At 40.1% G+C, this 72,089-nt stretch overlaps 2 protein-coding genes and 2 non-coding genes across 4 annotated transcripts in view; 2 read left to right on the forward strand and 2 right to left on the reverse strand.

Moving 5' to 3' along the window:
- Positions 1-4,662: 4,662 nt before the first annotated feature.
- LOC134328362 (NLR family CARD domain-containing protein 3-like) lies at positions 4,663-50,849 on the reverse strand. The gene is made up of 11 exons (XM_063009466.1): positions 50,685-50,849; positions 50,281-50,462; positions 49,825-49,932; positions 23,690-23,806; positions 23,447-23,504; positions 22,927-23,131; positions 20,780-22,550; positions 15,678-15,851; positions 14,659-14,832; positions 13,041-13,214; positions 4,663-4,840 (listed from the first exon to the last, which is right to left on the reverse strand). The coding sequence occupies exons 1-11, from the start codon at positions 50,847-50,849 to the stop codon at positions 4,663-4,665; spliced, it is 3,306 nt and encodes a 1,101-aa protein (XP_062865536.1).
- Positions 39,578-39,651, forward strand: trnan-guu (transfer RNA asparagine (anticodon GUU)). The gene has a single exon. It is a non-coding gene; the product is annotated as a tRNA-Asn (tRNA).
- trnak-cuu (transfer RNA lysine (anticodon CUU)) lies at positions 39,847-39,919 on the reverse strand. The gene has a single exon. It is a non-coding gene; the product is annotated as a tRNA-Lys (tRNA).
- A 20,574-nt stretch (positions 50,850-71,423) lies between the features above and the next one.
- LOC134328363 (zinc finger protein 271-like) overlaps positions 71,424-72,089 on the forward strand; it is a gene marked incomplete at its 5' end in the record, with an annotated part of 1,284 nt that continues 618 nt past the window's right edge. Inside the window, one exon of the mRNA XM_063009467.1 lies at positions 71,424-72,089. This exon is cut by the window's right edge and continues 618 nt beyond it. Within this exon, the coding sequence (XP_062865537.1) occupies positions 71,424-72,089 (666 nt within the window).

Here is a 72,089-nt window from a genome sequence, read left to right on the forward strand (position 1 = left end):
CCTTTCTACAGGGAATACAGCTGTCACGTGACATTTACATCAAGCCTCCCCCTAAAACTGACTGTAAAGGGACAATATGGAAGCTAAAAAAGTGTGTGTATGGTCTAGCAGATGCCTCATTCTACTGGTACAATAGAGTGAAGGAAATAGTGCTAAGAGCAGAAGGTAAAATTTCTAAAGTTGACCCAGCTGTTTTTTATTGGGTAGACAAAGACTGCACCATAACTGGGGTACTTGCCAGACGGTTTATGAAGCAAACAGAATAGTGTGCAAACTTAAATCCAAGAAGGTGGTTCTGAACTTCCAACACTTGGGCAGAGACAGTGCTCTTAAAATGATCGTGTTCAGTGATGCCTCATTTGGAAATCTTTCAGATGGAGGCACTCAAGGAGGACACTTGATTGTTTTGATGGGAGAAAATGGAAAGTTCTCACCTCTTTCTTGGCAGTCTAAGAGAGTCAAGAGAATTGTACGAAGCACACTTGTTGGTGAAACTTGATGGAATTGATAACGCTATTTTTCTAGCTACACTGTTCTCTGAACTCACTACTGGTGATGCTGAACATGCTCCACTAGTAATCTGTGTCACAGATAGTTATTCTCTTGTTGATGCACTGAAGTCCACAAAGTCAGTCTCGGAGAAGAGACTCTGTCTTGAGATAAGCAGCATCAAAGAACTTTTACAAACACAGAAGATAGAGCGTGTGCTATGGTATGGCACAAAAGAGCAACTTGCAGACTGCCTAACCAAAAAGGGGGCATCAGCTAACAATTTACTTAAGGCATTGAGTGTAGGGCAATGGAAACTTGATTAAAAGGAAGGAATGAAAATGTTCTGTATTTGAAATATGCTCTAAAGAAATTTAAACTACATAACTATTCAAATACAATGTTATTTTTTATATGCAGTATATCTTGATGTTTAAAAGGTTTAACTGTGTTTAACTGGAATATTGGTTGTAATTGTCACGTGGGAGAGAAAGGACTCAAACGCGGAGTTAAAGTAAATAAAAGTTTATTTATTAACAGAAAAACAAAGAACATCACACACATAACAGAACTCAAAAACAAACATAAGGAAACCCCGATGGACTTTAGCTGGGGAATGCAGGCAGCAACAAAAAAGAAAAGAAGAAAACTAAAAGACGCTGGGCGCGAACCCCGGCCGCTCGGGTGAGAGCCGGGCGCGTAACCAGCGCGCTGCTGCAGCGGGGGAAAGCAGATGACTAACTGCGCTTAAGGCGCTACAATTATTTTTTGCTACAAAGCCTCGAAATCGCCTCAGGCGCAGTTCGAGGTAACAGACGGCTCCGTTATCAGCCGCAGCTAGAGCCAATCTGTTAAAGCCCACGGAGAGGGTGCAGATTCGAACCGGGTGAGCTGGCAGTACGGCCACGCGCTTGGCGGTGTCGCCACCTAGCGGTTGCAGAATCCCAGACTAAATGTTTTGAGCTACAAAGCCCCGAAATCGCCTCAGGCGCAGTTCGAGGTAACAGACGGCTCCGTTATCAGCCGCAGCTAGAGCCGATCTGTTAAAGCATACAAAAAGGTTGCGGATTCGAACCGGGGGAGCTTGCAGTACAGCCGCGCACTTAGCGGTGTCGCCACCCAGCGGTTTCAGAATCCCAGAATAATTGTTTAAAGCTACAAAAACCCCGAAATCGCCTCTGGCGAAGTTCGGGGGAAACAGAGGGCTCCCTCATCAGCCGCAGCTAGAGCCACTCTGTTATGAAAACTGAGTAAAGGGAACCGGTTAACAAAACCGTTACACTAGCTCCTAGTGCGGATTCGAACCGGGGGTGCTGGCAGACCAACCGAGTGTCTTACCGAGTCGCCACCCACCGGTTGACGAATACCACAGCTAGAATAGCTAGGAACACATTAGCGGGGAGAGGACCAGCGCCGTGTCACGGGGCTGGCTTCACCCGCTAATGCTAAATGCTAACGGGTAAAATAAAAAACAGTACGAGGACTGCACGACATCGCACCACGCTACTTCTAAGAAGGTAAAAGAAAAGCTAATTACCTCAACCTTGCAGTCTACACACCCTGATGGCCTAATGCCACCGGGGGTACCTCTAAAACTACAAAAGAAGCGTGGGGGAGCCGTCAGCAGTCCCCACGGACACCGCAGTGCCCAAAACAAAAGGAGCAAACAAGACAAAAGGTGCGACACCTGCAGCCAGGCGGCGTGCCCTTAAATAAGGGAGCCGCAGCTGCAGGTCGTTAACCCTAACGAGCTGGCCTCTTATTAAAGGCCTAGCTCAGTACTGCTCTGTAAGGCCTGTGACGTCGGGGAAGAATGGTAAGTCCCACAAACGCCACAGAACCATTACAGTAATTAGTTTTTTTGTTTTGTTTTTTTTGTTTGATAAGTTCCATATTCATATAAAGTAAATGTTTTCTAGCACCTCAGTACAGAAGAGAGGCTTTTGTTGTGAAACTGCAGATGGAGTTGTTTTTTTCTTTGACCCTGCATGGTTTGCTGGGGGGCATGTATTCTGTGAGTAAGTGGTACTGAAAGTGTGTGGGCTGGAATAAAGTTGGGGATTAACTTTGATTGTCTTTTATCGAGTAACACTCTCCAGTCTCATTACTTCAGTACTGATGTATAGAAGGAGGAGATGAAGGTCTATTAGCACTTCAGAGTGGGTTTGAGAGTGTAGATCTTGTACAGGAAGTGATGTCATGCACACAGTTATACAGAAAGCATGTTTACAGGTTTTGGCAGTAAGAAGCTGAACAAAGCGTCACCATGTAGAATCCCAGTGTGAAGAGTAGATGGTGTTTATCTTTACTGCTATTCATCTTCTTTTCATAATTCAATGTGTGAATCTGAAGCTGTAGAAGAGATCAGACATGATCAGATGTTACAGTCAACTATCAGACTCAACACAATCATAACCAGTATAAACACCAGCACACACACACACACACACACACACACACATGATTCATTGTTCACTAAAGAACTCTGATACAGATGAAGTTCTGCTAATGAGCAGTTCTGATTCCACAATAAGAGAGACATACCACTGCATGTATGTGTAATGTGTGCATGTGTGTATTGTGTGCATGTGTGTGTCTGTAATGTGTGCATGTGTGTGTGTGTAATGTGTGCATGTGTGTGTAATGTGTGCATGTGTGTATTGTGTGCATGTGTGTGCATGTGTGTGTGTGTAATGTGTGCATGTGTGTGTATTGTGTGCATGTGTGTATTGTGTGCATGTGTGTGTAATGTGTGCATGTGTGTGTATTGTGTGCATGTGTGTGTATTGTGTGCATGTTTGTGTAATGTGTGCATGTGTGTGTGATGTGTACATGAGTGTGTAATGTGTGCATGTGTGTGTGATGTGTACATGAGTGTGTAGTGTGTGCATGTGTGTGTAGTAGTAGTAGTAGTAGTACTTTATTGTCACTATAAATTGCAGCATGTACAATTACAGCGAAATTAGCCATCAACCTGTCCAGAACATTCAATGACAAGGGAGAGACAGGACAGGAAGACAGGATAAGAAAACAAGAAAATAATGAACACATAGGGAAAGTAGGAGATAAAAAAAACCAGCAACCAGATTGTGTTTCCTTAAGGAGCACACTATGGTAACAAAACAAAAAAAAACCCTTACAGCACACAAGCACATATAAACATAACATAACATAATCACACAACCAGCCACGGGTTAGGGATATGGGGATGTGAAAAAGTAACCACTACGGTAGGCAGCCATCCTGCGATTCGCAGCCATACCAACGCGCGCTACGGACCCGTCCTACCATAGTGGTGGAATAAAGCTGAGAGTGGAGACGTTGGTTTGGGTTAGGAAAGTTCTGTCAGTCCACCATTCCTGCAGCAAGAAAAAGTCTGTACAAAGTTCGCGGTAACATGGCTGTTTACAGCTCTTACTGCCCAGAATGAAAAACAGTCAGTGAAGCGGGGGTAGGTACGTCGCAGCAGATCCTCTGGAGGAATTTACTTATCAGCGAGTCCGTTGCTGATAACAAAGGAACCAAGAGCAGAAATGACTTGTTGTTTTGTCTGAGCACTAATAAAAATTTAACACAAACTCTCAGAATGAATGCGTCTCTGGTTCATCTCATTTCGCAAAACCGTTAGTTTCTCCAAGATGGAATCCATATTGCGATTAATATTCACAGTCGCAAATTGGGCAGTTTCTGGGGACCTTTGACAACTGACCCAACTCTTTTAATTTCCCGATACAGCAGGGCAAAGCCTAGTCCAATCAGCAAAAACCCCACAATCAAAATTCCGAATAGGTAAACATCCTCTACGTCCTCCAACGAAAGAGGTGCCAGGTACACAACCCTCCACTTCTCCCACAAGTCCATCGCGTATCCTGCCATCTGCGTTCCGTCGGGGCATGTGGGTTCCCCCAAACCCGAACTTCTCGATGAGAAGATGGTGTCAATAGCATTTAGAGACCATTTAACCAATTCCATAATTTGTTCTTTGAGGAGCTGTGCTAAGAAAATCTCTGTAGAGTAGAGTAGACGAGACAATACGATACAGGAGAAGCCAAGCAGGAAATATAAGGGAGGAGGAGGGAAAAGTGCGTTCGTCTTCCACGAGAGCGAAATAGGATGTAATGTGTGCATGAGTGTGTGTCTCAGTGTGTCTGTGTATAAATCAACAGTAACTCACTATAGTTCCTTTAGGTTACATTGTGGATCCTCCTGTAGATCTTTGAGCAGTTTTACTCCTGATTCTCCTGGATGATTGTAGCTCAGATACAGTTCACTCAGACGTGATGATGGATTTGATTTCAGAGCTGAAGCCAGAGCAGTAAAACCTTCATCTGTAATACTGCATCTCCTCAACCTGCAGAAGAAAATCATTTAATAAAAATCATACATCATCTTCTCCCACCTCCTCCTCCATCTCCATTCAGATCCACAATCAGACAACATCACTGAGAAATCTTCAACATGTAAAACTATTCTATTATATTAATGATAAATTGTTTTATCTTGTGTGGGGAAAATGAGTAAAATATCAAACTCTAACACACATCAATAACAGTTTTTGTATGAATGATCTTCTGTATCTACAGTGTGAAAGTGAAGATCTTACTCCAGTATCTCCAGTTTACAGTGTGGATTCTCCAGTCCAGCAGATAGCAGCTTCACTCCTGAATCCTTCAGGTCATTGTTATCCAGGTACAGATGTTTCAGACTGGAGGAGTTTAAACTGAGAACTGAGGACAACACTTCACAACTTTCCTCTGTTAGGTCACAACCCCACAACCTGGAGAGAAATAATCAGATCAATCAGAGAAATGAAAGACGTCACCCTGCAGCAGTAGGTGGAATCCAAGTAGCAGATGTAATAATATTACCCAGAATGCATTACAGATGAAAGTAAAAGAAGTTGAATTGATGATGCTGAATCAGTAATCATTCCAGCATGAGTGTAAAATGTGATTTCAGACTTACAGTGGATTCCACATTTTCAGAGTTTAAATGAGGAGTATTCAGTAGATCTTTGTTAGCTAGTAGATAATTTAGCAACAATCACACTACGACATCTACACATTCAAAACCAAAAACCCTCCCAAACACCAACCAATGAAACCTGGGATTTCAGTTCTAGTTTAATCAATGGTGCTTAACTAATTAATCATGAGAGGAGAGAGGAGGAATCAGATTATCTGCTGTTTTTGTAGTTTTTTTTGTTTGTTTGTTTACGGTCTTAGCTTAGCTTGTTAACAGAGAACTGAACAAATGAGGTAAATCACCACAACACTCCTAATGTGTGGTACGGTGGTGCAGCTAGTACTGCATCATTTGTAGTTATTGTTAGGTGTCGCAAAACCACCCGAGACTAAGGGGAACCCAAAAGGCAGATGCACAAAGAGGCCCAAAACCAGAAGTAGTAAACAAAAACCTTTATTAGAACAATAACGAAACAAAGAAAAAAAAATAACCAAAACAGACGACTGAGAACACAGGGGAAGCGGCAGGAGCGGTACTGGCGGTGCAGAGGATCTGCGAGGTGGACAGGAGAACAGCAAGCCAAGAGCGGAGAACCAGGGCGCCAGGAACGAATGAGCCAAGCCCAGGAGATGACTGGAACGCTGGGAGGGCAGGAGTGGTGGAACCAGGATACGAAGAGCGAAGGAATCAAGTCCGGGAGGCGGCAGGAACGCTGGGAAACCAGGAGCGGTGGAACCAGGATACGAAGAGCGAAGGAATCAAGTCCGGGAGGCGGCGAAACCACGGGTTTGAGCTGGGAGACATGGAAGGTGGGGTGGATGCGCATGTGGCGTGGGAGTTTTAATCGTACTGACGTAGGATTTATGATCTTCTCAATGATGTAGGGGCCGATGTAGCGGGGGGAAAGTTTCTTCGATTCGGAACGCAGGGGGATGTGAGCGGTAGACAGCCATACTGCTTGACCAGGAGCGTAGGAGGGGCCCGGTCTTCGATGGCGGTCAGCTGACTGCTGGTTGACGTCTCGAGTGCGGAGGAGGGAGGTCCTGGTGGTGTTCCACAGTCTTCGGCACCTGCGAAGGTGGTGCCCAACGGAGGGAACTGCCACATCAGCCTCTTGCTCGGGGAATAGAGGTGGTTGGTAGCCTAGGGAGGCCTCGAAGGGGGATAGACCTGTGGCGGAAGACACCAAGGAATTGTGGGCATATTCAACCCAGGCAAGGTGGGAGCTCCAGCTTTTGGGATTGCGAGCAGCCATACAACGCAAGGCAGATTCCAGGCCCTGATTAGTCCTTTCTGCCTGACCATTGGACTGCGGATGGAAGCCGGACGAGAGACTGATGGTCGCGCCCAACGCCTTGCAGAAGGCCCTCCACACCTGAAAGATAAATTGGGGCCCTCGGTCCGACACGATGTCCATCGGAATCCCGTGCACGCGGAACACTAAATTAACCAGGAGCTCGGCCGTTTGGAAGGCTGTGGGAAGCTTAGGCAGAGCCGCAAAATGCACGGCCTTGGAGAACCGGTCTACCGTGGTTAGGATTACTGTGTTCCCGTTGGATTCTGGTAGACCAGTGACGAAATCTAGGGCGATGTGAGACCATGGGCGACTCGGGATCGGGAGAGGCTGTAATAATCCCGCAGGGGACTGATGAGAGGCTTTGTTGCGTGCACAGGTGGTGCAGGCGGCCACGAACTCCTTGACGTCCCTTTCCATGGATGGCCACCAAAACTGTCTTTTCACGAGGGATAAGGTACGACCAGTTCCAGGATGGCAGGCGACGCGGGACTCATGGGCCTGGGGTCTGGGTCCTGGGCCTCGGTGACGATGCGATGAACGTCCCAAGTGAGTAACCCAACAACTCGACTGGGCGGGAGGATGGTTTCAGGACAGGTGACGCTTTCTTCAGAGGCGAACTGGCGAGAGAGGGCGTCCGGTTTGACGTTCCGTGACCCGGGGTGGTAGGTCATCGTGAAGTCGAACCGGGCGAAGAAAAGTGCCCACCTTGCCTGTCTGGAGTTCAGCCTCTTTGCCGTCTGGACGTAAAACTAATTTTTGTGATCCGTCCAGATGACAAAGGGCTGAACGGCCCCCTCCAGCCAGTGCCTCCACTCCTCCAAGGCCAGTTTCACCGCCAGCAGCTCACGGTCACCGACGTCATAATTGGCCTCAGCTGGAGAAAGGCAACGGGAGAAGAAGGCACAAGGGTGCAAACAGTTATCGGGCCCCGCCCGCTGTGAGAGCACTGCCCCTACCCAAGTATCAGAGGCGTCCACCTCCACAACAAACTGCTTGTCGGGGTCAGGTTGGGTGAGGATAGGGGCGGAAGTGAATAAGGCCTTGAGCCGGAGGAAGGCTTCCTCGGCCTCCAGGGGCCAGGTAAAAAGAACCTTGGTAGAGGTAAGGCGAGTGAGGGGTGTTGCGACTTGGCTGTAGTTTCGAATGAAGCGCCGATAGAAATTTGCAAAACCTAGGAATCGTTGGAGCTCCTTCCGTGAGGTATGGGTAGGCCACTCCGTCACCGCACGGACCTTGTGGGGGTCGGCCCTGACCCGGCCGCTCTCGATAATGACCCCGAGGAACTCCACTGAGCCAACATGGAACTCGCACTTCTCAGCTTTTACGAACAACCTGTTCTCTAAGAGCCGTGAGAGTACTTGGTGGACATGTGTTGCTCCTGGGATCTGGAAAAGATCAAGATATCATCTAGGTAAACGAACACAAACCGATTGAGGAAGTCCCTGAGCACGTCGTTCACCAGCGCTTGGAAAACTCCGGGAGCGTTACAAAGCCCAAACGGCATCACCAGGTACTCGAAGTGGCCCAGTGGGGTGTTGAACGCCGTCTTCCACTCGTCGCCCTCCCGGATCCGCACCAGATGATATGCGTTGCGCAGGTCCAACTTGGTGAATACCGTGGCTCCCTGCAGAGGTTCAAAAGCTGAAGAGATTAATGGCAGGGGGTAACGGTTCTTAACAGTGATTTGGTTGAGACCCCTATAATCAATGCACGGCCGCACGGTCTTGTCCTTTTTCTCCACAAAAAAGAACCCCGCACCCAAGGGAGAGGACGATGGGCGGATGATCCCGGCGGCGAGGGACTCGGAAATATAGCTCTCCATGGCGTTCCTCTCGGCACGAGAGAGGTTATAAAGCCGACTGGTAGGCAGTGGGGCGCCCGGCAGCAGATCGATGGCGCAGTCATAAGGTCGGTGAGGGGGTAGGGACTGGGCCCGGTCCTTGCGAAAAACCTCACGGAGGAAATGATACTCCCGGGGCACGTTGGACAGGTCAACGGATACTGCAGAAGGGGTGGTGCTAGCCCTGTCCCCAGCCTGTGGAATGGCAGAGACCAGACAATTGGCATGGCAGAAGTCACTCAACGCCACCACTCGCCCAAGAGCCCAGTCGATGTGGGGGTTGTGGTGCGCCAACCAGGGGTAGCCCAGGACTACGGGGGTCTGTGGGGCCTTGATCACGGCGAAGGTGAGGGTCTCCCGGTGGTTTCCTGAGAGGATCAGGGTCAGAGGTGTAGTACGGTGGGTAACCCGGGCAATGATCCGTCCATCCAGGGCGCGTGCAGTGATAGGAGGATCAAGGGTTTTCAGGGTGCACCCCACCTGGGCGACCAGCCCCTCGTCCACCAGGTTGTCCTCGGCACCCGAGTCTACTAAGGCCTGGAGAGGGACCGAGCAACCACGCCAACAGAGGGTGGCCTGTATGCGGAGGTGGAGTTGCCTGGGAAGTTGGAGTTGCCTGGGAAGTGGGGATTGCTGAGAGTCGCCCGCCAGTACCCCCACAGCTACTGACGGGCCCCCTCTTTTGGCCGGGCAGGGCACGCCCGCAGAATATGGCCCGCCTGACCGCAATAGAGACATTGCCCGGCCCTGAAGCGATTAGCCCGCTCCTCAGGGGTTAGCCGGGCATGCCCCAGCTGCATGGGTTCGGGCTGTGGTATAAGGGGCGAAGGGGTTGAAACAGAGCCACCAGGGGGCTCCGAGGGACCCGGCAAGACCATGGGGGAAGGAGGCGCAGGACCCGGTCTAGCTGCCCTTTCACGGCGCCGGCTACGGAGGCGGTTGTCCAGGCGGATGGCCAGGGCAACCAGGGAGTGAAGGTCTGGACTATCCTCCCTAACCGCCAACTAATCCCTCAGGGAGTCGATGAGGCCTCGCTGGAAAGCCTCCCGAAGGGCCTCCTCGTTCCACCCGTAGTCGGCGGCCAAAGTCCAAAATTCAATGGAATACTAAGCAACGGACCAGGAGCCCTGACGCAGGGAAAACAGTCGAGCAGAGGCGCTCCCCGAATGATCCGGTAGGTCGAACACTGTTCTGAACCGGGCAAGGAAGTCAGAAAACAAGCCCTCTCGAGGGTCCGCCTGTGACTGCACCGCCTCTGCCCAGGTAAGGGCTCTGCCCCTCAGGTGACCAATGACAAAGGCCACCTTACTAGTCTCAGTGGCGAATGTAGTGGGGCGCTGACGGAAAATGGACTGACACTGAAACAGAAAACCTCGGCACCTCTCCAGGTCTCCATAAAAGGGCTCGGGATTAGGAATGGCCGTTTCCACGGGGGCCCCTGGAACCACGGGATCCGTCGGAGGCACGGGCGGTACTACAAGAACCTGAGGGACAGCAGAAGGAAGAGGGTTAGGAGGTCCCAAACGAGCTACCTGTTGGGTCAGGTCCGCGAGCTGCTGGCTGAGTGTCTCCAGCATCTGATTGTGACGACTCAGGACCATCCCCACGGTAAGGTCCTCACCCGTTTGTGCATCTGTGGGTTCCATGTGGCCAGATTGTACTGTTAGGTGTCGCAAAACCACCCGAGACTAAGGGGAACCCAAAAGGCAGATGCACAAAGAGGCCCAAAACCAGAAGTAGTAAACAAAAACCTTTATTAAAACAATAACGGAACAAAGAAAAATAAATAACCAAAACAGATGACTGAGAACACAGGGGAAGCGGCAGGAGCGGTACTGGCGGTGCAGGGGATCTGCGAGGTGGACAGGAGAACAGGAAGCCAAGAGCGGAGAACCAGGGCGCCAGGAACGAAAGAGCCAAGCCCAGGAGATGACTGGAACGCTGGGAGGGCAGGAGTGGTGGAACCAGGATACGAAGAGCGAAGGAATCAAGTCCGGGAGGCGGCAGGAACGCTGGGAAACCAGGAGCGGTGGAACCAGGATACGAAGAGCGAAGGAATCAAGTTCGGGAGGCGGCAGGAACGCTGGGAAACCGGGAGCGGTGGAACCAGGAACAAAGGAACCAGGAACAAAGGAACCAAAATCGTGTTGGCAAGCAGACAATCTGGCGAAGAGCAGAGGAAAAGCCGGCGTTTATATGCGGAGGTTGATGAGGTGGTAAACGAGGCACAGGTGAGTAGAGTCCGCCCTCCAACGATCCATTGGCTGGCTTCCGCAGCGAACTCCGGGAACAGTACCGCTCCAAGCCGCTAGGGGGAGAAGGCAGCCAAACAGGAAAAACAAACGCAAACACTAACAAGAACAAAAACCGACCGGACTAATGAGGAAATAAATGAATGCGGAGGAAAACAAAACGCCAAACAGATAAAAACAAACCACCGGGGAAAACGAAAGTATAAAGGTAAGAGCTGAGCGAATCCTAACAGTTATTGTGATGTGAACACTGAGTTTTGATGTAAACACGTTTTTAATTATGGCTGAACAATTCATTAAGGGTGGATATCAAATAATAATGTTTAATTTGTATGTTAATTTTAACTGTAACACTTTTAAACATCTACAATTAACAAATAATAAAATAAATATATAAACTTGACAGCCTCCATATTTTTTATCTTCCCACACAAACTACATGAACACGATCGATTCAGGTAACCGAGTTTGATCTCAGTGAAACCTTCTGCCCGAAGTGCATTTAAAAGCAGCATCTGTCCAGGGTGTGTTTCCAACTTGTGCCTTTTTTTCCCCCACTACACCCCCGACCAGGATGAACTGGTTAGTGTTTGTTTGTTTATTAGGATTTTTAACATCATGTTTTACACACTTTGGTTACATTCATGACAGGAACGGTAGTTCTGGTGAATGTTTGAATACACTGATGAAGATAAACTGGTTACACAAGATTCTTTAGTTCACAAGTTCAATGTCAAACACAGTCATGGACAATTTAGTGTCTCCACTTTACCTCCCTTCCATGTTTTTGGTCTGTCAAAGGAAACCGAAGCTTTCAGAGGAAACCCATGCAGACACAGGGAGAACATGCAAACTCCACACAGGAAAAAACCTACACCGCCCCAACCCACCCAAATGGTTAATGTAACTGAGTCAATGAGTCAGGATGTATAAAACTTTGTGTTCATGAAGAACCTGATTTAGTTCCTCAAATTAATTTCAGAACATTAAACTGCCAGCTGTTCAGAGTTAAAATGCTAGGTCAGAGCTAAGTTGCTAAATGAACCCGAGAACTGATGATTTCTGGTTAAAATCTCTCAGTCTCAGGATCCTGAACCAGCAGTAGAAGTTTTCTGGTGCTTACGTTGCTGTGGAATTGATCACAGATGAATATAAACAGGTTACTAACTTGTAGCTAAAGAACGTTGCTGTCGCATCTGTAAGTGTCGCCAAATAAAAAGCTAATCCTCACAAAGTAATTATATTCCTGTATAGAAAAACACTGAGAAGATAAAAATAGCAGCTATGAGTTCTTTTAAAGCTGAATCACATTTTTCTTCATCCATGATAAATTCCTACAGCAGGTTCAGCACCAGAAACTCAGGTGCTGCTAGTTTAGGATCTAATCTCAGGTAAGTTAGTGAGCTACAGTAAAGAAACAATCAGGATAGGATGTGATGATGTATGAAGACTGCAAAGAGTCCCAAACAAACCATCTACCAAGGTTCAGCTTTTAATAAAATGATGTTTCAAAGTGAAACAGATCTTCTGTATGTACAGTGTGAAAGTGAAGATCTTACTCCAGTATCTCCAGTTTACAGTGTGGATTCTCCAGTCCAGCAGAGAGCAGCTTCACTCCTGAATCCTTCAGTTCATTGTTATTCAGGTTTAGATGTTTCAGACTGGAGGAGTTTAAACTGAGAACTGAAGACAGAACTTCACAACTTTTCTCTGTTACATCACAATCCCACAACCTGGAGAGAAATAATAGATCAGTATTTTCTCTTTATTAATTACAAACACAAAATTGCAGTTTCAGCTCTGAATAATGTTTAAAATGCTCACTCTATACTGTAGAGTCTAATATGGAGAAACACTTTACATTGTTTTATTTATTTATTTATTTATCAATCATTCATTTACTTAATAATACTGAATCTTCCCACTGTTCACTGTATTTCTCACAACCAACATAAGTAACATAATATAATAAAAAAAAAAGCCTGTTTACACTAACTGTGGCTCTGTGTTTGTGCACAAAATCATTTTACTCCTGAAAAGAAAAGAAAGTAAAAGAAACAATCCTGCTAGGATGTGATGAGGTATGATGACTCTGAAGAGTTCTAAACAACGTCCTCTAAATTCATTTTCTTGTTTAAATGATGCTTTTAATTAGAACAGATCTTCTGTAACTACAGTGTGAAAGTGAAGATCTTACTCCAGTATCTCCAGTTTACAGTGTGGATTCTCCAGTCCAGCAGAGAGCAGCTTCACTCCTGAATCCTTCAGTTTATTGTTACTCAGGTTCAGATGTTTCAGACTGGAGGAGTTTAAACTGAGCACTGAGGACAGAACTTCACAACTTTTCTCTGTTAGATCACACCACACCAACCTGGAGAGAAATAATCAGATCAGACTACATTGCAGATAAAAGTGAAAACAGTTGAATTCATGAATCAACCAATAGCAGGACTGCTCTACTGTACTGATTTACAAAGGGGTGGAGCTTCACATTTCTACACAGTCTAAAATAGTGGAAGCGCTAAATATAGCCGTGTAGTGACTGAGAATTAGACAATGTTACCCACTGATTATAAATGACAACTTGATCTTCATCTCCATTGTAAAACATAAATGAGAGTGACTGTGTGTGTGTGTGTGTGTATGTGTCAAAAGTGTATGTTCCTACGTCCTTGCAAGTGTTTTCAAGTAGCACTGGATCCACCGTGGTCCTGACCAGTATGAAGTGGTCAATCATTTGATCCAAATTAAATGTACATTCCATAATTACTCACTATTTTACTCTGTAAAGGTTTCACTCTCACTGCTGTATTTCACAGCACAACTGGGAACTAATTATTATCAGGAAGCTCTACGTAGAAACTGCTGTCACTAATATTCAGGGTTAGAGGTACAAATACTTCTGCTCCTGCTTTCAGGTGAAATTCTACATTCTGTATAAAACTAGTGCACGAGTCTAAACATGTAATTTACACGTCATGTTTATGTAAACTGAGCCCTTTTTTTCACGTCTGATTCATGATACGTGGAATAAATTATTATTACAGTGTTCTCATCAAAGTAAAATTAATTCTCCTGAAAATAGAATTACACATCAGTACATAATTCCCTCCATGCTAACATACTCAGATCTCAGCAGTGAACTAGTGTACTTTACTGCTGCACCACCTGAGCGCCCTCTTCATGCTAACATATTTAAAAAGTTTGTCTATTATTAATGCATTTCTCTCTTTATTACTGAACTTTACCATTTAGTCCTGATGTTTTTGGAGCTCTGTGGTTGATAATTTTCACTATTTCACATCATATTATATACTCAAGTGCAAGTTAGTAGGTGGTGCAAAAACAGTTAACATTATTATTTAAGTTATTAGGACCCTACTGACAGGGAAGCTCAAGCTCTGGTGCCTGCAATTTGGACTTCTCCCTCGGGTAATGAGGCCACTCACTATCTACAAGCTCCCAATAACAACTGTGGAGAAGATGGAGCGAACCATGACTTCATACGTGAAGAAATGGCTCAGCGTCCCACGCTGTATGACTAACATCAGCCTCTATGGCAAAGGGGACCTGGAACTGCCTATCACAAGCCTCACCGAATAGTACAAGTGCGCTAAAGTAAGACTCCAGATGACTTTGAAGGACCACCCTTTGATCACACTGATGATGTGTCCCAAAATCCTGCTAGAATGTGATAATATATGACGACTCTGAAAAGCTCTTAACAAAATACACTAAATTGATATTCCGGTTTAAATGATGTTTCAAATTAGAACAGATCTTCTGTATCTACAGTGTGAAAGTGAAGATCTTACTTCAGTATCTCCAGTTTACAGTGTGGATTCTCCAGTCCAGCAGAGAGCAGCTTCACTCCTGAATCCTTCAGTTTATTGTTATTCAGGTTCAGATGTTTCAGACTGGAGGAGTTTAAACTGAGAACTGAGGACAGAACTTCCCAACTTTCCTCTGTTAGATCACAATCCCACAACCTGGAGAGAAATAATAGATCAGTATTTTCTCTTTATTAATTACAAACACAAAACTGCAGTTTCAGCTCTGTGTAATGTTTAAAATGTTCACTCTATACTGTAGAGTCTAATATGGAAGATACACTTTACATTGTTTTATTTATTTATTTGTCAAATATTCATTTATTTAATCATTCTTAAACTTTCCACTGTTGACTGTATATCAAACATCCAAATATATTCGTAATGTTGTATAATTATTAGGGCTGTCAAACGATTAAAATTTTTAATCGCGATTAATCTCAGAATTTCATATAGTTAATCGCGATTAATCGCATTAAATAAAATCTGTGTAAATGTTATAGAAAACAAGGTTTTTTAAGTGAAATGTGAAAAGTGGACGTTTCTACACGAAGTGAGTGTGTTTTGACCCTTTTGGGGCTTCCATAGTTCATGGACTAGCGTGCTTGACTCCGGTATTCAGTGCCGTAACAGATTAAGTTAATAAAGTGTTTTGCTCCCGACAACTTGTGAATATACCGTGTATTTATTTCTTTATTATGCAAGTGCATCCCTACGACGCTCAGTTATATTATTTTAACAAACCGCAAATGAACAACGGTGGCAAGTCCGACATTAAAACGTTTGTTCTACCAGTCAAGTGTCAACATGAACTAGAATTTGCGTTAATGGCACTAATTTTTTTAATCGCGTTAAATTGAGAATGCGTTAATGCGTTATTATCGCGTTAACTTCGACAGCCCTAATAATTATATATTTTTTTTAATTCTGTTTTCACTAACTGTGGCTCTGTGTTTGTGCATGTATTATAACATATATCTACAGTGTGAATGTGAAGATCTTACTCCAGTATCTCCAGTTTACAGTGTGGATTCTCCAGTCCAGCAGAGAGCAGCTTCACTCCTGAATCCTTCAGTTTATTGTTACTCAGGTTAAGATGTTTCAGACTGGAGGAGTTTAAACTGAGAACTGAGGACAGAACTTCACAACTTTTCTCTGTTAGATTACAATCCCACAACCTGGAGAGAAATAATCAGATCAATCAGAGAAATGAAAGACGTCACCCTGCAGCAGAAGTTGGAATCCACGTAGCAGATCTAATAATATTACCCAGACTGCAGTGCAGATGAAAGTGAAATTGGTTGAACTAATGATTCAGACTCAGTAATCATTTCAACATTGTCTCTAAAAGTGTGTGTGTGAGTGTGTGTCCCTGAGATGGTTTATTTGTTTATGCTGATTGTTTCCCAGGATTAAGTGATTAGTGTAAATAAATAAATGTGAATAAAACTTTGTTAAAGTGAAGATCTTACTCCAGTATCTCCAGTTTACAGTGTGGATTCTCCAGTCCAGCAGAGAGCAGCTTCACTCCTGAATCCTTCAGGTTATTGTTATTTAGGTTCAGATGTTTCAGACTGAAGGAGTTTAAACTGAGAACTGAGGAAAAAACTTCACAACTTTTCTCTGTTAGATTACAATCATCCAACCTGGAGAGAAACAATTAGATAAAAATAAAAACAGTTGAATTTATGAATCAACCAATAGCAGGACTGCTCTACTGTACTGATTTACAAAGGGGCGGAGCTTCACATTTCTACACAGTCCAAAATAGTGGAAGCGCTAAATATAGCCATGTAGCAACTGAGAATGAATACAATGTTACTCACTGATTATAAATGACAACTTGATTTCCATCTCCATCCTAAAACATAGATGAGAGTGACTGTGTGTGTGTGTGTGTGTCGCCAGTGTGTGTTCCTACTTCCTTGGAAATGTTTTTGAGTAGCACTGGATTCACCATGGTCCTGACCAGTATGAAGTGATCCAATAATTTTATCTAAATTAAATGTACATTCCATAATTACTCACTATTTTACTCTGTAAAGGTTTCACTCTCACTGCTGTATTTCTGCACAGTACGACTGGGAACTAATAATTATCAGGAAGCTCTATGTGGAAACTGCTGTCACTAACATTCAGGGTTAGAGGTACAAATACTTCTGCTCATGCTTTCAGGTGAAATTCTACATTCTGTATAAAACTAGTGCACGAGTCTAAACATGTAATTTACACGTCATGTTTATGTAAACTGAGCTCTGTTTATTCTACATCTGATTCATGATACTGTCGTACAGCAAAATGATCTGATTTTTATTACAGTGTTTTCATCAGAGTAAAATTCATTCTCCTGAAAACATGATTACACATCAGTCAGATCAATTCACTCCATGTTAATATCCTCAGATCTCAGCAAAAGTGGTCTAGTGTACTTTACTGCTGCACCACCTGAGCTCTCTCTTTATTACTGAACTTGTATTCACCATTTAGTCCTGATATTTTTGGAGCTCTGTGGGTTATGATTTCCACCATTTATCATCAGATTTTATATCAGAATCAGAATCAGAATCGGGCTTTATTGGCCAAGTATGCTCACACATACAAGGAATTTGTTTTTGGTTACACAGATGCTTGCAGTGCACGAAAAAAATACAGTAAAGACAATCTTATTCACACAGCTCACTCTCTCTAACACACACATTCATACCTGTAAACATAGAAAACATTGTAAACATTTAGCATGTGCAATTTACATTGTAATTTTAAAAAGCTGCAGTTTTGTGCAATATAAAAACTATAGAAAATATAAAAATATATAAATATGAATGGAAGTAAAGGTGAAAATCCTGTGTATGCCATTACATAAATGAAATAGGTAGTTTTTGATGTGCAAGTGTCCCAAGTATTAACAGTACAGTAGTGTTCAATTGTTCATGAGCGTAATGGAGTTTGGATAAAAGCTTCTCTGTAGCCTGGTCGTTCAGGTCTTCATGTGGCTGAAGCGTCGGCCTGATGGAAGGCACCGAAACAGGTGATGGCCAGTGTGAGACGGGTCAGTGATGATTTTCTCTGCACGCTTCCTGGTTCTGGAGGCATGCAGGTCCAGCAGTGTGGGCAGCTTTACACCGATGGTCCTCTCTGCAGACTTGATGATGCGCTGCAGTCTCTTGGTGTCATGTTTTGTGACAGCGCTGCCCCACACTGTGATGGATGTGGTGACGATGGACTCTATGATGGCTGTGTAGAACTGCACCATCAGCTCTTGGGGTAGGTTGAACTTCCTCAGCTGGTACAGAAAGTACATCCTCTGTTGAGCCCTCTTGATGATGGAGTTGATGTTGCTGTCCCACTTCAGGTCCTTGGAGATCGTTGTGCCCAGGAACTTGTAGGACTCCACAGCCATCACAGTCCTGTCTAGGATGGTGAGTGCTGGCAGGGTTGGGGGGCTCCTCCTGAAGTCCACGGTCATCTCCACTGTTTTTGCTGTGTTCAGCTCCAGATTGTTCTGACTGCTCCAGAGGACAACCTGATCAACCACCCGTCTATAAGCAGACTCATCACTGTCACTGATGAGACCAATGACTGTAGTGTCATCTGCAAACTTCAGGATTTTAACAGAGGAGTCCATGGAGGTACAGTCATTTGTGTACAGCGAGAAGAGCAGTGGGGAGAGTACACAACCCTGTGGGGAACCTGTGCTGATGGTTCGGGTCCCTGAAGTACACTTTCCCAGCCTCACCTGCTGTTTTCTGCCAGTAAGAAAGTCAGTTATCCACTGGCAGGTGGAGGCTGGTACGCTGAGTTCAGCCAGTTTGCTGTGTAATTGTCCTGGAATAATTGTGTTGAAGGCTGAGCTGAAGTCCAGGAACAGAATTCTTGCATAAGTTCCCAGGTGATCAAGGTGTTGGAGGATGGAGTGGAGACCCATGTTCACTGCATCGTCCACCGACCGGTTGGCCCGATAGGCAAATTGCAGGGGGTCTAGCAGGGGGTCCGTGATTTCCTTAATGTGGTTGAGAACCAGTCTTTCAAAGGACTTCATGACCACAGAGATCAGGCCAACAGGTCTGTAGTCATTTAGTCCTGTGGTAGTTGCCTTTTTGGGTATGGGTATTATTGTGGAGCATTTAAAACAGGTTGGAACCACACACAGCTCCAGTGATCTGTTGAAGATTTTAGTGAAGACAGGTGCAAGCTGGTCTGCACAGGTCCTCAGGCAGGAGGGAGAGATTCCATCAGGACCTGGGGCCTTCTTGACTTTCTGTTTTTTAAAAAGTCTCAGCACGTCTTCCTCGCAGATCTTCAGGGCAGGCTGGATGGGTGGCTGATAGTCAGATGGGTGTGAAGTGGTGTTGGATGGGAGCTCGTTGCTGGGCTGTTCAAACCTGCAGTAGAATCTGTTAAGGTCGTCGGCCAGTTGACGATCTCCCATTGTCTGTGTAGGTGGCCTTTTGTGGCTGGTGATGTTCTGCAGACACCTCCAGGCGGTTGATGGCTCATTTGTGGACATCATGCTGCTTAACTTGTTGGAGTAGTTCTTCTTTGCAGCCTTGATCTCTTTGGTTAGGGTGTTCCTTGCCTGGTTGTACAGCGCCCGATCCCCACTTCTATATGCTACCTCCTTAGACCGGCGCAGCTGTTTCAATTTGGCATTAAACCAGGGCTTGTCATTATTATATTTAATGCGAGTCCTGGTGGGAACACAGATGTCTTCACAAAAGCTGATGTAAGATGTCACAGTGTCCGTGTATTCATCCAGGCTGCTTGTGGCATCATCAAACACACACCAGTCTGTTAATTCCATGCAGTCCTGAAGCCTTTCTTTAGCCTCATTAGTCCATTTCTTCACCGTGCTGACCACAGGTTTGGCACACTTGAGCTTCTGTCTGTAGGTCGGGAGAAGATGAACTAAACAGTGGTCAGATAGTCCCAGTGCTGCACGGGGGACAGAGCGGTACGCACCTTTAAATACAGTATAGTAGTGATCTAAAATGTTGCTCTCCCTGGTGGGGCAGGTAACATGCTGTCTGTATTTAGGTAGTTCGTTGTTAAGTTTTGCTCTGTTAAAGTTCCCTAAGATGATGAAAACAGAGTCTGTGTGTTTGTGCTCGGCGCTGAGGATCTGATCAGCGAGTGCGCTCAGTGCCTCGCGCACGCACGCTTGAGGTGGAATGTAAACAACAACAAGCACAACTGATGAAAACTCCCGCGGACAATAAAACGGTCTACAGTTCAAGAAAAGTGATTCCAGATTAGGGCTGCATGTTCTCATTAACACTGTCACATCTGTACACCAGCCTTGGTTGATATAAAAGCAAATTCCGCCGCCTTTTTTCTTGCCGGAAAGCTCCGCGTTGCGGTCCGCTCGGTGGAGATGAAAGCCGTGCAGGTGGAGCGCGCTGTCCGGGACGGAATCAGTGAGCCAGGTCTCAGTGAAGCACAGTACAGCAGAGAGAGAAAAGTCCTTGTTGGTACGGTTTAACAGTGAAAGTTCGTCCATTTTATTTCCTAAAGAGTGAAGGTTTGTCATATGGATGCTGGGTAGCGGTGTACGAAGTCCGCGCTGTCGGAGTTTGACGAGCGCTCCGGCGCGCTTCCCACGTCTGCGCATCCGCCTGCGTCTGCTCAGGAGCGCAGCCGCTCCGCTGACCAAAATGTCCAAAAAACTGTCCGAAAATGAAAAATCAGGAAATATACCTGGTGGCATGAGCTGCCTAATGTTCAGCAGATCTTCTGCGCTGTATTGGAGTGTGTTTGGATCACACATGCCATAACAGGCAAACAAAAACAAACAAAGCACTACGGAGCTCCTAACCAGTGTCGCCATCTGCGGCGCCATCTTGGAATGAAGTATAATTAGTATTAATAGTATATATAATAGTATTAATAGTATAAATAGTAATATTTAGTATAATTAGCAGAGTGCAAGTAAATCATGCAGAAACAGTTTGCATTATTATTTACGTTATTAAATTAGATGTTAATTTCAGACACATTTTGAGATCAGACTGCAACACTTTAGTTCTGCACCTTCTCAGCTTCATAAATCTAATCATTAGTGTTTGTGTGATAAACTCATGAATCAAATGTTTATCAATAAATGACTCACTTAGCTCTTTTTGATTCTTTCACCACTGGCAGCATCTTCAGAAGACATTCATGTGATGGATAATATTTCCTCAAATTAAACTCATCCAGCTCCTGATCTGAGTTCAGCAACACAAACACCAGAGCCGACCACTGAGCAGAAGAGAGCTCACCGGGATCAATAGAACCTTCTCTTTTCAGGTATTGCTGGACTTCCTGCACTAAAGAATTATCGTTCAGTTCATTCAGACAGTGGAACAGATTGATAGATTTCTCTGGAGAGGGATTCTCACTGATCTTCTCCTTGATGTACCTGACTGTTTTCTCTTTGTTGTAAGAGCTACTTCCTGTTTGTGGCAGTAGGCCTTGTAAGAGAGTCTGATTGGACTCCAGTGAGAGACCCAGGAGGAAGCGGAGGAAAAGATCCAGGTGTCCATTCTCACTCTGTAAGGCCTTGTCTACTGCACTCTTCAGAAAGTCAGACATAGAGTTTCTAAAGATGTTAAAGAATCCAGTGTTTTGCTTCACCAGCACATTTCTGTTTTTGTTGATGAAGGTGAGAAATACATATAAAGCAGCCAGAAACTCCTGAACGCTCAGGTGCACAAAGCTGAAGACCTGACCCAGGTGCAGCCCAGCCTCTTTTTTGAAGATTTGGGTGCAGACTCCTGAGTACACTGATGTGTTTTTGACATTGATGCCACACTCTGTCAGGTCTTCCTCATAGAAGATCAGGTTTCCTTTCTCCAGCTGTTGGAAGGCCAGTTTTCCCAGTGCCAGTATCGTCTCACTGGTCTGGTGAGGATCAGGGTCAGATTTCCCATGGTACTTTTTTTCCTTATGTTTTATTTGAAAGATTAGAAAGTTAGTGAACATTTGAGTCAGAGTTTTGGGGATCTCTTTCCCCTCGGTTCCATCCAGAATTCTCTCTAGAACAGAGGCTGAGATCCAGCAGAAAACTGGAATGTGACACATGATGTAGAGGCTTCTTGATGACTTTATGTGAGTGATGATTTTACTAGCCAGGTTCTCATCACTGATTCTCTTCCTGAAGTACTCCTCTTTCTGAGGGTCACTGAACCCTCGTACCTCTGTTACCTGGTCTACACACTCAGGAGGGATCTGATTGGCTGCTCCTGGTCGAGTGGTCATCCAGAGGTGAGCAGAGGGAAGCAGGTTCCCCTTGATGAGGTTTGTCAGCAGCACATCCATTTTTACTGACTTTGTTACGTTACACAATCGCTCATTATTTTGAAAATCTAGAGGAAGTCGACACTCATCCAGACCATCAAAGATGAACAAAACTTTATAAGCATTACAGTCTAATAATGGCAGACCTTTTACTTCTGGGAAAAACTGATGAAGAAGTTCCATCAGACTGAGATTTTCCTGCTTCATCAAGTTCAGCTCTCTAAAAGGAAGTGGAAATATGAAGATGATGTCCTGATTTGCTTTTCTTTCAGCCCAGTACAGAATAAACTTCTGCACTGAGACTGTTTTTCCAATTCCAGCGATTCCTTTAGTCAGCACAGTTTTGATGTACGAGTCTTTAAAGAGGTCGTTGCATTTGATGGGAATCTCCTTTGCTGTTGATCTCCTGGATGCTGCTTCAATCTGTCTGACCTCATGTTCATTACTGACATCTCTGCTCCAACCCTCTGTGATGTAAATCTCTGTAAAAATCTCATTCAGAAGTGCTGAGCTTCCATGCTGGGAGATTCCTTCACTGATTCTTTTAAATTTCTCTCTCAGGTTGGATTTGAGTTTTTTGTGATATACAGGGACTAAAAGTTCTAATAAACAGAAATCAATAATTATAAAATTATAAATAAATCAATAAATTATGAATCAATATTTTACTAAATCATCAATAAACACAGTATATAATTTATTCCTTTGATAAATAATAGATTCATTTCTAAAGTATTTTCTATTTTTTTTAAACAATATTATTATAGGATTTTTTTCTTTTAAATTATAATGGATTTGTAGAGATGTAGTGATCAAAATCATAGTTAGAATTCTCATCTAATATCAAGTACTTGGTGCTCATTAAACATTACATAATAGAATTTAATGACAAATCAAAAGCCTAGATGATTCTAGAACCAAGATAAATATGGAAGAATTTAATCTAATGTTAATAATTTAAGTATTTAGGTATCTTACTCCTCTGCAGGGTGTTAGCAAGGTCTGTCTGGTTCATGATCTTCAGAACATTCAGTGTGATCTTTATCGCCCCCTCTCTGAAACTACTCAGATCTTCCACATCCTTTACCTCCTGCTCAGAGCATGCTGGGTAATCTTCATTCAGGAGCTTTTTGAACTTGTTAAGCTCATTCTTTAACATGTTGATGACTTTAAGCTCCAGTTCCTGTTGAGAAATTTAGAGGAACAGATCATCACAATAAGCACCATGAGGTAATAAAGATGAGTGATGTGGCCATATAAAGAGTGATGTTGTTTTTTTTGCATGTCAAGTTCAGTAAATGAATAAACAGTAATTGTACATTAAAATGTGCTTAAGTTCTAAACTGGTTTTAAACATATGGCAAAAATCAAAAGATCATTCAGATCTAAAAGAACCACAACATCTAAGGAGGGTCCAAAATCAACATAAAATTATTCATCTTCCTCAAAGTATTCATTTAGTCAAATCGGCAAACTAGATTAGCATTATTATACAAACCTCAAAAACAGATTCCAGCTGAGCTCTGTAAGTACCATTTAATTTCTCCTTTTGTGGTCTGTAAAAAAGACAAATAAGACACTATTGAACACTAGCAGGTTCTATCATCCTGTTATTGAAACATTTCCTAGATGATTAGTATTTTTAAGAATGAATTGCTTAGTGGAGTTTAATAAATTAATAAATTTGATTAGGAGAAACTTGAAGTAAAAACACTGCAATAAAGCATACGATTATACTGACCTCAGATCAGGAGAACACCCTCCATCTTTAAATTGAGGTGGTGGTCCCTTTGAGCAGTCACTCTTCATGGAGACACAGATGGGTTTAGGTAAATCTGGTCTCTTACCCTCCATCACACTGGGGAACAAGCAAAACCAAACATAAAGGAACACAAAGGAACCAATAAATGGGTGAATGTTTAAATCTGAAATGTGATTCTTCCATCCTAATTCAGGTTGAAAACATTGTGGGAAATTCAATAATAAAAATATATTACATTTAGAGGATTTAATATATTTAGAAATAGAAACAAAAGCTATAGGATTTTGGTTTTAGCTTAGTATTTTTAGTACAGTACACTTATTACCATTACATTAACCAAAACCAACAACTTCATCACATGTTTCAGAAATCTCTTTATCCTGTTTTATTTAATCGTGGGTTTGTGAGTTTGTGTGGATGAGAGAAAAAACACAGTAGACCTAAATAACGGTGTTAAATATGAGGCATGTTCAGACAGTTTCCTTACCGAAAAAAATAAAATCAATCCTAAACATTTTTACATCAAATACGGATTAATAACATTTACATATTACAACTTTATATTCACAAACTTACCGTGATTTTCTAGAAAACTTTATATTTCTCTCCACATAAACTGAAGAGCTCACTTTTACTTTAACTCGATGCAGCCTTCAACTGCTCCTTCAAATCTGCAACCTAATGAGTTCAAAGTCGCGAGTGTAAGCTAAAGCTACAAAAGAGAGGATTTGAGTTCTTAAACAGACATACAGAATCAGACAGTAATAAAAACTAATATTTTTGTTCTGTGTGAATGATAATATTGAACAGCCTTTATGTGTTACTAAAGAAGAACAGAAATGCAATATTTATTACTTTTAAAAATGTCTACAAATTAAACCCTACATTTACAGCATACGCTTTTATCCAAAGCGACTTACACACAATAAGCGGAACATGATGAGCAATTGAGGGTTAAGGGCCTTGCTCAGGGACCCAACAGAGGCAACTTGGTGGTGACAGGGCTTGAACCAGCAACCTTCTGTTTACTAGTCCAGTACCTTAACCATTGAGCTATCACTGGCCCTACACTCAAACTAGCCGCCCTTTTATTCCCACATTCCAAACTCTCATTCTGCTTCAAGTTCTGTCAGAAAATACCTGCTGTCCTCTAATACAGTCTTCTGCAAAGGTGTGCAACTCTGATCAAATCTTAATAATCAACAACAACATCATTTACAGAAAACTGATTTAATGATGGCATTTCCTGCACATTTAAATGCACTTTCTCTGCTTATATTATATTTATATTGTTGCTGTATGAAGTATACAGGTGCAGAATGAAGTATACAGTATACACTAGTGCACTATTTAGTATACAGTATCTATTGTTGCTGTATGTAGTGTACAGTATATACTGGTGCAGAAATAAGTATACACTAGTGCACTATTCAGTATATAGTATGTATTGTTGCTATATGTAGCATACAGTATACACTAGTGCGCTATTCAGTATACATTATGTATTGTTGCTGTATGTAGTATACAGTATATACTGATGCAGAATGAAGTATACAGTATACACTAGTGCACTATTCAGTATATAGTATGTATTGTTGCTGTATGTAGTATACAGTAAGTTGTAAGTGTCTGCTGAGTAACCAGTCAGAGTTAAGCTTTACCTTACTGAGTGTTAATGGGTAAAGAGACAGAAGGACCTTTAATCTTTTATACATGATTGTTGCATTTTATTCTGATTTTATAATGAATGTATTTATGTAACAATCGCCAACTGTGTCTAGAAAGACAGATGTTTTACACGACTAATCCTGCTGTTCTGTAATTATTTTCTTAAATTAAATCATTTCACGTTTTCACAATCATTTCACTTCTACACTGATTTGATCTTCATTATCTATACAGGTGATTTAAGATGTAATATCAGTTTATGATTTTTTCTTACTCTTCTGTAGTGCTGACAGTCTCCTCATCATCTTTTATCAGATGCACTTTATTCTTCTGCTCATGACAATAAACACATACACAACAAGATTTTAAATTCATGCACATAAATGCAGCTTCATTCTGTACTAGTTTTAATAAAAAAAAATTAAAAGTTTAAAAGTTATTTTAAAACAAATGCAAATGGTTATTTTTAATTTTTAAAATATAATGAACAAAACAGATGAAAAATAACATGTATTTGTATCTTACCTGATTAAAAATAAGTAAAGGAGACATGGTGTTGTGCAGTGTAAGTTAAAGGTGTTTCTCTGTTAAGCGTGATGCTCTTACTGTAGAAACAGAAGAAAAGCTGCTGCTTAGTTTCTTATTCACACAGAGCAGGAGAATCAACACATGACGTCATAATAAGCCAGCGTGCTTCAGGTGCCTCAGCGGCTCCACCTGCTGCGCATGCGCTGTTTGAGTCTGTAAACGTGGACCGTTCACTCTGCCTCCTGCGCATGTGTAAACTTTCTCAGCACTTTTTAAACCGCTCATTTATTTAAATACAGACTGTCAGACAAATATCATTAAAACTTCACAACCAGAAACTACTTTCACTAACCTTTTATTATTAAACCACTTTGTTTTTGGAGATATTTCATGTGTATAAATACTTCTCAAAGCTGGATTTATATTTCATGTTACCTCCTGTAAAGTAACACATTGAAGCCAGATTTATACTAGATGTGTTTTTCTTTGCCTATAGCACAAGTAACTTGTCCATCTGTAAAGGTAATATTATTACTGAGGAGTAGATTCACATTTTGGTGCAACTTCTATGCACCGAGATCAGGATAATTTGACGTTACATTTACATTTTCAGCATTTAGCAGAATAAGTGTTTTATCCAAAGCGACTTACACAATGAGCGGAACACGATGAGCAATTGAGGGTTAAGGGCCTTGCTCAGGGACCCAACAGTGGCGACTTGGTGGTGGAGGGGCTTGAACCGGCAACCTTCTGTTTATTAGTCCAGTACCTTAACCACTGAGCTATCACTGGCACTGGCACTGGCACGTTAGATATTCGAGATTCACAGTTTGTCTTGCAAAGTTAGGGAGAGTCTCAAAAGTGATGACTGGTAGCAAAAACCGTCCATTTGCTATTCAATAACTGCTGAATCTAATGATTGATCTTCTTAAAACCAAACAAGAATGGTGTAGAAAATAAAAGGTGTATAAATATTTGACAATAATCACCCACAAGTTTTTATTAATTAATGCAACATGTACATTTATTTATGGTGATCTGGGATCCCGACCACATTTAAACCATATTTCATTAAAACTGACAGTAAAGAGTGTGATTAGGTTTTAATATTGATGTCTTTGGATTCGGCATGTATTGTAACATCTACTTAACATGTATATTTATAAATCTAATTTTAATAGTATTTATCTGTGATACATGTGAAATCTGTAAATATTACTGTGACAGTAACAAGACTGTTGGATTTTGGATGAAAGGTCACACTTGAAAAATAATAATTTCAATAGCATTTATATTGTGTTACATAGGGCATTAAAAAAGCTGTGAACTGTGGCAGTTATCATGCAGAACCTCTAGAATTAAACACTTTAATAGCACTTGATATCTGGAGTTTTAGGCACTGAGGTTTTAGTTTGCAATGTAATTTGAATACTAAACGCTCCATGCCCAAACTTCAAGCTGTACACCTCTAGTGACCCAAAAGCACAAGTAAAGCTGGCACAATATAATAAAAATCATGTAAATAAGCCACAGAAGTTTTTGGATACTGTTCTGTGTGAGTGATGAAACACAACTGTAATGTTTTGGGCCTACAGATCAGCAGTATGACTGGAGGAGGAACAATGAAGCATTCACTTAAAGGGCACCCTGCCTACAGTGCAGCATGGCAGTGGCTCTGTGATGCTTTGTGGCTGCTTTGTTTCTTCTGGCACTGGGAATGTGTGGTGGGCAAGATGGATTCAATTTAGTATCAGGAAATCCTATAAGAAAATATCATGCTTTCTCTGAAAAAGCTGAGGCTTGGGCATCATTGGACCTTTCAACAAACCAGTGATCTTTGGCATACCTCAAAGTCTACCAAGGTTTGGCTTCAGAAGTACTACTTGAAGATTCTGGAGTGGCTGTCACAGGATTTGACTGAGACTCTGGGTCACGACCCTAGGGTGGGTTGCGTGCCAAAAATGGGTCACAGTGGAAAGTAATAATAATTAAATCAACAAATTTCAACAGGCACAAACACAAAATAAACTTGTACATGAACGCCTCCTGTGGAGGCTTTATGTTACATCTTGTAAACCACAGTGTTTCTTTAGAAGGTGCAATATGTACAGTATGTTGTGTTTGGTCTTAAAATGCATACTAATAATGAGTTTAGAACCTTAAAACAGGTTTTACCAGTGCACACTATGTAACATTTATAATATAGATGCATTTCTAAAAACGTATCTAACATCATCTATCTAACATCATCTATCTAACATAAAATCTAACATTTTTAAGAAGTGTGAAAAACAAGGACTGGTGGGATTCCACCAGATCACTCCTAGACACTCCATGACCAATCAACATCTTCTGCTTTTATAGGGGTATACATTTGGAAAGCTCAAAATAAACCCTCAAAAATCTCTGAGGTGAGCATTCTGTAACTAATCCCCAGCTGCATGTATCTGACTGAACCTCCAGCTGATCGACCACATTTAAACCATATTTCATTAAAGCTGACAGTAAAGAGTGTGATTAGGTTTTAATAATGATGCACAGCCTTTGGATTTGGAATGTATTGCAGCATCTACTTAACATGTATATTTATAAATCTAATTTTAATAGTATTTATCTGTGATACATGTGAAATATGTAAATATGGGACAGTAACAAGACTGTTGGATTTTGGATGGAAGGTCACACTTGAAAAATAATAATTTCAATAACATTTATACTGTGTTACATAGGGCATTAAAAAGCTGTGAATTGTGGCAGTTATCATGCAGAACCGCTAGAATTGAACACTTTAATAGCACTTGATATCTGACCATGTGCAGCAAGAATTAATAGCATTAGGCACTGAGGTTTTGTAATTTGAATACTAAATGCTCCATGCCCAAACTTCAAGCTGTACATCTCTAGTGACCCAAAAACACAAGTAAAGTTGGCACAATATAATAACAATCATGTAAATTAGCCACAGAACTTTTTGGATACTGTTCTGTGTGAGTGATGAAACACAACTGTAATGTTTTGGGCCTATAGATCAGCAGTATGTCTGAAGGAGGAACAATGAAGCATTCACATAAAGGGCACCCTGCCTACAGTCATTAGACCTTTTAACAGGCCAGTGATCCAGGGCATACATCAAAGGCTTGGTTTCAGAAGAAGTCCTTGAGGATTGTGGAATGGCTGTCACATGAGCCTGAATATTTCTCCAAAGAAAGGATCTGAAGATGGCAGTTGCAGCACAAAACCCCAAAAATATTATTGAACTGCAAACTCATAACAGCAAAAGGTGCTCTACTGCAGGGTTTTTTAAACCTTGGGTCACTAAAAAATGGGCACAAACACAAAATAAACGTGTACATGAACGCCTCCTGTGGAGGCTTTATGTAACATTCTGTAAACCATTGTTGGACCAGATTACCACCATTTTTATTAATTAGGCTTATTTTGTTTTTGTTTCCCTTTGATTAATTATTTGTGTTGCCTGGGTTACACAAAACATCAAGGACAAAATGTGGGTTGCTTAAAAAAAGTTTTAAAACGCTGCTCTACGGTGTACTAAAGATGCTTGTCATTCTATATGTCATTTTATCTAACATAAAATCTAACATTTTTAGGAAGAGTGAAAACAAGGATTGACATGACCAATCAACATCTTCTGCTTTCTAGGGGTATAAATTTAGAAAGCTCAAAATAAACCCTCAAAATTCTCTGAGCTGAGCATCGGACAGTCCATCCAGGACAACTAATCACCTTATGCAAGTATCTGACTGAACCTCTAGCTGATTCCATATTAATCTAAGTCAATCTCCACCCTCACAAGCAGGGTTATCACAGGTCTACAGGTGGGCTGGAGTGGACATTGCCCACTCAGAGTTAAGATTGCCCACACAAAGGAATCATCTGCTCATTCAATAAAAACTCTCTGTTATAACTGTTATAGGTTGGTCACTCTGTGTGTGGGCTGATATCTCTGTTTCGATTGTGACTAGTCATATATCTAAATAATTGACATTGTGTGTATATGCACCATCCTATGTGATGCCAGTAATGTGATATTATGGATAATCAGACAGAAATCAATGTTAAAACTGCTATCAATGCCAAGTGCTTAATAAATGAAAATAATATGCTCGAACTGCAGCCATCCCTGGCTTCATCCTGGCCCAGAGTTGCAAATAGAGTTGAAGTCAATTTTTGCCCGGCATATCCATCAACTCCCTGTTCACAGTGAATCTGTAGAAGCTGCAGAGGAGCTGCTGTGGCAGATTAAATTTAGTTAATTTAAAAAAAACAAGTTCGATTTTCAGACCTGATTACTTCTGAGTTACATAATACCTTTAAATAATGGCAATAAAAATGTAGCTGATATTACAATTAAAATCTTGTGAATGAATGAAATATTTTGGCTTGACAAGGAAAAATATATCAGTTGGCCATTTTCTGATCATGTGGGAGTGATGTACACATTAATATCAAGTAAGTTCAGTGTATATTTGCATTTTTGCAATTTGTCCACACTTCTGTTAATGGGTTTGAATTAAAATAATTTATAATATTATTATTAATAATAGTAAGTAGTAGTAATATTCATATAAAATAATATTTTTTAGACCTTAAAAGGTATAATATATAAAGGTAAACAGAGAAAATGTAACAAACCTATGAGCAGAAGTTGAGTGAAGTCAGCAGATAACTCTAGTAGTGGTGAGTTAGTAACATCTGATCTGCATTACAGTTAAAACTCAGGAGCTCACATTTAAACAGCGGCTTTGTGACGTCACAGTAAGGTGTTCTATAAAGCGGGGAGTAAGAGAGGTGAAGGATCAGTTATGTTGAGACCCCCCGCAGCGTTCACTGTGTTTTCTTTCTCTCTCTTAAAACGATATTTATTATATTAAATATGAAGCGTTTATGTGAAATCTCTCCGCTGGACTGAGGGAGGTGAACTTGCGCCCCCTGCTGTTCGTGGCCGGAGCCGCTACTGTCACCGCAGGAGTTTATTATTTCTATAACAGCTTCACCGATCAGCAGCGGAGGAAAATGATGGAGGATGAAGCGACACAGACTCATCCTGAAGGTAATGAAAGTATAAACGGTGTGTTCACTAGAGAAAACAACATGATCACACACACACACACACACATGTACATATTACATATAGTGTAATACAAAACAGTGGCACGTTTGGAGAATTGTTAATAAAAGTAATATAATATGGTAATATTACATTAGGACAGTTGAAGTCTAGTTGTTAAGGTACTGGACTAGTACTCAGAAGGTTGCCGGTTCAAACCTCATCTCTGCCAGGTTGCAACTGCTGGGCCCTTGGGCAAGGCCCTTAACCCCTTAATTGCTTACTCTGTATACTGTTCCAGCTGTAAGTCGCTTTGGATGAAAGTGTCTGCTAAATGTAATACTAGAGCCTGTGACCATGTTAAAAAAAATCCTTGTAATGTCGCCCTCTTGTGGTACTTTTGGAGAATTGTAAATAAAAAGTAATATGATTTGGTAATATGAGAGCTTGTGACCATGTTAACCCTTTCCTGCATGAATTCAAGATTTTTTTAGGAGTTGTTCATGTGTCTACTTATGCATTTGAGTTTCACTGAGAGTGACATTTTATTAACAGCCAAATGTATAGAAAAATACATTTTAGAAATAAATGAATTTAAAAAAAAAAAGTAAAATACAAACATTTAATAATGCACAACAAATGATATCATGTTTTAACATGTACTAAACCAACTATGAAAAAACATGAACAGTCCAAAGCCCTGTGAAAAAATGAATTGATTTGTATGTAAAATCTATATATGATGCAAAGCTAAAAATATACTTCACGCAATTGTACTTGGTATATTGCATGCACAGAGCATCTTGCCATTTGTGTGCATTTTTTTTGCTTTCTTAAGCTGAGGCCAGTAGTTTTCAGGCCCAAATCTGATTTCAGTACATATCATGTAGTGGTCCATTAGTCCATAGTTCTAATAAATTCTGTGTAACACCTAAGCAAACCAAATGCATATAGTCATGGGGAAACTGAGATACCATTCCTACTAATTCTTGGAAAGGAGAAAGGCTAAGATGATGATCTTGATCTGTCATTTCCCTGAAACTTTCATCTGTTCTCAGAGCTGCATGTTTTTGTGGGAAAGTCATTCTATGCTGAATATATACACCAAAAATACATTTATCACACCCAGAATAACCTGTGTGGGACTTAATACCCTTGACAAAGGCTCTTGCTGGTGCATCACAGATAACTGCACTCACTTTCAGGAACAATCGTTTCCCTTCATGAATAAATCCTGATTGTAACTGTTTCAGCTCTGCAACAACCTCTCCCAAATAATCAGTTAAAGATGTTGGCTTTAAAACTCCGCCATAAAGAGCTATTAGGAAAGACTGTCTATGTAATTCATGCACTAGTCCTAAGACAGGCCAAAGCTGGTATTTAGAGCTTTTGAAAAGTGGGAGACCATCAATGTTTATTTGCATTTAAAAAATGTGGTTGTTCTTTACATGTGTCCCAAATTGCAGAGATGACATTAAGGTTGTCAGAAGCCCAAAGTAGTGATAGACCCCTCCTGCTTTCCTTTGAATCACATACTTTGTCTTTGTATAGTAATGTCCTAGCATCCTTTGGCAAGTAAGGATGGTGAATTCTAAGAATAGACAGGAGGGCAGAGAGGGCAACTAATGTTACACCAAACTGTACTGCCCATTTTGCCAAGGATGCAACTAGAACAAGCCCGTGGTCCTGTCCATCAAAGTCATCCTCACTCTCACTAACTGAATCTTCACTGAATTCATTATTTAGATCATCATGACCTGAGCCACTGTGAAGATTTACACATTCATTGTTTGTGTCCGGGTCTACTGGCATCATTTCATTTATGTCAGTGTCAACATTGCTAGCTCTATCAATAGCTGTAAAAAGGGTCTCATCCTGCATTTCAGAAAATAATGTTTTTAAACGTTTTGCTACATGTTGACGGGATTTACGTCTCATATCTGAAGCTGAATTGTAATTTGTCATGTGAGGCTCCATGTTTGTGTCTCTCACTGCAGCAATCAAAGACAGAAGAAGTATTTGTACACCATCACCAGGATCTGAGAAATGAAATTAGTTTATGAACTAACATCAAACTTCTGGTGTACAAATATACAGAAAATGCATGTCCTATAATAAAATAATCCCTATTTCTTAAATGTTTTGTTGTCTCTTGCATAGTTTAGCTTTCCAAAATGTGCACAACTGCAACTGTATCACAAAAGTGATAATTAGTGTTTTAATCATTTTATGTTTACATGGTTTTAATTTGGATCATAAGAAGGAACACGGATTAAAGAAAAAAAAACGGAAACTCAAGGTGCATGTAGATGCTCATGTCAGTTTATCAAAAAAAAGCTATTAATGCACCTTACCTTATTTTACCTTATTTCCTTAATGACTATGTGCATCAAATAGCCAAGACCAATGCTAGAGGTTCCTGTAAGACATTTATTTATTTTTATTTTATTTATCATTATTTTATTTACATAATAACAAATATGGTTTGTTACTTAGTCTATTTGAGGAAACACTTTATAACAGTGTGAGCAACACTGGTTTGGGCTGCTGTAATAAAAATAACAGCTGCTAGTTTGAGTGCAGAGTTCACATGCAGATAAATTGTTGTTCGATGAGTTGTATTTCTGTTCTTCAGTAAAAACGCATGAAGACTGTTTAATCTTATCATTCACACAGAACAAAAATATCATTTTGATTACTGTCTAATTATTGTCTAACTGTTAAAAAAAATTAAATCCTATCTGGTGTAGATTCTCATTGTACTGGAGACTTTGAACTCGCTTGCAGAGTTAATACCAAACGGCATCCGTAAAAATCTGTAACACCCAAATGGAGTGCTGAATGTTGTCAACATTGAGGACTTTTTATCGAGACGAATCTGCGTCTAGAAATTAATTAATAATTTTTTTGCGTCTAGAACCGAGAACACTGTTGCTCCTGACATCTGCGCTGCTACTTCCTCGACACTGTGCATAGGGTGATGAGGTCTCTTTAATGCTTGGTTGAGGTCTTTTGGATTTATGCACAGTCTGACTTCCTGCTGGTCCCTTTTAAGTGCTGCTACCGTGGAGGAAACCCAGTCTGTGGGCTCGGTGACAGGCATTATGACACCAATGCTCTGCATACGTTCAAGTTCAGCTTTGACTCTTTCTTGCATTGCGACGGGAATGCGGTGAGCTGGTCGGACCACAGGCTGTATATTGGGATCCAGTGTCATGGAGTATACGACTGGAAGTTCTCCAAGCTCCTCACTGAACAGATCTTTATACTGTGTAATAATTTGTGTAGTGAAGTTTGTGTGTGTCTCTCCATGGTGACTTGGTGGACATCAGGACTCATTTTGACAATGCCCATTTCCATGCATGCACGAATCCTAGCAGTGGTTGCACCTCTCTGTCCACTAAGAAAAAAAGTAGTGAGTGGCATTGATTTTTCAAGTAGCATGACAGTTCGACTATACCAACAGTCTCGATGGTGGTACCGCCGTAAGCAATGAGATTGGCAGTTCTTTTCTTTTTTTACCAGCTGTTTGCCATCAGTTACACGTTTGAAAGTCTGCAGTGACATTACATCGCATTTTGCTCCTGTGTCGACTTTCATTTCAGTGGCTTTGCCATTTATGTGCATTGTGACAAATCCTTCGTCTGTCTCTTTAACATCAGAATGAACACAGTCAACACAACTTTCAATCTCGATACCATCCACATATATTGTTTCATCTTCACATGTTGTGGGTTGATCGGTTGCTATTTCATGCACAGATTATTTGAAAGGTTTTATGTTATGGTTTCGTGGTTTAGACTTACAGCAGCTTTTGTAATGATTTCGTTTTTTGCAATTATGGCATTGTTGTCCAAATGCTGGGCACTTATCATGTTTTGCTGGATGGCTACCTCCACAATTGTTGCAGTCTGTGATGGTATTTGGTAGTGACTGTTGTTTTGGCAGCCGCTTTCTGTTTGAAAATGGCTTTATTGCATCGACACTAGAGGCCTGTTTGGCTAGAGTTTTGCTATTTTCCTCTGTCATCTCATTGATGCGACATATTGAAATGGCTTTTGCAAGTGTTAACTCACTATCTCTCAACAGACAAAGAGTCACTGGTAACACCACACACGATCCGGTCACATATAAGTTCATCATTCAAATCTCCAAAATGACAGTTTTTAGCTTTAATCCTCAAATCACTGATGAATGACTCGATATTCTCACCTTGTTTTTGATTTCTTGAGTGAAACTTGTGTCTTTCCATTGTTCTGTTGCTTTGGGGATTGCAAATTTCGCGAAACTTTTTCTTTAGACATTCTGGATCCTCTCTAGACTCTGCTGGTGATATTACTGCTCCATCTGCCCCGGGCGCGCGCACTTCAGCTGCATAGACGAATGAGCGTTCACCTTCAATAGCATCTGCTCCCGCAATATTGAGGAGAATATAAGCCCTTGTTATCGCTGGCTTGTCGGAGTGTGTAGCGGCGATAAAAATGTCGTACTCACGCTCGAAAACTCGCCAATTATCTGCAATATTTTCCAGAGGATCGGGTCTGCGAAATCCATCCGCCATAATGTCCGAGTACTGTTTACAAACCGTTACAGTCCAGGAAAAAAGAGAAAAAATAACTGGTCCTGTTCAGACAAGAAGTCCATTCCGGATTCTGACACCATGTAGAATTTGACTATTTATATGGTGTGTGTCAATGATCACACCGGTTTACAAAACAATAACTTTTAATAAGTTTAAAGTACGAAAACTTCATGAGCACAACATACAGCACGAGTCATCATATTACACGAGAGAACAACATTCCAGTATCCCGCACTCCGATTGGCTTACGCACACCAGTACAATGGCTCATAACAAACATCATTTAACCAAATGATCTACACTGGTTTCATCTGAATCCCTCCCAGAAAAGGTGCTTTACCACTACCAGTTACAAACTGTCTGAATCTGACCAATCAGAGTAGTTTCATTACCCAGAGAGATTGCAGCTAATTCTGGATACGAGCTGTGTGATGTTGGAGGATCCTCCTCCTCTGTTACTATTTCACATCTACCAGTGATCAGTGAAGTCTCTCACATGCTTTCTGTTCATTTATAGTAGCTCTTTTATACTTATCTACTAATACTCACTCATACTCATTATTACTCTACTAATACTCACTCATACTCATTATTACTCTACTAATACTCACTCATACTCATTATTACTCTACTAATACTCACTCATACTCATTATTACTCTACTAATACTCACTCATACTCAATATTACTCTACTAATACTCACTCATACTCATTATTACTCTACTAATACTCACTCATACTCAATATTACTCTACTAATACTCACTCATACTCATTATTACTCTACTAAAACTCACTCATAATTACTCCACTAATACTCACTCATACTCATTATTACTCTACTAATACTCACTCATACTCATTATTACTCTACTAAAACTCACTCATAATTACTCCACTAATACTCACTCATACTCATTATTACTCTACTAATACTCACTCATACTCATTATTACTCTACTAATACTCACTCATACTCATTATTACTCTACTAATACTCACTCATACTCAATATTACTCTACTAATACTCACTCATACTCATTATTACTCTACTAAAACTCACTCATAATTACTCCACTAATACTCACTCATACTCATTATTATTCCACTAATAATCACTCATACTCATTAATACTCCAGTATTACCCACTCATACTCATTATTACTCCAGTAACACTCACTCATACTCATTATTACTCCAGTAATACTCACTCATACTCATTATTACTCCAGTAATACTCACTCATACTCATTAATACTCCAGTAATACTCACTCATACTCATTATTACTCCAGTAATACTCACTCAGTATACTCATTAATACTCATTAGTAACTTAGTAACAATGAGTATGAGTGAGTATTAGTGGAGTAATAATGAGTATGAGTGAGTATTACTGTAGTAATAATGAGTATGGTATTATTGGAGTAATAATAAATATCACCGAGTGTTAGTAGAATAATAATGAGTATGAGTGAGTATTAGTAGAGTAATAATGAGTATGAGTGAGTATTAGTAGAGTAATAATGAGTATGAGTGAGTGTTAGAAGAGTAATAATGAGTATGAGTGAGTATTAGTAGAGTAATAATGAGTATGTGTGAGTATTAGTGGAGTAATAATGAGTATAAGTGAGTATTACTGGAGTAATAATGAGTATGAGTGAGTATTAGTAGAGTAATAATGAGTATGAGTGAGTATTAGTAGATAAGTATAAAAGAGTTACTATAAATGGACAGAAAGCATGTGAGAGACTTCACTGATCACTGGTAGATGTGAAATAGGAACAGAGGAGGAGGATCCTCCAACATCACACAGCTCGTATCCAGAATTAGCTGCAATCTCCCTGGGTAATGCAACTACTCTGATCGGTCAGAATCGGACAGGTTGTAACTGGTAGTGGTAAAGCACCTTTTCTGGGAGGGATTCAGATGAAACCAGTAACAATCTTATTGTTTAAGGTACAGAAAAGAGGAGGTGAAATTAAGGAAACTAGAAACCTTTACTATAATATCCACATGATGCTGTAGACATAGCAAGGCGACTCGATAATGCACACATTGTGAGCTTTTCTAGGTCTATACAGCTACTGTAGACCCTGTGTAGAATCTTCTGCTACTATTCACCACCACTGTACGATCTGCTTAAAGGAGCCCTGGACAACATGACCCTGTTGTACACACAGAAGATAGCACAACTGCTAAAATTAATTGTGGTTGTAGTAACTAGTACAGGTGACTAATTAACTACAACAACCCTCATCATATCAACATTTGCATTTTTTATTTTTGTTATTATTTTACATTATTTAATGAACTTTTGTATCTATACTGTGGGACTTTTAATGTGTATTGTAGTTGTAGTAACTAGTGCAGATGCTTAGTTAAATACTACAACGCTCATCATATAAAAAATTGGGTTTCTGGATGTTTACTGTAACCATACTCTAGGACTTAATACAGGTGTGTTAGATGGTACATGCCACTGGGTAATTATTACACCTCAGCTTCATGCACTTTATAGACGCTCTCTCAGCACTTGCTTAGCATTTCAGCGCTGATGCACCTAACATTTACAAAATAACATGAAATAAAAAATGAACCGAGAAACTTTTTAAACAAATTTGATTGTAGTTTGTTCAGTGTATTAGTTCATGCAGTGTAATTAAATTTTGGATGTTTATTAGCCGAGATTAAATGTATTTATTTAAAGAAAGATTAAAATGAAACCGTTGATCAAGCGCCAACTTCAGCTAACGCGTTAGGGAGTGTCATAAAACAGAAAAACGTAGAAAACATTTCATCTGCACTTATTACTGAGAAATAAATCCATTAACGTCTTTTAATATATTGAGGAATCATGTCAAACTATTTTTTATAAACACATATTAATGTTCCTCACAACCTACAAACCTTGTTTTATAGTTACTGCTTTTATTTTTGTATTATTTATATTATTTATAGTTAAGATCAATGAATCCATAACAAGTGCATATAAGGGATAAATCAATTAAACTCAGATGTAATTTAATATAATAAAGTCAAACTATTTTTAATATAGTGGTCGGGCCTGGTTAGTACTTGGATGGGAGACTGCCTGGGAATACCAGGTGCTGTAAGCTTTTATCCACACACACTCACCTTCACTCCAATCCTCCTGTTACACACTGACCCAGCGACTTTTTCTTCATCACAGCTACACAATGACACAAAGATCAGCTCAAACTTTCATTCTTACTACAGTAAAACACCTTCAACTGACTTTTAAAGTGAAGTTGAACATGTTGTACAGACATCGTCTCCATCTAGTGCTACTAGAAATAAATTACAGCTTGTTGCTTGGGTACAGATTTTATAATATATAAAAATTAAAGAGTGTTTATGGCTCTTCTGTCCCAAGTGTTTTTGTAACGTGTTGTAGACCTGCAATGGCGACTGTTTTTGGTATACAGGAAAGAAAAGGCCGAATGCAGGTGAAAAAGTGCTATATGGCAACCCAGCACTGTGTAAATATTGGACAGAACACATGATGGGTTATTTTACCTTGTTGGGTTGTGCAGTTTAACCATTGTGCTGAGTTGTGAGGTTCTTTTTACCATGGGTCAACTATGTAACTTTATTTTATTTAAATGAAAGGTTTACATTGCTGTGTTCAGGATTTCCTCTTTAGTGGTATTTAATGTTAATAAATGTTCTGATCTAAATGCTGCTGCCTTTGACCTTTAAAACTGAGTAATTTCTGAGATCATTAAAATAAGTGAAATGTTTATTTTGTACTTTGGTTTTATATTATTTGTACAAACATTTGTTTTATGCAACTTTAAACCTAATAATAATACATTACAAATTTAAATGTGTCTTTATTTGCTTTAACTAAGCTAAAGTTTTTAACAGGGACAAAAATGACAGTTTGTGTAGCAGGTCTGGACACGTAAATAAAATGTTATACTGTTTATTAGCATGAAGTAAACATTAGCAAGTCATGTGACTCGTGTGTTCACTCATGTGAAAGAGCTGTGCTTGTGTCTCTGTGGCGCAATCGGTTAGCGCGTTCGGCTGTTAACCGAAAGGTTGGTGGTTCGAGTCCACCCAGGGACGAGTGTCTTTTATTGCACAACCTGCCTGTTGATCAAACAGATATGAGACACAACAACAAGGTGTAGTTCCACAGAATAGTGGAAATAAGTAACTGAAAACATCCAGTAAACAACAGTCCTACAAGCACAAATATCCACCTGATAAGTCACTGGAGACCGGCTGTTCTGGTTTCTGTAGATGTTAAATGAAGATACTCGCCCAACGTGGGGCTCGAACCCACGACCCTGAGATTAAGAGTCTCATGCTCTACCGACTGAGCTAGCCGGGCTTATGCAGCAGGTCAGAACAGACAGCTCATTGGTCAGATCATCAGAGAGATGTAGGTTTAATTCACTAACATCACGACCAGATTAAGAACTAATTCACAGTTTACAAACAAACACAATTCAGAATAAATAACAGAAACAGACACAGACTTACTGTCGCTTTTAAACTACACAATTACTGAACCCGCTCCATTATGCTTTAAACCTCAGTGTATATTATCTGGAAACAGATGCTCTTCATATAGAAATATACTTTACATTTGCTTGTAAATTAAAACATCAATTCAGGTTGTTTTAAGTTCAATTGAAAAAATATTAACAGTAGCTCAACGTCCTAAAACCTAGAATATACATGTATAAATCCTACATTCATTCCACAAAGTTCACAAACTACATGATTTAATGAGTGAAGACTTGATGTTTGGAGCCCCTCTGGTGTGCAGGCTGGTACTGTGTATCAGCACTACTTACTGTGTGCAGGACCTGAGTCGTATCTGCTCCACTCACTGGTTGGTGACATTAAGCTCAGTCAAGAACTTTAAGAAATATATAGTTTAGATGGTTCACACATATAAGAACCCACAAAACCTCTTAGATGTGTATTTAGAGTCGGCGGAGATCTGGCATCTGGATTTGGGTCAGTGTATTTGGCCCGATTCTGGGCAGTCATTCAAAAAGAGTCAGAGCCGACACGGGCTGCCGGCACTGAACCAGATGCGGCAGGCTCGGCTTACAGGAGCTGCGCCGGAATTGGGCCACAATTACAAGGCTAGCTGGGTATCGTTAGCTGTCCTTTAAAAATACAAAAACAAACCATCTCATCTAACAAAATAGAATAAAATAATGTATAACAGTTTAATGATGCACCATACATACAGTGAAGCAAAAATAACATTCAAAGCTCAACAACATAAAAATACATCAAATCACCTAAATATTATCTACATAACACATACAGCAAAAACATGTGAACGTGGAACCATGTGTGTGTGTATGTGTGTGTGTGCATGCTTATGAATATTAATAGAATAGATACGTACAGAGATACATGAAGTGATATAAACACACATTAACTCCTCGGCAATAGAGAGATACAGATGTGCTAGTGGAGAGTTATTATTACTAAGCTGCTGTTCAAGTCCAGTCCAGTTGGTGGCGCTGGTGCGTCTTAAGTTGTTCTGCCATCCGCCATTAACCATCATAAGAAGAACAAGAAGCTGTTGTGTTTGTACTGTAGAGACTCATCTGTAAGTAAAATATGTATTTAATTATAACCCTTATATTTCATTATAATACATTCTAATTCATAATAAAACTAGAGTTCATAATAAAACATCACTGTGAGGATTTGAGGAGCTTTAACTCCACTTTTATTTAAACACACAAACTATTAGCTGCTCCGCTAACTGTTAGCATCACACATGATTCAGTACTGATGAACCGATTCATTTGAACCGATTTACCAAAATGAATCGATTGATTAGAACCGAGTTTCTTCATGATTAAATCTCACATTTTTATATAAACACGTGATATTTTTAAACTTTGTTTATAGTTGAACTTTGTTTATAGTTGAACTTTGTTTACAGTTGAACTTTGTTTACAGTTGAACTTTGTTTACAGGTGAACTTTGTTTACAGTTGAACTTTGTTTACAGTTGAACTTTGTTTACAGTTGAACTTTGTTTATAGTGGAACTTTGTTTACGGTGGAACTTAGTTTAACTTTTGTTAGGATAAATCTTTTGTTCAAAAGGTCCTGAAGAAAGCAGTCGAAGGAAGTCCAGAAAGTACTCTTTAAAACACTTTATTAAGTGTAAAAATAATCTGTGAATATATATCAGATCTAAGCCGGCCGGCGCTCCTTTTCTCCTGCAGTCTAGACACACCACGTAAGAAAGAGGCCGAATCTTTCTCTGCGCCAGTTTTTAAACTCAGCTAGGCTCCTCCTCCTTTACTGCTGGTGGAGCCAATGAAATGTGCTAAAGAGGCCCAGGCTCCGCCCTCTGCCAAGAGATTATGGCAGCCGCCATTTTGAATAGACCATGTGGTCTGGATGTAATACTTCCCATATTAAATGTACGTTTTTATGTTCCGAAAAACCTAACAATCCCCCCTTGAAAGCATCTTAATGCTTTCACAATAACTTTTAACTATAGGTTAGGTGTTTCTAGATCCCAGGAGATAAGGATAGCTGTCAGCAACCCCCCAATTTAACCCCTTCTGACTACATGGCCACTGGGCTGAATTTTATACAATAAAACGTTTCTAAAAATAAAAAGGCTACCAGTTAAACTAAAGGAACCGTACCTATCGCAACAGCTCCTAACCCTGAAACAAACAAACAAACAAAAAATAATAAAAACAGGAAATCAAAATAAAGTAATTTAAAAAATAGGAAATCAAACACGAGAAAAATAAAATAAAAACAATGGGTGCGTGGCTTCTACAGGAAGTCCGTTCAGGTTGTCCTCCACCAGACAGAGCTGCAGATATTCAGAAGGGGCCCATAGCTCCTGTGTCTCTGCATGACTCCTAATGTTGCACTTAACTAGTGTTTTCAAAGATGATCTATGTGTCTGCGAACTATATGTTTATGTTTTTTTTTTTTTCTCCTAGTCTAACTAAATTCTCCCCCCTGGTCTTGTTCCGCTCCGTTGATTCCGCTGGACTCTTCTTCCACATAGTCGGTTTTGTCGGGCTTTTCTGCTGCGGGTTGTTTCCTGTAGGCAGGTCCAGTTAGTGCCACTTCTGTCCCTTGGAGTGGGTCCTCCAGTCCCCTCAGTGTCTGCCTCTGCCAGTCCTTCCAAGTCTCCTTCCTTCATCACGGTGTGTGATTAGTAGTGCTGGTCCTCTCTCCTCATCTTGTCTGGTCGGTTTTACCTTTAATTAAGCAGAGTTAGTAGCACTTATACTGCTCGAAGTGGGTCTTCCGGTCCACCTTCAAGGGTATCCTCCTCATCATCATCTACCTGATATCTCGACAAATCAGCCAACACCATCTGGATAACTGGTGGATCCTGCCCCCCTCTGCTTCCTCTACTCACTATATCTATTACAAATCTTCCCATTAACACCCTGATACATGGGACACAACAACCACATACCACTAAAATTGCCGTTCCCACGCATGCTGACATCACCAAATTTGCAATAACTCCCTCCCATGGTCCAAATATCCCTTCTAGCCACTTAATCCATTCATTGTTTATCCCTGAATTTTCCTTCCATTCTCGTGACAAAGCCTTCAATCCTTCCAAAGCTCGTGTCACACTACCATCGGGTGCAGTATTATTAGGGATGAAGGTGCAACACGATGACCCCACAATCTGGCAAACTCCACCTTTTTCTGCTAACAACATGTCTAATGCCATTCTATTCTGTAAGGTCATAAGTGAAGTCTGGTCTAGCTGGTCTCTCAGTCCCTCAATGGCCTGAACACTGAAATTAACAAATCTCTGCTGATTGTAATAGAGATAGTTTATCCAGTCTACATTCTTATTGATAGTCACCCACCAAAAGAGTGCACTTTCAAACCCTGCAGCAATCTGGTTCCTAGCCTTAAATTCATCTGGGACCCCCCTTGGGACCCCTATACCATCAATCCACACGGTCTTGTCAAAGGATCCGCCAGGTTTGACCTCTCGGGTGTCTCTTCGATGGCTGTGGTGATTGGTCAGGACGTCCCCGGCATCCTCCACTCCGTGCTGCTTGTAAATTCTGAAAGGCATAATCAGAAAGACCAACGCACACTCCCCAGACCAATTCCCATGCAATCTTCGCCTGATTCTCAAATCTCCACACAACCATACTAAATCCGCCCTACTGAATCTTTGTGCATTCAGCTGGCTGCCTGTATAATTCCCATCAATATCCAGGATAATGGTTTCCTTACACCAACCTTCTGAAAAATGTCCCCTGTTTATCGGTCCTGGTTTGTTGCTCCTGAAACAGGTGTAATTGCCTTTATAGGCTTTGATGTTAGTTGGGGTTGGTTCCTGAGTTACTGGGTGGGTCATGGATAAGTCCCCACACCCTACTGGCGCAATTTCATTGAACAATGAGATTAGGCATGTCCAATTACCTGAAATTACTGGATGAGTGGCTAAATTAGGTTTTGCAGCTGCACATACAAAACAATCTTTAATATCTATGCTCTTTACTGTAAATCTGACCCATTCTAACCACATGTTAGGCTCCTCATCTCCAGTTTCCACCGCCAACTGATCGCGCCAGGTCATTGTTCCTGTTGGCGCTATGGCAACCGGTTGTGGCCCCTGACTACCTTCCCTTAGTTCCTCTATCTTGTCAGTTATATTGTTCGAAACTATGGTTGTCTTCGGTTTTACACACACTATGCCCAATGGGTCCTCGCCTTGTGCATCTACTCCTAAGGTAAAATAGTAATTAAGTTGGGGACCCCACCCAAAGCTAGATAGCTTGGGTAGGGTTAGGAGAACTGTCTTTCCTCGCAACTGAAGTTTTGTGCCGAGATAGGCTCGGGGCTTGTTGTCCAAATCTAATGCATGCCCCCTTGATAAACGGACCGTTGGGTCATAATGAATTTTATAATTTTGGTTCGAATGAGTGAACACTGATCCCCAAGTGGGACAGTAGGGTTCTGGTGAGGGATAGGAGGCGCAGCCATAAATATGATGACCCCTCCACCTATTTTCTTCACCACAATCCACTATTCTGCACACATCAAACACCACATTGGTGGGTCGGTTGTAATCTATCTCAATCTCGAAGCACTTGGTGGGGATTCTATGGTTTTGCTCAAGGGATCTTTTTGGTCTCGACCCCGGAGCAGTTATACTCGCAAAGTCGCACAATTCAAAAAGTCCCAGCAGGTGACACAGTCCTCTGAAAATTAAACACCTCATGGTTATTATTGGGCTACTCCCGTATCTAAGGTCAAATCTTAATTTGTGTTATACTCCCCACCTTGGTTTGCCTACCTCTTTTCCCCTTCTCCTTACCAGTCTGTCCCACCTTAAGCAGAATCAGGAATCACTCTCAAGGATGGGTGCCTGCAGATCCTGTCCAGTCCCGGCAAGGGTTCTGGTCGGAGGTTCAGCACGGACGCAGTGGCTCAGATGATACCAGGTGTTACCTTTCTTCCCTCTCACTCTGACTGCATGTGAAGTGGCTTCAGTCACTTCCCAAGGTCCGGTCCACCTCGGCTGATCCCACTTCCTTTTGTGCACCTTGATCCTGACCCACTGTCCTGGTTCCACCTCAGATAGCAATGGTACTCGTTCCTCTCCTTCTTTCGGTTTCTGGGGAGAGATACTGACAACAAACTTAGTTAAGGCTTCCATGTAATTGTCCAACTCTTCGTCCCACAGATCTAACATTTTGCCTACTGTTCTATCTCGTGGCGGACCTGACATGGGTCGACCAGTCAGCAGCTGGTGAGGTGAGTAATGAGAGTCCCCCCTAGGGGAGCTCCTCATGGACATGAGCACTAATGGCAATGCTTCAACCCAAGTCATCTTGGATTTATAGCAGGCTTTGGCCAATTTGGTCTTGATTGTTTGATTGGCTCTTTCTACAATACCCTGCGAACTCGGATGATACACTGAGCCAAATTTATGGGTTATTCCCAGGGCTTTTTCCACTTCTTGTAGTTGCCTGTTGCTGAAGTGGGTCCCATTATCCGACCTGATTGTGGTAGGTACACCATACCTCGGAATCAATTCGGTCTTAAGCCATTTCACTACAGTTTTGGCATCTTCACGCCTGGCAGGTATGGCTTCCACCCACCTTGTGTATCTGTCGATCATTACCAGTAGGTAACGATAACCCTTCACCACTCTGTCTGGACCCATGTCAGTGTAATCAATACAAATTTCCTTAAAAGGTGCGTCTGGTACTGGAAAGTTTCCGATAGGTATTCTGTAGGTCGGTTTCGGATTATTTTCCTGACACGCCCCGCATTCCCTCACATGCAACTGAACCATGTCTGCTAGCTTTGGATGCCACCAATTGGCCCTAAGGTGGTGCAGCATGGTTTTTGTCCCTACATGGGTGGGACCATGGGCTTCGATTAAGAGTAGCTTTAGTACCGCTCCTGGTGCCACTATCTTACCTTCGTGATTTCTCCAGATTCCGTCCACCTCTTTCGCCCCTTTCTGTAACCAACTATTCTTTTCATACGCTCCTGCCCTCTCTTGCATCTGTCTAAGATGAGTGTCTGTAAGTTCCGGCAGACTCAGTGTCGTCAGTGCTACCAGCTGTCTTACATAACCCCCAGCTGCTTTAGCCGCTAAGTCGGCTGCATTGTTTCCCTGGGCTACCTTGGTTTTCAAATTGGAATGTCCCTTACACTTTATTATGGCTACATGCTTTGGTAGGTGTACTGCTGTTAACAGTTCCTGTAACTCAGTCATGTGTTTAATAGGGGTGCCCTGTGAGGTGACTAGGCCACGTCGGAGCCACTGAGGTCCATCTACATGTATGGCTGAGTGTGCATATGCTGAATCAGTGTAGATGTTAACTCTTTTACCAGCTGACAGCTTCAGTGCCTTAGTTACAGCAGTGATTTCTGCCAGTTGGGCGGAAGCAGGTTGTGGTATGATTCCATCCTCTAAGGTCTCAAACTGTCCCTGTTTTTCACTTACCACCGCATATGAGGCTACCAACCCCTCGTTGCTCTTGTAGCAGCATCCGTCGCAGTACAGGTCCATGTCCCTTTCTCCTAGGGGTTCGGTGCTCAATTCCTCTCTAACCCTTAGCGCTTTACTAGCTACTAATTCACAGATGTGTAACTCATCTTCGTCTACTCTACCAGGAAGTGTGCTAGTCATATTAACAGTTTTTGCAGGTGCAAAGGTGATACTTGGCTGAAGAAGGGTGTCACTAATTTTTGAACGCCTAGCATTAGATAGTGTAAACGCAGCTGAGGTCAAGAATGCTACCACCCCATGCGATGTGTTGATTACCAAAGGATGACACATTACAATGTGGGCTGTTTTATCCACTGCTGTGGTTAATGCTGCCAAATGTTTAGTACATTGTGGTTGTCCCTGTACTACGGGATCCAATTTTGAGCTATGGTATTGGAGAATTTGTCTTTCCCCATTGCTCCCCCCTCTCTGAAAAAGAACAGCATTTACAATGCCCTCTTTTTCAGAGACATCCAGATAAAAAGGTTTAGTGTAGTCAGGGGACTGCAGATGCTCTGCAAGTGCGAGTGCTTGTTTTACTTCTACAAAACTGGCTTCCAGGCTGGTACTCCACTCAATTAGAGCAGTGAGGTTACGTTGACCCAATCTGGTCACTTCAGCCCTCAGTGGTGAGGTTAAGCCTGTGTAATTTGGGATGTAATTTCTACTATAGCCTGTCAGACCTAAAAAAGATAGCATCTGGCTGACTGTTTTAGGTTTAGGGAAGGCTCGGATCGTTTGTACAGCTTTCATAGTCAATGTGTGTCCCTTTGGAGAAATGCAACGACCTAAGAAGGTGACAACGGGTCGACAAACTTGTAATTTGGATTTGTTGACTTTATATCCTGCTTGTGCTAGCCTACAAAGGACCGTCTGGGTGTCTGTCAGGCAGGTGCGTGAGTCAGTGCAGGCAATAAGTAGGTCGTCTACATACTGAATTAGTGCTGTGTTCGTGTCCAGCAATTGGTCAGTCAGCAGCTGGGAAAGATCTTGTTTCAGACACTTGTTAAAAATACCGGGACTGTCCTTGTAACCTTGTGGTAATCTAGTGTAGGTGTATTGTTGTCCCCGATATGTGAAAGCAAAAATGTTTGCTAAATGTGATGGTACTGGTATGCAGAAGAAAGCGTTGGCTAAGTCAATGACTGTGAAGAACTTGTGTTCAGGGGTCAAGTTCTGTAGTGCTCTGTAAGGGTCTGGGACAGGTATGCTTTCAGTGACAGTCACCTGATTGATCAGTCTCAAGTCATGTACCATCCTGTATTCGTCCTTGTCCGGCTTTTTAACTGGAAGTATGGGTGTGTTCCATTTTGATCGGGTTGGGACTAAGACCCCAGTATCCAATAGGCCCTGTATAGTGGGGGCAATGCCAGTCTCTGCCTCAGCAGAGAGTGGGTATTGCCTTTTATACACGACCTCCGCCTCAGGTTTCATAGAAATAGGGGCGACATGATGTTTTACATGCCCTACGTCTATTTTGGAGGTGGTCCATAAAGAAGTAGGGACAGTCTTTAGCATCTGATCAGTCAGGTGGTGATCTGTGTGTTCTCGTCCATGGTGGCGTGGGAGGGAAACCTGTTCATAATGTACATTGTCCACACACTTACAGTCAATTTTCCAATACTTACTGTCCTGAGTTCGTGACAGATATGGAACGTCCGTCGGTGCATATGTCAGGGTCTGTGCAAGACATACCATAGGACCAAGCGATCTAGCTTCAGAACCTTTAGCCAACATCAAGGAGACATGTGGTGCCTGCGAGATGTCCGGATCCATTCTGAAGTATTCTTTCTGTTCCTGGTTTAGCTGCACCGCTGCTGCTACTCCCTCTGGTCCTAAGAAAATGGCTACACTACACAATTGGTTATTTAATCCTTCCATGTTTTGTTTCCATAAGTCATCATAAAGGTCGTCAGGGTCTCTGGTGTAGTACAAGGTACAATGGTACGGGTCTTGTGGGGGAACCAAGCAGGCTTGTGCCATCAACCAGAGTTTCCACAAGTTAAATACATACATTAAATTGGATGTGGTACCTTGTTTGTCGGGTGCGGTCAATCTGGCCCAGTAGATGTCGCAGGACTGAGGCTTTGGCTCAGAAACAGGCTGCATTATACAAATTCTGGCCTCTGGAGGAAGCTCCTGGCCTGGTAAAACTAACTTTGTACCTTGTGGGGTACAATATACAGTGGCCGATAATTTGCACAATACATCTCTGCCCAACAGACAAATAGGACAATTTGGTGAGTATAAGAAAGAATGGGTTAATTTTAGCTGTCCAATTTCCAGAACCATTGGGGTGGTGAAGTATTGGGTCTGCGTTGTTCCCGAGTATCCAACGGTGGTGATTGTGTTTGACGTAAGTGGAGGAATCCAATTGGGCTTACCAGTGATGACCGAAGCTGTAGCTCCAGTGTCGATCAAAAAGTCAAAATGCTCACCACCTACACCACAGGTGACAATTGGTTCTGGGAATATGTCACGACCTGTGGTGGACACTGGGCAGCATCAGTAAGGGTCTCCAGAGTGTCTAGGGCCCTGGGGCTGGTAGGCAGGTACTAAGGGTTGATTTGGAATTTCGGGATATGTTTGTGGTGTATGTCCCTGTGTAAACCGTGACTGCGGTGTCCCCGCAGGCTGGCTGGGGTAGGGACAATATCTTGCCTGGTGGTTTGGTTCGCCACAGTTAAAACATCCAGTCCTATCTGCTCGTCTAAACTGAGAGTGTGGCCTACGTGGACCTTCATTTCGCCTTTTATGTGGGGCTGCCCATTGCTGTACCGGAGGGTTGGGACAATATTGTGGCTGGTACTGGTGCTGGTATTGGACAGGGGCAGATTGCTGTATGTACTGCTGTGGCCTCTGTGATTTTAACGGTTGGGCGGGAGTTGCGGTTTGGGCCTGCTGTACATTATTGTTAGTAAACGTCTCACTTATCACCAATTGCTTTTTTTTACTCTTGTTATCCATTTCTGCCAGTTCTAACTTAATCAGGCGTTGTTGCATATGTTGTAGCCCGTCCACCTGCTCTGACTCCTTTTTATTATGTTTGGTGATGCAATGCACCACAATGGCTGTCCACTCGTCCTCTGGTTTGTTTAACAGTCCTATTACATCGTCTAGTTTGTCCTGTATAGCAGTTGGGAGTGCTTTGACAACTTGCGTCTTAAATAACAATGTGTTTACTGAATTGTGGTCATGTCGCTCTCCCGTGCACTGTCTCCAGGTTTTCTGAGCTCGCCTCAAGAATTCTCCTCCCTCTTCACCCTTATTCATGATCATGCCTTCTAACGCCTGGAGGTTCTTTTGTGTGGGGTACATGCTGCGTAATGCGTCCCAGACATCTCCTCTATGGTGTGAAAAAGGGGTACGAGAGGATAGTGCGGTAGTTCCTAGCTGTGTTTCTATTCGCCCAAAGGGTTCTTTGTAATCCATCCTCAGCATTATGGCTCTAAGGTCACCCATACATAAATTGTCAGCTGCGGTTACCTGTTCAAACTCCTCTATCCAAGGTTGGGCTCCTTTAATTAGGGGAGGTAAGCTATTCACTAACGATTGCATATCGCGGTGAGACCATGGGACAAAAATCTGAGCTCCGGAGGCAGTTTCGATCAGTGGGAGTTGCAGGTGTTTCCCATTTCTTAGTCTGAGTCCGTCGTCAGGGTGATTGATGGGCTGTCGGTGCATTTTGTCTAACATATAATCGTCCTCTAGGTGTTCCGAGATTGCCGAATCAATGGGGTTCACAGGTGGTGGAGTAACGGTCATGGGAAGCGCCCTATAGTCTGTACTAGGGGATTTACGTGTTGCAGTGGGTATGGCTACAGGGTGAGTCCGTGTGACGGTCAATGTGGTGGGGTGACAGTCCTGCTGGTTTACCTGGGGGTATGTCATTGGGTGGGGGTCAGTTGATGTCAAATGATAACCAGTCACTGTTATCTGTTCAGGGGGACCAGGTGGCTTGGATGTGGGAGATATGGTTGGGAGAGCTTGAAAAGAGGATCTGGTCTGGTCAGAGCCTACACTATCTTGTTCCGACTCACCACAATCACTACGATTGCCTTGAGGTGAGTGTGTAGGTACCTGTTCGGGGAATCTTACCGTGTTCTTTTCAGGTCTCTGTCGTTTTGTGCCAGTTGGTGACTGTTGTAGATCAGTCTGTTTATCTATGGTTTGTTTGTGTTCCTGTCTTAGGTTAGCCATCTCGGCGTTTAAGTCGTCCAACATGGCCAAGTGTACACTTAACTGCCCTCCGGTCACTACCATCGTAGTCTCTTGGGCTTCCGGACGGTAATGTGAGGGTGAAGCAACATCCTGCTTGGTAGGGTCCGAATGCTCCCCATTCCTTAGCGACATCTGCTGGAGAGCTTTCAACATATTATTTGCATATTCATATGGAGGAGGGGCCTTAGGTAGGGGCACTGCACCAGAATTCAAAACTGATGGATCAGGGACTGGTAACTTAGGTTGAGGTGCGTCAACGTCTGAAGTCTCAAGTCCTTTGTTCATTTCTCTATCTGCTTTGCTTATTACAATTTTCATATGTTGCAAACATACCTTAGTTCTAGCTAATTGGTCTTGCAGTTTTATCAACTGTCGCCTGTATGCTAATGACTTCAGTAGCCCTCCTTGATCCAATTTCTCCTGTTTTACCCCAACTTCTCCCTGCTGGTATTCCAAAATTTTTAATCTTTGTGCAGCTGGAGGAACAGACTCACTTGAAATTGGATACAATCCCCTAGTTACCCAACTACGAAATAATTTTTTATATTTCTCCCCTTCCTTGTCTCTACCTTTTACTGGAGTGGTGTCTTTAATCCTATTAATAACTACCTGCTGCAATTGTCCTGCTGTTAGATCTCCCATTTTAGGTTACACTACTGTTATATTTTGCTATCAGAACAGTTAAAGTAAAACACAAGTGTGATGGACTGAATAAAGTGTCAAGATAAAAGGCAATACACACCAAGTTATTCACCTGAGGAGGAATTGGTCTTACTCAGAGGTGGGGAGTCGCCGATGATGTTAGTCACTGGTGACGTCACTTTAGCTCTGCCTCTTGAGGGTCGTCCAGGGCTTCCTGGTGGGATTCCTCCAAATCACTACTTACTCACAGCCGTAGTCTTTAATTCAAATGCAATAGAAGAAACATGTTGATGCAACATTTAAAACAGTTAGGGATGTGTAATGTGTCATTTCAAAAGACATAAAACTTTTTCAAACTGTATAAACACTAGCGATGTGTCGCAAGATGATTCGAATCTATGAATCGGCTCTTCTAACCGAAACAAAGGAACCGACTCTTCCGGCAGTCGCCATGTAAACACGCGGCTCTTCAAAAGGAACCGAGACAAAAGACTCGACTCACAATTTTTTATTTATTTTGCTCGGTAACAGATGCTATTCAAACTATTACAAAACATACTTAAGCAAAAGCAAAATTACAGTCCGTGAAATGTGCTTTAAAAACTACTTAGTTACAGTAACCAGTGTAAACAAAGCCTTAACACTGAGCACTGGTTTCGTGCATGCGGCGTACGTCATCATTCACCGACGCATGCGCACCGATCGAATTTGCCCAAAAATCATATCACCGCTAATGAAACATTCCCCACTTGCGACATATTGATGTCGAATTATTGCCCAGCATTACCCCACACATTAAAACAAAAAAAAAACAATATAACAATCTCTCAATAATACATGCACCAATACACCCAGCAAATCTCCTATCACGACTAACAAGCGCTGTGTTACTCGCCAAAATGGTGGACAGACAGAAAACCACGCTCAGCTCTCTGGTCCAAAATGGCCGCCGAACAAAAGAAACCACGCTGCGCAACCCAGAGCCAAAATGGCGGACAGACGAAGCCACGCTGCGTTCTCCAAGAAACAAAATGGCGGATAGACAGAAAGCCACGCTGCGTTCTCAAGAAACAAAATGGCGGACAGACGGGAGACCACGTTGCATTCCCAAGACAAAATGGCGCCGACAACAAAAGAAACCACGTTGCACATTCAGCACACGGTTTCACAGACAAACATACACAGAGACTTACTGACGAACAAAACTCCTGATGTACTGTTTTTCAAACCTGATTTAGAATTTAAAGTAGTCTAATTAACCGAACTCCGTTCCCGAAACAGTCAAGTCCGAATTTAGAATAATCTTAATGATCAAATCTAGTTTCCAGCACCAAAAGATTCTTTCAAGATTAAACGGCGCTCCGTTACCGTAACAGACAAGCCCGTATATAGGACAATCTTATAGATCGAATCCCGTTTCCAGCACCGGCAGATTCTTTCAAGATTTCCCACACGAATTTACGAATTCCGCTCCCATAACCGACAAATTCGTTATAATTTAGAACTATCAAATTAATTAAACCCCGCTCCCATAACAGTCAGGCTAATTAAAATGTAGAACAATTCGAATTAGACGAGTCTCGCTCCCATAGCCGACAGACTCCCCTTTCCCTCCAATAGTGTTCCATACACAATGGCGCCCTTAACATTTATTTTAACCGGTTTGGTTCAAATTCAGATATCAGGAAACACACATTTTTTTTTAGCTCCAACATATATTCACAGTTTTAAACTATCTAATGATACTTTAGTAATTTAATCAGACACTTACGGAATCTGTGATTCACTTTCACACTCAGTACACTAAATAATAAATGCATCTAATATATATACAGAGAACGTCTGTTTACTTTAAGCAGGCGCGCGCCCTGTACTGAGTACAAAAGATATTTTCAGAATTCCTGGTCTTACCTCAGTCAGCTGAATTAATTCTGATGCAATCCTCAGACCTCTTGAACCATCCTCTGGCTACCATTTGTTAGGATAAATCTTTTGTTCAAAAGGTCCTGAAGAAAGCAGTCGAAGGAAGTCCAGAAAGTACTCTTTAAAACACTTTATTAAGTGTAAAAATAATCTGTGAATATATATCAGATCTAAGCCGGCCGGCGCTCCTTTTCTCCTGCAGTCTAGACACACCACGTAAGAAAGAGGCCGAATCTTTCTCTGCGCCAGTTTTTAAACTCAGCTAGGCTCCTCCTCCTTTACTGCTGGTGGAGCCAATGAAATGTGCTAAAGAGGCCCAGGCTCCGCCCTCTGCCAAGAGATTATGGCAGCCGCCATTTTGAATAGACCATGTGGTCTGGATGTAATACTTCCCATATTAAATGTACGTTTTTATGTTCCGAAAAACCTAACACTTTGTTTACAGGTGGTTTTGTAGACTTTTGTAGTCACAGTCAGCTGAAAAGTGTAAGCGAGCGTCTTTAATTGTGTACTTAATTATCACTGCGCCATCTACACTAAATGTTTTACTGTGTGTCTAAACCATGTATTACGGTACCTGGGGGGTATTCCAGAAAGCAGGTTTAACAAACTTCAAACTTAAACCTGAACTCTGAGTTGACTTATCTCACCGTGTCATAGCCGGAGTTTTCTGTTCCAGTAAAGCGGTTGTTAGGATAAATCTTTTGTTCAAAAGGTCCTGAAGAAAGCAGTCGAAGGAAGTCCAGAAAGTACTCTTTAAAACACTTTATTAAGTGTAAAAATAATCTGTGAATATATATCAGATCTAAGCCGGCCGGCGCTCCTTTTCTCCTGCAGTCTAGACACACCACGTAAGAAAGAGGCCGATCTGAGCCCGCCATCCCTTTTTTTAAAACTAGTCTAGGCTCCTCCTACGCCGCTGCTGTTGGAGCCAATGAAATGTGCTAAAAAGCCCCGGGCTCCGCCTCCCCCCTTCGGTATGAGTCAGGGGGGGGGGATCCGGGTCACGGCGTCATTTTGAACAATAGACCATGTGGTCTGGATGTAATTTATGTTTAATAATGATATGTTAAAAACCTAACAATCCCCCCTTGGAAGCATCTTAATGCTTTCACAATAACTTTTAACTATAGGTTAGGTGTTTCTAGATCCCAGGAGACAAGGATAGCTGTCAGCAACCCCCCAATTTAACCCCTTCTGACTACATGGCCACTGGGCTGAATTTTATACAATAAAACGTTTCTAAAAATAAAAAGGCTACCAATTAAACTAAAGGAACCGTACCTATCGCAACAGCTCCTAACCCTGAAACAAACAAACAAAAAATAATAAAAACAGGAAATCAAAAATAAAGTAATTTAAAAAATAGGAAATCAAAAAGAGAAGAAAAATAAAATAAACACAATGGGTGCGTAGCTTCCACAGGAAGTCCGTTCAGGTTGTCCTCCACCAGACGGAGCTGCAGATATTCAGAAGGGGCCCATAGCTCCTGTGTCTCTGCATGACTCCTAATGTCTTATGGATTCTCCCCTGTCGGCCTTACCTGTTTCCACAGCAGCACAAACATTTCCTAAAAATAGCAGAGTACCAAACATATATACATTGTAAACAATCCTGAACTAACCCCTTGCGTTTTGTAGCTAAACTATGTGTGTTGCACTTAACTAGTGTTTTCAAAGATGGTCTATGTGTCTGCGAACTATATGTTTATGTTTTTTTTCTCCTAGTCTAACTAAATTCTCCCCCCTCGTCTTGTTCCGCTCCGTTGATTCCGCTGGACTCTTCTTCCACATAGTCGGTTTTGTCGGGCTTTCTGCTGTGTTTAGTTCCCTGTTGGCTGGTCCAGTTGGTGTCACTTCTGTCTCTCGGAGTGGGTCTTCCAGTCCCCTCAGTGTCTGCCTCTGCCAGTCCTTCCAAGTCTCCTTCCTTCATCACGGTGTGTGATTAGTAGTGCTGGTCCTCTCTCCTCATCTTGTCTGGTCGGTTTTACCTTTAATTAAGCAGAGTTAGTAGCACTTATGCCGCTCGAAGTGGGTCTTCCGGCCCACCTTCAAGGGTATCCTCCTCATCATCATCTACATGATATCTCGACAAATCAGCCAACACCATCTGGATAACTGGTGGATCCTGCCCCCCTCTGCTTCCTCTACTCACTACTTCTATCACAAATTTTTCTATTAATACCCTGATGCACGGGATACCATAACAATAACATATCACTAAAATTACCAATCCTACACATACTGACATCACCAAACTCGCAATAACTTCCTTCCATGGCCCAAACATCCCTTCTAGCCACTTAACCCATTCATACACACATACAATCATACAACAGACAAACATATAAGCTACTTACCCAACCCTCACCGCAGCCACCCCACTCCCAACATCGGGATACACGGCCACGGTGAGCTTAGACACCACTGCCGCAAGGCTTTCTGGGTAAAGCCCGTGCCAGACCCAGTGGCGACGCTACACTGTCCCCTCCCTAATGGTCAACCGTCCCGGTGACCCACTCACCAGCGTCCACTGGGTGGCTCCATGTCTGGACCGCACCCCATTACACTGCCGAGTCGCTCTTCCACCCACTGCTGGACCGGGCACCCTGCCCCTGCAGCCACCTGGGCTAGCGCACTCGCACAGACCGGGCATATTGGCTCACCAAACCATCAGAGCCACCCAAACACCACGATCCCACTTCTGACACCAATGTGGCGCCGGCGAGTAAGGAAGGTTAGCGTCAGGGCCGCAAGTGAGCTGCCTTTGGCAGTTCATTCAGTGTTTTAGCGACAGACACCCATTCATACACACATCCCTTCTGAAAAATGTCCCCTGTTTATCGGTTCTGGTTTGTTGCTCCTGAAACAGGTGTAATTGTCTTTATAAGCTTTGATGTTGGTTGGGGTTGGTTCCTGAGTTAGTGGGTGAGACATGGATAAATTCTCTATGTGTTAAATTAGACATTTTAGACCGCTTTAAACAACCTTTCGAGCAAAATCTGTAACACGTATTAAGAAAAAGATAAACTGATGGGTTTTAACGAGACACACCCTAGAACAGAAGATTCCTGCCTAGTCGAAGAATACGAGTATTCTTTTAACATTCACTGGCACAACTCAGACAAAAGAACGTAAACCTCAGTACAACAACAGTGTCTACTGGAAACAAACAATTACTTCACCGCGACCGACAATGGTCCTATGGAAACAAACATATACTTCAAGGCAATCGACAGTGATCCCCTGGAAACAAACAATCACTTCACCGCGACCGACAATGGTCCTATGGAAACAAACAATCACTTCAAGGCAATCGACAGTGATCCCCTGGAAACAAACAATTACTTCACCGCGACCGACAATGGCCCTATGGAAACAAACATATAGCTCAGGGCAATCGACAGTGATCCCCTGGAAACAAACAATTACTTCACCGCGACCGACAATGGCCCTATGGAAACAAACATATACTTCACCGCGACCGACAATGGCCCTATGGAAACAAACAATCACTTCACCGCGACCGACAATGGCCCTATGGAAACAAACATATACTTCAGGGCAATCGACAGTGATCCCCTGGAAACAAACAATTACATCACAGCGACCGACAATGGTCCTATGGAAACAAACATATAGTTCATTACTTGTCTCTCATACTGCATTAACCCTTCCTGCTATATAAAATTCCCCTTCAAACAGTTCAAACTGATCAGAGCAGAAGGTGCATACACATTACATCTAACATTTTCTACACTTATTCCTAGTTCATCATCGCCGATTTGTCTCTCATACTGCATTAACCCTTCCTGCTATATAAAATTCCACTTCAAACAGTTCAAACTGATCAGAGCAGAAGGTGCATACACATTACATCTAACATTTTCTACACTTATTCTACTTCATCATCGTCGCATGCTAGAGAGCCTTCAAATTTTCTAAATCACATTTTTTCCAATACAAATCCCCAATCCACTATTTATTATTTACTCTGTCATACTTAAAATAACAACAGCTCTGCTATATCAACTTCCATCAGTCCTACAAACCCCTGACTTATATTATTTATTCATTCAGATTTTTACCCCAACTTTTGGTCACTGGTACTAACACACCTCCTGCTTCTAACAATACAGACTCCATTTCCCACAATCCAACAGACTCTCACATGACCATCTCCTGCTCCTAGTCAGCCAATCCCTCATGCTCATCATCACCAGCGCTTTGATCCACTTTGGCTTTCTTGAATCACATTAAACTCTACTTAAACAGTTCCATTTAGTTAACTCACTGCAAAGTACTACCAACCTTACTGTAAAATACATTTAAAACCTCTATAAGATGTTACCGAACCCCTCACTTTTTATTATGGAACTCAGATCTTCAGGTGGATGTCTATTAAAACACACTACTGTCCCACACGGTCACGATCAGCTTTCCCTTCCTCTTGTCTGATGATGTCATTACTTTGGCATTCTGTACCTCAGCACCGCATATGCCTCTTGAACACTGCTTTACTCAAACATCAGAATGCAACAACAGCCATGACACACATCTGCAAGATCTGGTATTCATAATTTTTTACATCATCTTTGGTACTGCATAAGTGTCCACCATCCTCAGCCAGTACACAGTAGATTAAATATCAGACTTCTCTTTACTCATGCAGGGCCTGCAGTTTATGGCCTCAACCCCCCGCTGGGTTGCTGTGTGTCTGTGAAACCTATGACCTGGGTCTCCAGTCACCCCCCTTCATGTACTTCTCTCCTAACAAGTTATTTTCTTCTCACTATTCCCTCAATCTTTAAATTGCACTCATCTATGATCATGCATAGTATTGCCACAAGGTTTACTGCACCACATTGAACCAATCTAACTTCTTCAATAAACTATATAATATAAAATGAGTGAGTTGACCTGATCAATTAGCTAGAAAAGATTCATCGGATACAACACAAGCATCAAATATTAACAATTGTCAATTAACAATTTCCAAAAATATTACCAATTAAATTGAATCTTACCGGAGTCCGTGTAAGCAATTATATTTAATCTCCTGAGACCCGAGCTTTGATTTTTTCAATGCATTTTTCCTATTCCTTTTGTTTTTAACCTTATTAGTTGGGCGACACGGTGGCTCAGTGGGTAGTACCGTCGCACACTGTCACAGCAAGAAGGTCCCCCCTCCGCGGAGCCCGCATGTTGTCGCGTGGGCCTCCCCCGGGTGCTCCGGTTTCCTCCCACAGTCCAAAGACATGCCAGCGAGGCGAACCAGAGACACTGAACTGTCCATGTCTGTGCCCGATATAACCTGAATCCCGTGCAATGAGCAACCACCGCTCCCGGTCATAAATGTAACCAAAGTGCAAAACATAACATCAAAATCTTAAAGAAGCAAACAAACTTTATTAGTGTTCTAGTACTTTTGCTACCACTAGCTGGCAGACAAAAGTGTCCACTAATGGGGACAATCGATCGAAGTTTAGCAGGTCAAGGAATAAGGCATAACAAAACCAAAATTTAATGTCCTCATATGTGAGGTAAGACTGAAGATTACCTTCACCAGGCGTCCCTAAATCTGCATGCATATACGTACCTGAATCTGCATGCATATCCGTAGGTCTGCCAGTCCAGCTGCCCCAGCACAATGTATCACAGGATTTAATACACAAAGCGGCATTTTAAACATAAATTCTTATTCCTGCCATAATACTCCCCCCTTTTTCAAATTTTACAATCAAATCTTGAAAATAAAATATTAAATAAACCTTCTAAATGTGTTTATCCTGTTGGAAAGCACAGAATTTTAAAGTTAGTTCAATCAAAGTCTGGTGTTAGCTGGACCTGTAAACAAATAATGTCGTTAGTGAGCAGTGGAAGGTGTGCAACAGCTTTGTCGGCAGTGTCACCTCTGGCATTGTCCTGTAAAATTGGAACAAAACTTTACTTAAATAGTTCCACTTAAATTGAATAGGAGGGACAATGACACAAAGTATCATTTGCTAAAATTTTAACTAAGCCCACTTGTTTCCTGTCTGTTGCAGCATCTCTGGATGCAAATCCTTTCACAAACATTTCCAATTCAGGATTCCTATCAGGCCCAGAAAAAATAGATAGAGTAATACAGTCATGATGTTCACCATCTCCTGCAATTAGTAAAAAGTGGTAGGATTAAGTACATTACAGCATTTGATAATAATGTTAAATTTTAGAAGTACACTGTAGTATTTATACAATCATTAACTTGATACGTGAGATGTTTTCCTTTCAGTTATAGAACATAATTTGGCACTAACCGAGTTAGATAAGTATAACCCTCAAGATCACTTAGTATAACTACGGATATTTCTGTAGCAGACAAAGACAGAAAGAAAATTCTGCACAAATCCAGAAGGGATCAGAGTCCCTGTCTTGTACAGAAATAGTGGTACCTTCAGGCAAAAACTAGTCTAGGCTCCTCCTACGCCGCTGCTGTTGGAGCCAATGAAATGTGCTAAAAAGCCCCGGGCTCCGCCTCCCCCCTTCGGTATGAGTCAGGGGGGGGGGATCCGGGTCACGGCGTCATTTTGAACAATAGACCATGTGGTCTGGATGTAATTTATGTTTAATAATGATATGTTAAAAACCTAACACGGTTCAGGGTTAGATAACTCAATTCTGAGTAGATTAAACCCAGCAGAAGCGCGTTCACGGTTAACTCTAAACAGGCATTCTCAATGGAGTGGCGATAAATGGATTCATCATGGATGTGAATGAAAGAAAAAGTAGTTCGTCATATTTTACACCAATAGAAGTGTTTATTTTAATGTTTGCATGTGCAGATCATGAAAATGTTTTAAATGTAAAAGTAATACAGCATCGTCCGTAAAAAAAAGACGTCGCAAATGGCAAAAAAAAAAAGTTAGTTAAATGTGAGTTAATGCGTGAGTTTAAATTCAATAAAAAAACTTGTTGAAACATAATTCAACATTTAGCAGAAGGATAGGGCAAAATGTTTAATATGTCAGTTTGTCACGATTTTACACGTTTTTTCCCTTTCATTTACTCAATCTAGGTGTAATCCAAGTGGAATCAGATGCACATAGCAGCAGATAAAAAATAAAATACAAAAACTGTCTATGTTTAAGGCATGTTTATTACATGTAAATCATTAGTTTGTAGTGGAGCATAAACTGTGGAATATTAAGAACTGCATTGGTACAGTCTGAATACTTTTATTGCCATCTCTACAGTGATTGGTGGTTTGAGCCTCCTGCAATTGTTAGTGATCTAAATGTCCCTAGATCCTGATGAGTATAAATAATGTTCTTTAATACAAAAAAAAAAACACTGTTGAAGGATAAAGAAACCATCTCCGCTGCCTCAGAGTGGGATGATACTGGGAGGCCTACAGAGGAACAGTATATGTTGAACATAGAGCATGGCATTTCATTTGATCTACCATGATAATGTGTGTGACTGTCCTCTAACAGAATGTGATGGGCAGTTCCGAATCAGATGAGGGACCATCCACATCCAAAGCTCAGCTTAGAACAGTAAAAATGTCTTACCAAATATCTGAAATATTTAGAACACATTAAGCTATGTTTGATCATAACATGCTATTTTTGTCTCTTTCTTTTAAGTTGGGTGTAAATAAAATGGACTATACAAGGTCTATCTGGAGAAACAAACTGCAAAGTGTGATCCTCAGGTGGAGCATATAAAACAGTCAAGGCTAGAAATTCAGTTGCTTGAACTTAAGATGGGTGTCGGTGCTACGGGTGTATAAATATAAATGTTCTCACTAAAGAATAAGGACAAGGAAATGAACTTGTTGCATTGTTTTATTTTCAGTGATCATTAACAGAGCCTGACCATTTGGCTTCAATGTTTGTAATGTGGGGAGCATCACATAAGATCTTGATGAAAGCATCTGCATAAGATGGAGAACAGTAGGTTGCAGAACATGTATTAAATGTTACACTGTTTTATTTGACATTTATTCGTTTTTTAAGATAATGGTCACTACCTGTATGTGGAGGGATATTCTGTCTGCTGTTCAAAAAATAAAAGACAACATTTTAATAAAATAAAATCCACATCTGTCAGCTACCCACCCACACACAGCTGTAACATATATGCATATGATAATATTTGTAAAAAATAATACTTGAACAGACCCATAACAGGGCAGTTGCAACATTCATTGATATGTAGTAAAATCATTACATAATTTTGCAAATACTTTTTTTTGTACAGACAGGGTTTTCACTCATTAATGTGGCTGTAAAAATACTACTACCAGTAAAATTATACACACACACACACACACACACACACACACACACACACACACACACACACACACACACACACACACACACACACACACACACACACACACACACACACACACACACACACACACACACACACACACACACACACACACACACACACACACACACACACACACACACACATATATATATATATATATATATATTTTTTTTTTTTTTTTTTTTTTAACCCCAAATTAGCCCCAAAAGTAACAACCATGTTTGGGGCTAATTACTACAATCAATTTAAACCACAAATTATTTTAGCTTACTAAACTATGTGTGTTTAAGGTATTCTATATTAATCCATAACATTCCATCCATAATGTTATAATTAATGTTGTTACAAGCCTTTTTATTAATATTGTGATTATTGTGATTAATAATGTTGCAGCTGCCCCTTGTGGCAACTGTCCCCACTCTCCCCGAATTGACTGACTGTGATAAAAACGGAAAGGTTTGCGAATAAATCCATCCGGAAATGACTAAACTAAGTTTAATGACTCGTTCCTGACTAAGATCTGTTCAAATGCTTAGCGCGTCTGTATCCACTGGATCCTGGAGTAAAGAACACGCCAGGTTTACATGAGAGAAGTGTGTGTAACTCCGGGTTAGGTTTAAGTTAACCTGCCAACCAGCAGGTTAGCTTCAGAGCGTAAGTTGCTATAGTAACTGACACAGGCTCTCTTTAATCTCGGTTTCTGGAACGGAAAACCCCGAGTTTTCCTTAATTCTGAGTTAACTTACCCGGTTTAATCACTTAACCTGCTTTCTGGAATACCCCCCTGAAGCGTTGAAGAGGGTAAAACTGCTGTTTATAGTTTAATAAACATTATTTACCGTGTTCTGATGCACAAAATCCACTCAGTTCAAGAGGAGCATTGACTGTTATTAATGAAATACATTTCAGACATTTTTACTGGAGGAATTTGTTGTGATCGGATCTCAAACTCATGTAAAATGTCTATTCGGTTGTGTTAATACCACTTTTTGAAGAGCAATATAATAAGCAAAACAAATTGTTATCAGGTGCCACCCCGACATCAATGAAGAACATTTACTCTAGTACTAATCTTGTGATTTTGAGATAATTTTACTGTAGGCATTCAAATAACTTTTTGCTGCCTGGTGCCACAGTAGCTTCAGTTCATAACAATAACAACAGCCAGTTACAACAGTCTAAAGAATTTCCCTTTAATTATGATTACAGCACATCTATCTATTTCTCTGACTGTCTGTCTGTCTGTCTATTAGAGCTTTAATAATGCAGTCAGCAGAAGAGGGAGACGTCACCCCTGTAGATCTACAACATGAAGAATTCCAGAAGAAACTAATAAAAAAGGAGGAGGATGATGATGATTTCTTCTGTAAGTAAATATGGAGCTTGATGCCACTTTTCCACCAGACAGTGTGGTACAGTACAGTATGGTATAGTACAGTGTGGTACAGTACAGTATGGTACAGTACAGTATGGTACAGTACAGTGTGGTACGGTACAGTGTGGTACGGTACAGTGTGGTACGGTACAGTATGGTACGGTACAGTGTGGTACGGTACAGTGAGGTACAGTACAGTGTGGTACGGTACAGTGAGGTACAGTACAGTGAGGTACAGTACAGTGTGGTACAGTACAGTATGGTACAGTACAGTATGGTTCAGTACAGTGTGGTACAGTACAGTATGGTACAGTACAGTGTGGTACAGTACAGTATGGTACAGTACAGTGTGGTACAGTACAGTGTGGTACAGTACAGTATGGTACAGTACAGTGTGGTACAGTACAGTATGGTACAGTACAGTATGGTACAGTGCAGTGTGGTACAGTACAGTATGAAACAGTACAGTGTGGTACAGTACAGTATGGTACAGTACAGTGTGGTACAGTACGGTTCAGTACAGTGTGGTACAGTACAGTATGGTACAGTACAGTGTGGTACAGTATGGTACAGTACAGTGTGGTACAGTACAGTGTGGTACAGTACAGTGTGGTACAGTGCAGTATGGTACAGTGCAGTGTGGTACAGTACAGTGTGGTACAGTACAGTGTGGTACAGTGCAGTGTGGTACAGTACAGTGTGGTACAGTACAGTATGGAACAGTACAGTGTGGTACAGTACAGTATGGTACAGTACAGTGAGGTACAGTACAGTGTGGTACAGTACAGTGTGGTACAGTACAGTATGATACAGTACAGTATGGTACAGTACAGTGTGGTACAGTACAGTATGGTACAGTACAGTGTGGTACAGTACAGTATGGTACAGTACAGTGTGGTACAGTACAGTGTGGTACAGTACAGTATGGTACAGTACAGTATGGTACAGCACAGTGTGGTACAGTACAGTGTGGTACAGTACAGTGGTACAGTACAGTATGGTACAGTACAGTGTGGTACAGTACAGTATGGTACAGTACAGTATGGTACAGTACAGTGTGGTACAGTACAGTATGGTACAGTACAGTATGGTACAGTACAGTATAGTACAGTACAGTATGGTACAGTACAGTATGGTACAGTACAGTACAGTGTGGTACAGTACAGTGTGGTACAGTACAGTATGATACAGTACAGTATGGTACAGTACAGTGTGGTACAGTACAGTATGGTACAGTACAGTGTGGTACAGTACAGTATGGTACAGTACAGTGTGGTACAGTACAGTGTGGTACAGTACAGTATGGTACAGTACAGTGTGGTACAGTACAGTGTGGTACAGTACAGTATGGTACAGCACAGTGTGGTACAGTACAGTGTGGTACAGTACAGTATGGTACAGTACAGTGTGGTACAGTACAGTGTGGTACAGTACAGTATGGTACAGTACAGTATGGTACAGTACAGTGTGGTACAGTACAGTATGGTACAGTACAGTATAGTACAGTACAGTATGGTACAGTACAGTATGGTACAGTACAGTGTGGTACAGTACAGTATGGTACAGTACAGTATGGTACAGTACATCTGTCTCGCGTTTGTTGTGCAGTGTGGTACAGTACAGTGTGGTACAGTACAGTATGGTACAGTACAGTGTGGTACAGTACAGTGTGGTACAGTACAGTATGGTACAGTACAGTATAGTACAGTACAGTGTGGTACAGTACAGTATGGTACAGTACAGTGTGGTACAGTACAGTATGGTACAGTACAGTATGGTACAGTACAGTGTGGTACAGTACAGTATGGTACAGTACAGTGTGGTACAGTACAGTATGGTACAGTACAGTATGGTACAGTACAGTGTGGTACAGTACAGTGTGGTACAGTACAGTATGGTACAGTACAGTATGGTACAGTACAGTGTGGTTAGTATTGGAGTCACTAATCAGTAGAAGTAATAAGAGAAAGTGGATAGTGGGATTAGAACCTGTACTGTACCGTACTGTCCTGTGCTGCTACACTCCAGTCTGGATTTGAGTTTTAATCTAACTAGGATTTATTTGTGATTGGAAATCAAACCCACAACCTTCAGTTTCCTCCAGTTGTTGAGTTTCTTCTTCTCATATTGATGAATTTCAGGTGAAATCACTTTAATCCCTCCAGAACTTGTTGCTTCTGTGGAACTGCTCTTCTCAGAGGACCAACAGTGTGGAGGTTTCCAGATGAAGCCTGTGAAGAAGGAAGAACCTGAAGATACAGATGAACTCAGTAAGATATTTTTTATAATGTTTTTATAAAATAATTTCTCCTAATTTGGTCGTGTCTGAATTACTTGTAATATTTGTGTATTTTAGTGCATAAGTGAGCAGGTGAGTGAAATGAGGAGACAGAAGTAAAGAATATTAAACAGATCATGCTGACTGTACAGTGTGTAGACTAGTATATAATTACAGAGTAATGCCAGGTGAATACAAGTGGCTGAATGATTGGGTAATGAATGAGAAGAAATAAAGTCGAGCTTCCGTCCAGATCTTAACTGTCCTTATTGTGGGTATCAGACGTCTGATGACTGGGGTGTACTTGGGGAGCAGGAACAAAGACAGGTGATCAGACTGACCCAGGTGGGGGAGGGGTGTAGCTTCTGATGAAACTTTGGACGTCCAGATCTTAAACTGCAGTGATTAAAGTCTCCAGAAACAATAAAAACTCCATCTGGGTTCACAAAGGTCTTTCATAGCTGCGTTAGCATTAGCATCTGGAGGGATATAAACTGCAGCAGTAACAATGCAGGAAACCTCTGGTGGTTATAATACCTGGTTATAAAGGGTCTACACGTTATAACCAGGTATTCCAGGTCAGCAGAGCAGTAGGTATTAACTATGAAAGAGTCCATGTACCAGGTTTTGTTTACATAAAGACAAACACCACCACAGAAGCTCTTCATCAGTTCCACCACGCTGTGGTTTAGCTGCAGTCCATGATCCTCTTCTGTGTCAGGGTCCAGATTTTTATTTTCTCATGGCATATTGGCAAGTAAGAAACAAGGTAGTTTTAGCTTAGCATGCTATCCTCCACATTTACCCTGTTTTGGCTCTTCCTGTTGTGATGAACAGCTCGCTTGGACGCGGTGTTCTGCTCACCTCTGGAAGTAGCTGGTTGAATTAGAATGGACGGTCCAAAACAACACTTAAAGCGGTATAAATGAATGTCCATCAGCTTCTGTCTGTCGTATGTGTAGTTCACTCGAGTGATTCAAGTGAAAATTGGCAAATAAATAAACACTAGATTGCTAAGCCTGGTGAGACGCTCGGGGGCATGCGCTGCCATCTTGCCCAAAGGTGGAAACATGTATTGTGGTCAGATGAATCAGCATTTCAGGTCTTTTTATGGAAAAACGGACAACATGTGATCCGGACCAAAGACAAAAAGGATCCAGACTGTTGTCAGCAACATGTGCTGCCTTCAAGATGTCGTCTTTTCCAGGGATGTCCAGCATTTTTTATCAAGACGATGCAAAACCACCTGCTGCACACATTACAAAGGTGTGGCTGTGGAATAAGAGGGTACGGGTACTGGACTTGCCTGCCTGCTGTCCTGACCTGTCCCCAATAAAGAACAGTCCCAACTATTTTTGGAATGTGTTACAGGCCTGAAATGCAGGAATGGATGTTTATTAATAAATGAAATAAAGTTGAGCAGATAAAAGATGAAATATCTCAGCTTCATCCTGTCTGACATCAAATAAAAGTGAAAGTCAGTGTAAGAAACTGTGTGATTTATTATTTTCCATTTTCCATACTGTCCCAAGTATTTTTTATATTTGGGGTTGTATTATTATTATTATTATTATTATTAATAAATCTGCTGAAACCCTGTTTGAATAAAGGTTTATAGGTCGTCTTTTTTGACAGATAGTATAGATGTACGTGTCTGTTAGTTCTAACTTAAGTGCTTAATAAAGAAGTTGGTCGTTACTACCAACAATAACAAACTTATTATTTTTCTTCACAAAACAAAAACATTTCAGGTGAAGGATCTTTCATCCCTGTGGAACACGTCACCTCTGAGGAACACCTCACCCCAGCGGATCAACAGTGTGGAGGTTTCCAGATGAAATCTGTGAAGAAGGAAGAAGCTGAAGATAAAGATGAACTCAGTAAGATATTTTTTATCTTGAGTAAAATAAGATGTGGATTGAATAGAATCAGAGGCAGCTGGGATGAAGCATCATACAGTGAAAGCTTGTATTGTGCTCATGCAGATCAGTGTGAGCAGGAAATGATGAATGCAGGATGAATCACGTTACAGGACTTTAGCATCAGATCTCAGTTTAACATTTACTAACAATCTTTATTATTTATAATGTTATACATGTATTTTATTATTTATAATGTTATAAATGTATTTTATTATTTATAATGTTATAAATGTATTTAATGATTTATAATGTTATAAATGTATTTAATGATTTATAATGTTATAAATGTATTTGATCATTTATAATGTTATAAATGTATTTGATTATTTATAATGTTATAAATGTATTTGATTATTTATAATGTTATAAATGTATTTGATTATTTATAATGTTATAAATGTATTTAATGATTTATAATGTTATAAATGTATTTGATTATTTATAATGTTATAAATATATTTGATTATTTATAATGTTATAAATGTATTTGATTATTTATAATGTTATAAATGTATTTGATTATTTATAATGTTATAAATGTATTTGATTATTTATAATGTTATAAATATGTTTATTATTTATAATGTTATGAATGTATTAGATTTTTTATAATGTTATAAATGTATTTGATGATTTATAATGTTTTAAATGTATTTGATTATTTATAATGTTATAAATGTATTTGATTATTTATAATGTTATAAATGTATTTGATTATTTATAATGTTATAAATATGTTTATTATTTATAATGTTATGAATGTATTAGATTTTGTATAATGTTATAAATGTATTTGATGATTTATAATGTTTTAAATGTATTTGATTATTTATAATGTTATAAATGTATTTGATTATTTATAATGTTATACATGTATTTGATTATTTATAATGTTATAAATGTATTTGATTATTTATAATGTTATAAATGTATTTGATTATTTATAATGTTATAAATATGTTTATTATTTATAATGTTATGAATGTATTAGATTTTTTATAATGTTATAAATGTATTTGATGATTTATAATGTTTTAAATGTATTTGATTATTTATAATGTTATAAATGTATTTGATTATTTATAATGTTATAAATATGTTTATTATTTATAATGTTATGAATGTATTAGATTTTTTATAATGTTATAAATGTATTTGATGATTTATAATGTTTTAAATGTATTTGATTATTTATAATGTTATAAATGTATTTGATTATTTATAATGTTATACATGTATTTGATTATTTATAATGTTATAAATGTATTTGATTATTTATAATGTTATAAATGTATTTGATTATTTATAATGTTATAAATATGTTTATTATTTATAATGTTATGAATGTATTAGATTTTTTATAATGTTATAAATGTATTTGATGATTTATAATGTTTTAAATGTATTTGATTATTTATAATGTTATAAATGTATTTGATTATTTATAATGTTATAAATGTATTTGATTATTTATAATGTTATAAATATGTTTATTATTTATAATGTTATAAATATGTTTATTATTTATAATGTTATGAATGTATTAGATTTTTTATAATGTTTTAAATGTATTTGATGATTTATAATGTTTTAAATGTATTTGATGATTTATAATGTTATAAATGTATTTGATTATTTATAATGTTATAAATGTATTTGATTATTTATAATGTTATAAATATGTTTATTATTTATAATGTTATAAATATGTTTATTATTTATAATGTTATGAATGTATTAGATTTTTTATAATGTTTTAAATGTATTTGATGATTTATAATGTTTTAAATGTATTTGATTATTTATAATGTTATAAATGTATTTGATTATTTATAATGTTATAAATGTATTTGATTATTTATAATGTTATAAATATGTTTATTATTTATAATGTTATAAATATGTTTATTATTTATAATGTTATGAATGTATTAGATTTTTTATAATGTTTTAAATGTATTTGATGATTTATAATGTTTTAAATGTATTTGATTATTTATAATGTTATAAATGTATTTGATTATTTATAATGTTATAAATGTATTTGATTATTTATAATGTTATAAATATGTTTATTATTTATAATGTTATAAATATGTTTATTATTTATAATGTTATAAATATGTTTATTATTTATAATGTTATAAATATGTTTATTATTTATAATGTTATAAATATGTTTATTATTTATAATGTTATAAATATGTTTATTATTTATAATGTTATGAATGTATTTGATTATTTATAATGTTATAAATATGTTTATTATTTATAATGTTATAAATATGTTTATTATTTATAATGTTATAAATATGTTTATTATTTATAATGTTATGAATGTATTAGATTTTTTATAATGTTATAAATGTATTTGATGATTTATAATGTTTTAAATGTATTTGATTATTTATAATGTTATAAATGTATTTGATTATTTATAATGTTATAAATGTATTTGATTATTTATAATGTTATAAATATGTTTATTATTTATAATGTTATAAATATGTTTATTATTTATAATGTTATGAATGTATTAGATTTTTTAAATTGTTATAAATGTATTTGATGATTTATAATGTTTTAAATGTATTTGATGATTTATAATGTTTTAAATGTATTTGATTATTTATAATGTTATAAATGTATTTGATTATAATATTATAAATGTATTTGATTATTTATAATGTTATAAATGTATTTGATTATAATGTTATAAATGTATTTCATTATTTGTAATGTTATAAATATATTTGATTATTTATAATGTTATAAATGTATTTGATTATTTATAATGTTATAAATGTATTTGATGATTTATAATGTTATAAATATATTTGATGATTTATAATGTTATAAATGTATTTGATGATTTATAATGTTATAGATGTATTTGATGATTTATAATGTTATAAATGTATTTGATGATTTATAATGTTATAAATGTATTTGATCATTTATAATGTTATAAATGTATTTGATGATTTATAATGTTATAAATGTATTTGATGATTTATAATGTTATAAATGTATTAGATGATTTATAATGTTATAAATGTATTTGATGATTTATAATGTTATAAATGTATTTGATGATTTATAATGTTATAAATGTATTTGATGATTTATAATGTTATAAATGTATTTGATGATTTATAATGTTATAAATGTATTTGATCATTTATAATGTTATAAATGTATTTGATGATTTATAATGTTATAAATATATTTGATTATTTATAATGTTATAAATGTATTTGATTATTTATAATGTTATAAATATATTTGATTATTTATAATGTTATAAATGTATTTGATGATTTATAATGTTATAAATATATTTGATTATTTATAATGGTATAAATGTATTTGATTATTTATAATGTTATAAATATATTTGATTATTTATAATGTTATAAATATATTTGATTATTTATAATGTTATAAATATATTTGATTATTTATAATGTTATAAATGTATTTGATGATTTATAATGTTATAAATGTATTTGATTATTTATAATGTTATAAATGTATTTGATGATTTATAATGTTATAAATGTATTTGATTATTTATAATGTTATAAATGTATTTGATTATTTATAATGTTATAAATGTATTTGATGATTTATAATGTTATAAATGTATTTGATTATTTATAATGTTATAAATGTATTTGATGATTTATAATGTTATAAATGTATTTGATGATTTATAATGTTATAAATGTATTTGATTATTTATAATGTAATAAATGTATTTGATTATTTTCTGCTTCAGAACTGAACAAGGATTTCTGCTGCTCCTCGTGTCCACGTTCCTCTACAACCCAAAATCAGCTCCACAATCACATCAAGAGCTGCAACCATGTTAAATATGAGACTCTGGTGAAGATTAAGACTGAACATGAGGATCTGACGCCCACCAGAAGCTCCAGTAATCAGCAAACGTCCTCTGGTACTGTCAGCATTAACACGTCTCTCAGTCCCACACAGAGAGAAGGAAGCGTCTGCTCACAGTGTGGGAAGAGCTTCAGGTACCAGAGTAATCTCAAAATACACCAGCGCATTCACACTGGAGAGAAACCGTATCAGTGCTCACAGTGTGGGAAGAGTTTTAATCATGAGAGTCATTTTAAAAGACACCAGCGCATTCACACTGGAGAAAAACCATATCAGTGCTCACAGTGTGAGAAGAGTTTTAATCGACAGAGTAATCTCAAAAAACACCAGCGCATTCACACTGGAGAGAAACCATATCAGTGCTTACAGTGTGGGAGGAGTTTTAATCAACAGAGTCATTTTAAAAGACACCAGGGCATTCACACTTCGGAGAAACTATATCAGTGCTCACAGTGTGAGAAGAGTTTTAATCGACAGAGTAATCTCAAAATACACCAGCGCATTCACACTAGAGAGAGACTGTATCAGTGCTCACAGTGTGAGAAGAGTTTTTATACACAGAGTGATCTCAAAATACACCAGCGCATTCACACTGGAGAGAAACCATATCAGTGCTCACAGTGTGAGAAGAGTTTTAATACACAGTCTCATCTCAAAAAACACCAGCGCATTCACACTGGAGAGAAACCATATCAGTGCTCACAGTGTGAGAAGAGTTTCAATCAACAGAGTAATCTTAAAATACACCAGCGCATTCACACTGGAGAGAAACCATATCGGTGCTCACAGTGTGAGAAGAGTTTTAATCAACAGAGTAATCTCAAAATACACCAGCGCATTCACACTGGAGAGAAACCATATCAGTGCTCACAGTGTGAGAAGAGTTTTTATACACAGAGTAATCTCAAAATACAC

Source organism: Trichomycterus rosablanca, chromosome 15 (assembly GCF_030014385.1).
Source record: "Trichomycterus rosablanca isolate fTriRos1 chromosome 15, fTriRos1.hap1, whole genome shotgun sequence".
NCBI classification, from domain to species: Eukaryota; Metazoa; Chordata; class Actinopteri; order Siluriformes; family Trichomycteridae; genus Trichomycterus; species Trichomycterus rosablanca.

What these genes read in the sequence shown, in the direction of transcription:
- LOC134328362 (XM_063009466.1), bottom strand. Translation starts at nt 50,849, where the DNA reads ATGGTAGTGACCGGAGGGCAGTTAAGTGTACACTTGGCCATGTTGGAC. An exon ending in AGAGACCTGAAAAGAACACG is followed by an intron (nt 50,463 to 50,684) that starts GTAAGATTCCCC and finishes ACATACCCCCAG; the next exon opens with GTAAACCAGCAGGACTGTCA. An exon ending in TGCTAACACCCTGCAGAGGA is followed by an intron (nt 22,551 to 22,926) that starts GTAAGATACCTA and finishes TCTGTTTATTAG; the next exon opens with AACTTTTAGTCCCTGTATAT.